Source organism: Rattus rattus, chromosome 8 (genome assembly GCF_011064425.1).
Source record: "Rattus rattus isolate New Zealand chromosome 8, Rrattus_CSIRO_v1, whole genome shotgun sequence".
Taxonomy (NCBI): Eukaryota; Metazoa; Chordata; class Mammalia; order Rodentia; family Muridae; genus Rattus; species Rattus rattus.
This window is the reverse complement of record NC_046161.1, coordinates 82,629,885-82,680,570: the sequence shown is the minus strand read 5'-3', so window position 1 is coordinate 82,680,570 and position 50,686 is coordinate 82,629,885. Positions and strand designations below refer to the sequence as shown.

Below are 50,686 nucleotides of genomic sequence, written 5' to 3'. Positions count from 1 at the left end.
AAAAAGAAACAAACAAAGAGAAGGAGGCAGAGGTAGGAAATCAGGGTCCATATAAATCAATTAGAAACAAAGCAATACAAAGAATCAAAGAAACAAAGAGTTTTTTTTTTAAAAAATCAACAATATAGACAAACCCCTAGCCATACTAACTAAAAGGCATAGACACAGTATACAAATATACAAAATCAGAAATGAAAAGAGAGACATAACAACAGGCAATGAGAAATTGTAAAGGATCAGTAGTTCTTAATTCAAAAGTAAAAACTCCAAAATCCTAACAAAATGAATGATTTTCTAGAAGGGTACTACTTATGAAAGTTAAATCAAAATCCAAGGCCCATACCTAAACATAGTAAAAGCCATATACAGCAAACCAGTGGCTAACATTAAACTAAATGGAGAGAAACTTGAAGCAATCCCACTAAAATCAGGGACTAGACAAGGCTGCCCACTCTCTCCCTACTTATTCAATATAGTTCTTGAAGTTCTAGCCAGAGCAATCAGACAACAAAAGGAGGTCAAGGGGATACAGATCGGAAAAGAAGAAGTCAAAATATCACTATTTGCAGATGATATGATAGTATATTTAAGTGATCCCAAAAGTTCCACCAGAGAACTACTAAAGCTGATAAACAACTTCACAAAAGTGGCTGGGTATAAAATTAACTCAAATAAATCAGTAGCCTTCCTCTAGACAAAAGAGAAACAAGCCGAGAAAGAAATTAGGGAAACGACACCCTTCATAATAGACCCAAATAATATCAAGTACCTGGGTGTGACTTTAACCAAGCAAGTAAAAGATTTGTACAATAAGAACTTCAAGACTCTGAAGAAAGAAATTGAAGAAGACCTCAGAAGATGGAAAGATCTCCCATGCTCATGGATTGGCAGGATTAATATAGTAAAAATGGCCATTCTGCCAAAAGCGATCTACAGATTCAATGCAATCCCCATCAAAATACAAATCCAATTCTTCAAAGAGTTAGACAGAACAATTTGCAAATTCATCTGGAATAACAAAAAACCCAGGATAGCTAAAACTATCCTCAACAATAAAAGGAGTTCAGGGGGAATCACTATACCAGAACTCAAGCAGTATTACAGAGCAATAGTGATAAAAACTGCATGGTATTGGTACAGAGACAGACAGATAGACCAATGGAACAGAATTGAAGACCCAGAAATGAACCCACACACCTATGGGCACTTGATTTTTGACAAAGGAGCCAAAACCATCCAATGGAAAAAAGATAGCATTTTCAGCAAATGGTGCTGGTTCAACTGGAGGTCAACATGTAGAAGAATGCAGATCGATCCATGCTTATCACCCTGTACAAAGCTTAAGTCCAAGTGGATCAAGGACCTCCACATCAAACCAGATACACTCAAACTAATAGAAGAAAAACTAGGAAGCATTTGGAACACATGGGCACTGGAAAAAATTTCCTGAACAAAAACACCCATGGCTTATGCTCTAAGATCAAGAATCACAAATGGGATCTCATAAAACTGCAAAGCTTCTGTAAGGCAAAGGACACTGTGGTTAGGACAAACGGCAACCAACAGATTGGGAAAAGATCTTTACCAATCCTACAACAGATAGAGGGCTTATATCCAAAATATACAAAGAACTCAAGAAGTTAGACCGCAGGGGGAGACAAATAACCCTATTAAAAAATGGGGTTCAGAGCTAAACAGAGAATTCACAGCTGAGGAATGCCAAATGGCCGAGAAACACTTAAAGAAATGTTCAACATCGTTAGTCATAAGGGAAATGCAAATCAAAACAACCCTGAGATTTCACCTCACACCAGTGAGAATGGCTAAGATCAAAACTCAGGTGACAGCAAATGCTGGCGAGGATGTGGAGAAAGGGAACACTCCTCCATTGTTGGTGGGATTGCAGACTGGTACAACCATTCTGGAAATCAGTCTGGAGGTTCCTCAGAAAATTGGACATTGAACTGCCTGAGGATCCAGCTATACCTCTCCTGGGCATATACCCAAAAGATGCCCCAACATATAAAAAAGACACGTGCTCCACTATGTTCATTGCAGCCTTATTTATAATAGCCAGAAGCTGGAAAGAACCCAGATGCCCTTCAACAGAGGAATGGATACAGAAAATGTGGTACATCTACACAATGGAATATTACTCAGCTATCAAAAACAATGACTTTATGAAATTAGTAGGCAAATGGTTGGAACTGGAAAATATCATCCTGAGTGAGCTAACCTAATCACAGAAAGACATACATGGTATGTACTCATTGATAAGTGGCTATTAGCCCAAATGCTTGAATTACCCTAGATGCCTAGAACAAATGAAACTCAAGACGGATGATCAAATGTGAATGCAGATTGCTCCTGAGAGACACAGCCAGAATACAGCAAATACAGAGGCGTATGCCAGCAGGAAACCACTGAACTGAGAACAGGACCCCTGTTGAAGGAATCAGAGAAAGAACTGGAAGAGCTTGAAGGAGCTCGAGACCCCATATGTACAGCAATGCCAACCAACCAGAGCTTCCAGGGACTAAGCCACTACCCAAAGACTATACATGGACTGACCCTGGACTCTGACCTCATAGGTAGCAATGAATATCCTAGTAAGAGCACCAATGGAAGGGGAAGCCCTGGGTCCCTAAGACTGAACCCCAGTGAACTAGACTGTTGGGGAGAGGGCAGCAATGGGGGAGGGTTGGGAGGGGAACACCCATAAGGAAGGGGAGGGGGGAGGGGGATGTTTACCCGGAAACCGGGAAAGGGAATAACACTCGAAATGTATATAAGAAATACTCAAGTTAATAATAATAAAAAATAAATAAAAAAAATAGGAAAAAAAAAAGAAGCCCTATAATCCTCAAGGAAATAGAAGCAGTCATTAAGAGTTTCTCAACCCCCCATATGAACAACAATGCCAAACAACCAGAGCTTCCAGGGACTAAGCCACTACCCAAAGACTATACATGGACTGACCCTGGGCTCCAACCTCATAGGTAGCAATGAATAGCCTAGTAAGAACACCGGTGGAAGGGGAAGCCCTTGGTCCTGCCAAGACTGAACCCCCAGTGAATGTGATTTTTGGGGGAAGGGCGGTAATGGGGGAAGGATGGGGAGGAGGGGGATGTTGGCCTGAAACTGTGAAAGGAATAACAATGGAAATGCAAATAAGAAATACCCAAGTCAATAAAGATGAAAAAAAAAAAAAAAAAAAAAAAAAAAAAAGAGTTTCTTAACCAAAAAATTCCCAGGGCCAGATGTCTTTAACAGAATTTTATCAGACTTTCAAAGAAGTGTTAATACTAATACTCCTCAAACTGTTCCACAAATAGAAACAAAAGGAACACTTCCTAATTCATTCTAAGTTGCCACATTGAATGGTATTACCTTGATACATAACGTATTCAAAGATTCAACAAAGAATTTTAGAACAATTTCTTGTGTGAACATTATGTAAAAATTTTCAATAAAATATTTGCAAACCATATCCAGGAACACATAAAAAACACCATCCCCATGATGTAGGTTTCATCCCAGGGATGGAGGGATGGCACAATACATGAAAATCTATCAAAGCGATCCACTATATAACCAAACTAGAAAAAAATCATGTGATCATCTCATTAGATGCTGAAAATGCCTTTAACAAAATCCAACACCCCTTTGTGTTAAAGGTCTTGGAGAAATCAGGGATATAAGGCATAAACCTAGACATAATTAAAAACAATATGTAGCAAGCTAATACCAACATCAAATTAAATGGAGAGAAACATAAAGCAATTACACTAAAATCAGGGACAAGACAAAGCTGTCCACTCTCTTCCTATCTATTCAATATAGATACTTCAAACTTTAGCTCGAGCAACAAGACAAAAAATGATGATCAACAGAATACAAATAGGGAAGGAAGAAGTCAAAGCATTGCTATTAGAGGATGATATTATTGAATATATTCACAACTCCAAAGTTTCTACCAAACTCTTGTAGTTGATAAACAGCTTCAGCAAAGTGGCTGGAAACAAATTTAACTCAAAGATATCAGTAACTCTCCTTTATATAACTGATAAACAGGCCAAGAATGAAATTAGAGAAAGAACACACTTTATAATAGTCACAAATGGTATAAAATATCATGGTGTAACTCACCAAGTAAGTGAATAACCTATATGACAAGAACTTCAAATCATTTAAGAAAGAAATTGAGTAAGATATCAGAAAATGGAAAAATGTCCCATGTGGGGGAAATCTCTGAGAGGAGAAGTGGAGGGGGGATGGGAGAAGGAACTCTGTCAGTGGGTTCTGGGTGGGGTCAGCTATTTGGATGTAAAAATTAATTAATTAAAAATAAATTGAAAATATCTATTATCCACCTCTGACCCGTGCTATTATTGACTACACATAATAAGGAAGTTTAGTGTTTACTTTTTGGAAAATGGGATTTTGGCTATGGTTGAGAATTTGCTTAGTTCTATATCAGTTGGTAGAAAAAGACAGGCAAAATGAATGGCTTTAGGATTAGATGTCCCGTGCAATTTTAGTATTTATTCTAATATAGGCCTCTATGACATCAACTTTCATAAGAACACAAAACAATAAAAATGAGAGACAATGCCGACGCGTGCACAAATATGCAATAGCTTACTCAAACAATATAACAGGTTTGCCAGACCATCTTTTCTTTAACAGTTTTTGTTAATAATATTTTTAATTAATCAATTTTTTTATTTTTATGCTCAAGATTTTATTCCCCTCCTGGTCCACCTACGTACTGTTCCACATCCCATACCTTGTCTCTACCCGCCCCTGTCTCCACTAGGATGTCCCCAACCCACCTACCTCGCCAGACCCCTAAACTCCATTTGGCCTCCAGTCTCTTGAGGGTGCATCTTCTCTGCCTGAACCCAGACATGAGAGTCCTCTGAACACAAACCCAAGAGTCTTCTGCTGTATATGTGTTTGGGACCTCAAATCAGCGGGTGTATGCTGCCTGGTTGGTGATCCAGTGTCTGAGAGATCTCAGGGGTCCAAGTTAATTGAGACTGCTGGTCCTCTTACATGGTTGCCCTCCGCCTCAGCTTCTTCCAGCTTTCCCTTACTTAACCACAGGGGTCAGCAACTGCTGTTGATTGGTTGGGTGAAATTATCTGCACCTGACTCTTTCAGCAGCTTGTTGGGTCTTTAGGAGGGCAGTCATGATCGATCCCTTTTTGTGAGCGCTTCATAGCCTCAGTAGTGGTCTCAGGCCTTGCTCCCCTCTGCCCCCCTCAACCCCTTGGGATGGATCCCCTTTTGGGCCTGTTCCTGGACCTTCTTTTCCTCAGGCTCCTCTCCATTTCCATCTCTGTAGTGCTTTCAGAGAGGAACGATTGTGGGTCAGACTTTTGACTGTGGGATGGCAACCCCATCCCTATTTTGATGTCCTGTCTTCCTGCGAGAGATGGGCTCTACAAGTTCCCTCTCGCCACTGTAGGACATTTCATCTATGGTTCCCGCTTTTGAGTCCTGAGTATCTTTCACCTCCCAGGACTCGTGTGCATTCTGGACGATCCTCCCAACCTCCTACCTCTGAGGTTGCCTGTTTCCATTCTTTCTGCTGGCTTTCAGGGATTCAGTCTTTCCCCCTACCCAATACTAGATCATGGTCCCCTCTCCTACCCCATCTCCCTTTCCTCCCCAAAGCGTCCTTCCCTTCCCCATTGTGGTTGCTTTAGTTTCCCTCCCAAGTGGGGACTGAGGCATCTCCCCTCCGGCCCTTCAGCTTTTTTTTTTTTTTTTTTTTTTTTTTGCTAATACCCACATATTAGTGAGTATATTCTGCACATACTCTTTCAGGTCAGAGTTACCTCACTCAGAATGTTATTTTACCTCACTCAGGATGTTATTTTCTAGTTCCCCCCATTTGCCTGCAAAACTCCGAATGTCCTCGTTCTTATGGCTGAGGAGTACTCCATTGTGTAAATGGGTCACATTATCTGTATCCATTCTTCTGTTGTGGGACATAAGGGTTGTTTCCAGCTTCTGGCTATCACAAATAAGACCACCATGAACATAGTGGAACATGTGTCCCTGTGGCGTGGTGGGACATTTTTTGGGTCTCTTTCCAAGAGTAGTATTGCTGGATCTTTAGGTAGATCTATTTCTGATTTTCTGAGGAAGCTCCAAATTGAAATCCAGACTGGTTGTACCAGTTTGCAATCTGACCAATAATGGATGTTCCTTTTTCTTCACATCCTCGCCAACATGTATTGTCACCTGAGGTTTTGATCTTAACCATTCTGATTGGTGTAAGGTTATTTTGGTTTGCATTTCTCTGATCACTAAGGACTTTGAACATTTCTTTAAGTGCTTCTCAGCCATTTGAGATTCCTCTGTTGTGAATTCTCTGTTTAGTTCTCTACCCCACTTTTTTATTGCATTGTTTGATTTTTTTTTTGGTGGTTAGTTCCTTGAGTTCTTTATATATTTGGATATTAGCCCTCTGTCAGATGTGGTGTTAGTGAAGATTTTTTTTTCTGGTCCCATTTGTTTGGTGTTCTATAAGCTTCTTGTGCCTTTGTGACCATTTCTTTCTTTAGGTTGGGGAAGTTTTCATCTATGATTTTGTTGAAGATATTTTCAGGTCCTTCGTGCTGGGAATCTTCATTCTTAGATTTGGTCTTTTCATTGTGTGCTGAATTTCCTTCATTTTTTTTGTGGTGGGGTATTATTTATGTTTTGAATTTTCTTTGATAGTTGTGTCAATCTCTTTCAAGATACCTTCTACACCTGAGATTTTCTCTTCTAGCTTTTGTATTCTGTTGGTGATACTTGCATCTGTAATTTCTGATCTCTTTCCTAGGTTTTCCACCTCCATATTTGCCTCCATTTATCTTTTCTTTATTGTTTCTACTTCCACTTTTAGGTCTTGGGCTGCTGTATCCAAATCCTTCACCTGTTTAATTTTGTTTTCCTGTATTTCTTTAAGGGATTTATTTGTTTCCTCTTTAATAGATTCTACCCGTTTACCTGTGTTTTCCTGTTTTTTTTTTCAGTGAGTTATTTATATCCTCCTTAAAGGATTCATATCTTCATGAGATAGGATTTTAGGTCAGCTTCCTGACTTTCAGGTGTGTTGGTGTATTCAAGGATTGCTGTGGTGGGAGAACTGGGTTCTTATGATGGTCATGTATATTGGCTTCTGTTGCTTATGGTTTTGTGTTTACCTCTCACCATCTGGTTATCCCTGGTGTTTACTTGTCTGGGTGACTCTGTCTGAAATCTGCCTCTTTTGTCCCTGGGTTCCTACAGGCCTCCTGGAAGACCTGCTGCATTGGCTGTAGCAGATCTCCTCTGGGGCCTTCCAACTGGAGGGTCTTTAGAGGGGCAGAGAAGCTACTGATCTGTTGCCCTGGCTGCATTCAACATCCTTTGAAGGCTTTTGACTGTTGGGGCTTCAGAGGAGCAGTCAAACTGTTGTCCTGGGTGAAGCTTCCTCCAGGGGGACTATGGACTGTGGTTTCTGTTTCCTTGTATGCAGCAGGACTCCAGAGGGGCTTTCAGTCTTTTGGGTCAGTTGCTCTGTATAACACAGACTGTGGTGTTGGTTGCCAGGTTGCCCAGTTGCCCTGAGTACAGAGGAACTCCTGGGATTCTTAAAGCTGTGGAGTCCTGGGTGTAGTGGATCTCCTGGGATGCCTCAGAATGTGGTACCAAATGCTCTGAGTGCAGCTGATCTTCTGATGTGCCTCAGGATATGGCATCTTCTGGGTAGCAGAGTAGCTAGAAGTCAAATGATCTGTCTGATTACAGCAGATCTCTGGTATGCCTCACGATATAGCCTCTTCCAGGGAGCAGACTAGCTAGCAGTCTGTCCCAGCAAAAAGGACCTGGTGGGAGTGGAGCGGTATTTGGCAGGTGGGGTGGGGTGGGGGTTGGGGATGGTGGGTCCCTGAGTCCACTGGGCTCCCAGTGGTAGTTGTGGGACTTTGGGAGGGTTCTTAAGAAATGCTCTGAGTGCAGTAGGTCCTCTGGTATGCCTCAGGATATAGCCTCTTCCAGGGTCAAGGCTAGCTAGCAGTCTGTTTCAGTAGAAAGGACCTAACAATATTCTTTCTATCATACTTAGGAAACTACTGGAGGCATTCAGGGAATTCAGATGAACACAAAGGTAGAATAAAATACAAACAACACATTCCCTTGGTTCCTGAAACTGACTGATCATGGTCTTGGGTACATGATTCTAACAAAGAAGAGAGATCATAACCACCATCATATGGGTGATTCATTTTCTGAGGGCTTAGATTTCCCTCAATGAACTTAATGTGGATGGTTCTATGATCACACTGAAAGAGCTTAGGGTTATCAGAGTATAAGAAAGCGTGCTAGTTGTATCTCTGTGTGTGTTTGTGTGTGTGTGCGTGTGCACATGTATACAGTAATGCAGTGAAATAGGTTCTAGAGGATGGGACTAATAGGGAAGGGATAATAATAAAATAGGGAGGGAATAAAATCACATATTATACTTAACCACATCCAATTCATATAATGAGTCCTAACATTGCAATCCATATGAGGTAATGGACAAATGATGTACTTCTCCCAAAACAGAGAAAGCAGGGCTGATAGGACATTCAGCATCATGAAGCGAAAACTACAGATGGAAATCCTGATTTTTTGATGAGTCCAGAGTGAAGTATTTTGTTATTTTTATTATACTAACAGAAATAAAAATGAAAAGACTATAGAGTTATTAAATCATATGTATAGGTCATATAGGTTACAGTGGACACTCTATTTGTACAGAAAAGGCTTTAAATAGGCAAATATTATACATCATTCTGAGTAGTATCATGGTTCAGCATCCCAACTCTACATGCTCAATCACTTCTCTTAAAGACACTGACATGCATTTTTTGACTTGTAAGTGATGAATAACATTAAGACTTACTCTGAGAGGTACTAGGGTTATTATGCAAAGTATTCATTTGAATTTCTGGGTGCAGGTTATAGTTTGCAAAGATCTCAAGGATGAATGTAATGGCTATTATTATCCTTGTTCTCATAAGTGACCTCATCACCACCACTACCGTCTTAGGCATTATTATTATTATTATTATTATTATTATTATTATTAGAAAATAGAACTAGAGCACCATAAGCCTCAAGAATTTTTCTATACACTCTTTGGGCCATGCAATGTATGCTCAAAGGTTATATACATTTTGTGAAAAAAAAAGTTGCACAGGAAAGCATCATGGATATTCTAAAAATTCACAAAGTTGGGCTAGTAAACGTATACACAGGTAAAATAAATACCTTTTTCTAATATGAGAAACATTCTGTTCATGAGTCTGCCATTTCATCTGTTAAGAATTTTCTTTATGGCGGATTTGACATCCTTATTTCTCAGGCTGTAGATCAAGGGATTCAGCATGGGAACAACAGTAGTATAAAACACAGATGACACTTTTCCCTGGTTCATTGAACTCACTGATGATGGCTGTAAGTATGTGAAAGCAGCAGAACCATAGAAGATGGCAACAGCAGAGATATGGGAACTGCAGGTGCTGAAGGCTTTGGACCTGCCTTCTGTGGAGCGAATACGGAGGATGCTGACAATTATGAAGATATAGGACATAAGGATGGTGAATGCAGGTGTCAGGATATTTAATGCACTCAAGAAGAGAACCAAGAGTTCATTGATGTATATACTGGAGCATGATAGCTCCAAGAGTGGAAAAAGATCACAAAAATAGTGGTTAATCTTATTGGTCTTGCAGAAAAGCAATTTTAACATAAAACCTGTGTGAACCGATGATCCAATAACACCCAAAGCGTAAACTCCCGCTGTGAACCAGAAGCAGAGATCATGAGACATGACAACATTGTAAAGTAAAGGGTTACAGATGGCAACGTAGCGGTCATATGCCATTACAGCCAACATGTGACACTCTGCAATTGCAAAAAGAGAGAAAAAGTACAGCTGGGTCATGCATTCAGGGTAGGAGATGATATTCTGCTCTGTCAAAAAATTCAACATCATTTTAGGGGTAATGACAGTGGAATGGCAGAGGTCAATGAAGGACAGACTGCTGAGGAAGAAGTACATGGGGGTGTGCAGGTGAGAGGTGAGTATAATTAGGATGATCATGCCCAAATTCCCCAGCACTGTGAGGAGGTAGATGCCAAGGAAGAGGAGGAACAGGGGCAGTCGCAGCTCTGGTTTGGTTGAGAATCCAGCCAAGATAAACTCGATTACCACCGAATGGTTTCCAGACTCCATTATCTTCTCATTATATTGTCCAAAGCTTCTAAGTTTAAAACAAAGAAGTGAGTATACTTTTCTGCATCATCTGTATCCTTTCTCCCCTGTCTGCCTCTGTGTTTCTTTGTCCTTCTGACTCTCTTTTGTCTCTCTGTCTCTTTCTTCCTTCCTTCCTTCCTTTCTTTCTTTCTTTCTTTCTTTCTTTCTTTCTTTCTTTCTTTCTTTCTTTCTTTCTTTCTTTCTTTCTTTCTGTTTCTCTGTCTCTCTCTCTCTGTCTCTCTCTGTCTCTCTCTCTCTCTGTCTCTCTCTCTCTCTCTCTCTCTGTGTGTGTGTGTGTGTGTGTGTGTGTGTGTGTGTGTGTGTGTTTCAGAGAGACAGAGAAATGGAGCGACAGAGACTTGAATGTTTCTGTGGAGATAATTTTCCTTCATCAAAGTAGACATGCTACATAATTAGCTCTCAAGCCTCTCCTGCTTCCTTGGGACAAGAGATGACTGTATAATCACAGGAAGAAAACCTGACATGAAGGACCTGGACATTAAATACTTACCATAACCTTTTAGGATGTGTGCAAAGTTTATCCTTTAAATTTAATTTAAAACACAGGATTATTAGCTATGTTTGATGAGATTTTCCCCTCTCAAATTCTCTGTAATTTATGTTGTCATAAATTATACATTACTGTTTACACTGCATAGCAATAAACATTTTGTCAGACTCAAATCAACGGTAGCAAACGTTTTCATTCACTTCTATTTGTAGCTAGATTCACAGTATTTCTTTCCTGTAATTCTGACTCTAATTAGCTGATCAAGTGTCTAACCTGTCAATACAGTTCAGTTGTTTCTCTATTGAAACTGCCATGATGTGATACCTATATCCTGGACATGGTCCTGCCACCCTGCAAAGCAGAGCTTAATTCCCCCACAGATGTTGTACTTTTATCACAACAGCAGATGAATTGTCTTTTCTTATTCCAACTTGAAGAGTTCTAGTAGAGCAATACAATAGCATAGTTTAGTTATGTACTTTACCAACCTGGAAAAGAAGCAATGGACCGTGACCGACTCCTGTTAACTAGACTTCTTTATTGAATCGGTAGAGCTCAGAATACTATTTGCATGAGAAAAGTTGAAGATGAGCAGAAGACGTGTCACTGGTCAGATTGTGTGATTATGGTTTTATATGTACCCTCAACATGTTTATGATGATGGCTTGTGGATAATCAGAGCCTTTGCAAAATTCAGTTGGAATTTTGCAACTACAGCTAAGGTATGATGTTATGTTCAAAAGGACCAATGCAATCTTACTTTATATTTCAAAAGTAAACATGTAAATTCTAGGACACAGAAAAAATGAAAGTCTTAACATTCAAGTAACATCTGTACTATTGTTTTCCAACCAGAATGGGATACTTTGAAAGGACATGGAAACAAATAATTTCATCAAATAAATCAGTAACTCTTTTTAGTTGAGAAATGCCTAAAATAATAGAGAGGAATTTGTTAACACAGTACAAATCCACATATCACATGACATGTCTACCTTAATATTCAACTTATTGATCTATTTTAAACATTTTGGTCTCATTGTATATGTCTCCAAAGGCTTAAGGTAAAATTAATGGCCTGAAAGTCATGGGCAGAAGTATTGTGCTTCTGGACCCAAAAGACCTTCCAACTGTCAGACACAATTTAATTTCCTTAAAGCCAACAATATCAGTGTTTTATTTTTATATAACCACTTCTTAGACATTACTCAAGAATTCAGCTCTAGATATTTTAAGTCACCATAAAGACCTCTTCCAACTCCAGTAATTTGTGACTTTATAATGCTGATATCATTAGATTAGAAAGTTTAATTTCAAATCTTTCTTCAAAATCTTATTTACTGTATGACTACAGGAAAAATTATTCTATTCTTCTGTCTGCCTACAAAGCAGAAATTCAAATACCCAACACAAAAAATTAAATCAACAATTTCTGGATCACAGTATGAGCTTAATGTATGCCCATACTGTTTACCTTGAAATGTGTTGTTTTTCTCTGGGATGTCCTACATGAGTTGGTCAGCAATTCCACATTGCAGATGTGAATAGTGATTGGTATATTGCCTTGTATGTAGCATGTGTCAAAAACTGTGCTCAATAAAATTGTTCACAGAAACCTAGCACTGAGTTAAAACAAATCCTTAAAAATTGTCTGAATGGATGGGACACCAACTTTACACTGATAGAGTTAAAAATGGCTGAAAAATAACATGTTTGGCATGAGTATGGGCTGCTGAACACATGAGGGAAGAGGACTTTTTACCAGAGAGTGTGGTCTCTAGAGTGAGCATGGCTATGGATGGACAAACAGCCATGCACATTTGTGTGCATGAGAAGAGATACGGCAGCAGAAGGCTTTAAGTTTTTAAAGGACAAGGATGGGATTTCATACTTACCCCTACTTTGCAGCAAATTCAGTACTAAAGGTTTTCTTCTACATTTCACTGGGTAGAAAATTGGGCTTGTTAATGTGAGGAGGAAATAGCTTCAAGGATCTTGATGTCTGATTAAGCTCTGGCCTCAGTCATTTGCTCCTCTGCAAGTGTTCGTTGATAACTACACTTTCATGTTAGGGATAATCACAGTCTCATTCAAAATAAAACAAAAAATGAATAATGACCTCTCAGAAGAATTCTATCCCAAAAGTATTAACTGTGTGGAAAACTGTCAACAATTAGAAATTCCCATTCCCCATTAATTGTCAAGTATTCATCCCATCAATTATCAAGTATCTAATATCATCTAAAGTTATTTGATCTTCTTTTAGATTCTGAATTAAAAAATAAGGGAGCGAGTGCTCTCATTGTTGGGGTTCTAGACTTTTGAAGGCAAGACACTTAAAATTTCAAAGTTTCAGGAAAATTGTAAGAATCACATACAAAGAATTAACTCATGTGATTTACCAAAAAGGGAAAACAGAAAACTAGAGAAGACATGTTTTTGTTTATCTCAGTTGACTTCACTTCTCTAATTGTATTTAAATATTATAATATTTTCATCAATGTTGATTGTTAAAATAAACACAAGCATATTTCCTTTTGCTTCCACATTAAAATATCCAGACATTATCAAAGACATACAATGAGTTCTTGACAAGACTAATAAGCAGAGATTAGGATTGTTTTTCCTATCTTTAAACTTCAATATGGATGGACAAGGTAAATGCTTTGTTACACTCTATTTTCATATTAAATTATTTGTTACTGTAAAGTTACATTTAATATCCTATTCATCACTCACTAACATACCATTTGAGATAATGGTTGCAATAGAACCCTTTTAAAAGTGAACTTACTTTAGAATTCTTAAATTTAAAAAAAATGATTTATTTATTTCATGTATATGATTACACTGTACTCAGACACATCAGAAGAGGGCATCAGATCCCATTACAGATGGTTGTGAGCCACCATGTGGTTGCTGGGAATTGAACTCAGGACCTCTGGAAGAGCAGTCAGTGCTTTTAACTGCTGAGCCATCTCTCCAGCCCTTACATTTTTTGATGTAGAGTTTTAATGTACTTTATATGGATATTTCTTCAAACTTTTAAATCTTCTACTTACTTTTAAATAACAATTAGTAAAAATAAAGCTATTAGCCATTGGTAACTTCTGGCAAAGAAAAAATGGAGTATACTTTTGATAATAGGTATATTAACCACAGTGCAGGGCAGGGCCCATGCCCAGGAATAGTTGGTCAACACCAATGAAACTCAATTTTGTTTTTTATTTGTTTGTTTTTCAGAAACTTTTACTTCATTTTGTTTTGTCTTGGTGTATTTTGTCTTTTCCTTACTGTTTTATTGGGATTTTTTTTGCTTTTGATTATATATATATATATATTCGTGAGGTGGGGCAGATCTGAGAGGAGTTCAGGGTAGATGACCAAAACATATTATATAAAAATATTTAAATTAAAATAAACTAAGAATATAAAACAAACATGAAGGCAGATGACCTGTGTGTGACAGCCCTGCTATGTGGGTCTTGTGCTGACTGACACAGGGTGACACCCTTTCCTCCCTTCTCCAGTGTTGCTGGAGAGGGTGGGGAAGGTTGAGAATGTCATAGGTAGCCAGGAAGAAACAGGGATCCAGATAGATCATGAGCAAGAATTTCCTTCTGGTGATCTTATTTGTAACAGATGTTAAAAGGAAGGAAGGAAGGAAGGAAGGAAGGAAGGAAGGAAGGAAGGAAGGAGGAGGGAGGAGGGAGGGAGGAGGGAGGGAGGGAGGAGGAGGAAGGAAGGTAAGAAAGTCAGAAAAAAGTGGATGTTGCTGCTGAACAGCATATTATATAATATCCACTATATAATATTCTATAATATCCACTGCATACAGACACAGTATCATTTCTATAGCACGTGTGATGGATGATAGAGGGATACCCGGTTAAAACCTGGAGGGGTAGGAAACGCATGGCAAGCAAGCACTTGTGCTCTCCACTGAAAGGTTTATAAATGCTGGGAAAGGGTGGAATCCAAAAGCCATTTCCGGGTGGGAAGCATCAGGAGCAAAGACAAAGATAAAGGCTGAGTCTAAGATGACATGGACCTTTCTCAAAACGTTTTAATAGTTACTAAAATCCTGAAATTTTTTAGCACTTTATGTATCTTATTTTAGTCACATTCGACAGTATTATTTCTCTTAGGTGCAATGCTGAATTCAAATGATACATTTTAAGTATCAGCACTGAAGAATTATCTCAGCTGTTCATGTAGTTGCTGCTTGCAAAGGACCCACCCACATTTAGGTTCCAGCACACACACACCAAGGCTCACAGCAATTGGTAATTCCAGTTTCAGGAGATATGATGCCTTCTCTTGACCTAAAACACTGGACGTGCCTATGGCGGACATGCAAACAAATACTCATATGCATAAAATGTAAATCTTTAGAAGATAATAAAGTGTTATAATGCAATTAAATCATTTATAAAAGTGCAAATTTTGAAATATGGCAAGAATTGTTAGATATTTATTCCTGATGTTTAGTCTACTTCTATTCTATAACAAACATTTTTGAGACTTGGTCTGACATGCCACTACCTAGATCACTAGGGCATCTGTCAATATCCTGTACCTACGTTTGTCTACATGAATAAGTTCTCATTAAGGAGATGTAGGTAAGCTTCCTCATTCTTGTGTTGTACATATTAAGACATGAGTCATCTCTTTTTCCTTCCATAGATTTCAGGTTTACTGTCCTGCAATGAAGATGAAGACTCTTACATAAAGAGCCATATATGAGATCAAAGATGGAGCTCCATGTAGCACAGTTGATAAACAATTAAAAGAAATCGATATCTCTGATTAACTGCCGTAACACTGCACGTCACTGTTTGGCTGAATGTGATATGGTTTGTATGTGTATGCATCTGTATCAAAACTATGACACTTAATCTTCCTTCTAATGACAACTAATGGTTGCTGAAAATGCTGAGTTCCTATGACCAAACATTTTCTTGTAGAGAATAATATACAGGTGTATTGGAGGAATGGAATAGCCTACACAAGAATATTATCCACCTTCATCACAGTGCTTAGTGATCAAATGCATTTACTCTGTGAAAATTTTAAATTAATTTTCAGAATATGAGTAATTTTGCAATTGTACTTGATAAATCCTATATATGTGTATTATCACAAAATGTGCATCTTTATGTAGATGGATATATACATATGGCTTTGTTTGTGCTATAATAAAGGGGTACCATGTAAAGAGATCATTAGCATATTAACTCTTAGAGGTTTCAAAGAAGGGAATAGTCTTTCTAGTATAAAGAATTTTGTCCTCTGAGAGCTGTACCCAGGAGCTAATAGAACGAGATGCAGAAACATACAACCAAACATTCAATGGAGCTCATGGAATCTTGTGGAATTGGGGGAAGGATTCAGGGACCCAAAGGGAAAATTGATGGCATAAGAAGATCAACAGAATCAACTACCCTGGACCTTTGGGGGCTCCTAAAGACTGAGCTACCAACCAAAGAGCAAGCAGGGGCTAGACCTGACCCCCCCATACATTATGTAGCAGATGTGCACTTGGATTTCATGTGGTTACCCCAACAACTGGAGCAGGAGTTGTCCTCGAACCTGTTGCCTGCCTGTGAATCCCATTCCCCTAACTGGGATGCCTTGTCTGGCCTCAGTGGGAGAGAGTGAACCTAGGCTGCAGTGATTTGATGTGCTAGGGTGGGATGTGCCAGCTCCACTTTTCAGAGGATAAAGGAGTAGGGGATGGGCGAGGGATTGTTCGATGTGGGGTGAGAGGAGAGTGACTGCCATAGGGATATAGAATGAATAAATGCATTAGTGAAAGAAAAAGAGTTTTCTGGGTATAAAGTGTGGGAAAGTGACATAACAGAGATGTTTTCATTGCATATTTGAAGGCCAGGTGAAGAAAAGGCAGACTAGCTAAAAGCCTGCTGGAGGAGAAGGCTGGATTCCAATTACAGGATGAACAGGCTGAAATGCAAGTGTTTGATAAGGAGGAATACGGAGTCTAGTACTGTGCCTCTGGACAGAGAATAACACAGAGGCAGGGAAAGCTAATTGTTCTTGGAGGTGTATTCGCTTGTCTACTTCATGAAATTATTTTTGAAGTAAACCTTTAGGATTTATTTATATTTTTCTTTAGTAACAACTGTAACAAGGAAATAGGATTTTTGTTTGACAGTTGAAAGAAGAATTTAAAGTTAAAATAAATCATTTTTATCTATTTAAAACAATTTCTAAATTTAAATATATTATGATCATATTCTTCCCTTCTTTTAAATCTTTGCAGATCCTCTCTTTCTCCCTAAGCACACAACTTTAAGATCTTTCCCATATGCATACAGCTGCCAAACCCAGACAGTATTGCTGATACCAAGAAGGGCATACAGACAGGAGCCTGATACAGCTGTCTCCTGAGAGGCTCTGCCAGAGTCTGACAAATACAGAGATGAATGCATGCAGCCAACCACTGAACTGAGAACAGGGTCCCCAATGGAGGAGTTAGAGAAAGGATTGAAGGAGGTGAAGGGGTTTGCCACCCCATAAGAACAACAATATCAATCAGCCAGAGCCCCGAGGGACTAAACCACCATTCAAAGAGTACATATGGGCAGACCCATGTCTCCAACAGCATATATATCAGAAAATGGACTTGGGCACCAATGGGAGGAGAAGCCCTTGGTCCTGCCAAGGCTCCATCCCCCCAGTATAGAGGGATGTCATGGTGGGGGAACACCATAATAGAAGAAGGGGGATGGGATAGGGGGTTTATGGATGGGAAACCAGGAAAGGGGATAACATTTGAAATGTAAATAAAAAATATCTAATAAAAATTTATGCAAAAAGATCTTTCTTTAAAAAAAAAAACAAACCAAAACCAAGAAAACAAAATAAAACCATGCCATAAAACAAAATAAACAAGTCACCAAACTGTAACCAAATAGAAGCACATAAAAGAAACAAACAAACAAACAAACACAAAAACTCAAAAAATTGTGGAATCCATTATATGCTGGTCAACTACTCCTGAGTGTAGGAAGTTCTTATTATGTTAGTTTTCCATAACTACTCCTCAAATGCCTCTTAACTTTAGCTGTCTCTCCCTATATTCCCTCTCTCTGCCCAAACATTATCATTTGCAAATGTTCATAGAAATGAGTCATTGGTCTGGTTCAATGTCTTTGGGTTTCTGGTACACCATCAATATTGGCTCCTCTCTGGGACTCCTCATGTTTGACTATTGATAGGCCCATTCTTGTATCGACTCATTGGAGGCAGTCGCAGGTGCTGTGATGAGATGACATCATTGTCTGTGCCATGCCCAGGGGAAGGAATCATGTAGTCCTCCATTTGTCCAGGCTCTTGCATTCATACTAGTACCCCCTTTTCTGCAGCCATAGAGGGGTAGCAAACATGTCTTTCTAAGGGTTAAAGGCTCAACACTTACTTAGTATTGTCACCTTCAGCAGCCATGTGTCTCTGTTTTCAATGTTGTCCATTGCAAAGAAAAGCTTCTTTTCTAGGAATAACATTTGCCTTTGAATATACAAGTATATATTTAGAAAACAGCTTTGAGCTTCTTTCTACCTTCAGTTTAGCTAAACAGTAGTCAGTGTGTCCTTCAGGTCTAAGAACTTTTCACTTATAGACATTAACTGGGTGTCTTAGTCTGCATTTGCATTCCTGCACAAAACATCATGACCAAGAAGCAAGTTGAGAAGGAACAGGTTTATTCAGCTTAGGAATCCACATTACTGTTCATCACCCAAGGAAGTCAGGACAAGAACTTGCACAGGGAAGAAAATTGAAGGCAGAAGCTGATGTAGAGTCCAGGGAGGAGTGCTGCTTACTGGGTTGCTCACCCTGGCTTGCTCAGCTTTCTTTGTTATAGAACCCAGAATTACCAGCTCAATGGGCTGGACTCTCCCACTTGATCACTAATTGAGAAAATGCCTTACAGATGGATCTCATGGATGCATTCCTCAAGGGAGCCTCCTTTCTCTATAACTTCAGCTTGTGTCAAGTTGATATAACAAAACCAGCCAGTAAACTTGGCTTATGCTATGAAGTATGCATTTGTTCTTGTGAAATAAATGTCAAATCTGACTAGAAAGCAGTTAGTTATCCCCATAATAGTTGTACCACTATTTATCAGTGGGGATGTCTTGTCTGGTTTTGTGATTCTAGAGTCTAGTTTTTACAGCTAGGTAGTATTGTTGTTGCCTTTCACCCCAATCAAAGAAGCCAGTATATCATTTTCTGGCACTTTGAAAGCAAGCCAGTAAGCAAGAAGCATCCACATCAGTACCATATTGATTTTTCTATACCTTGCAACCAAAATATGTTCTTCAAAACTTAGTTATTATTAACTAGTTGTCTTGGCTAGAAAGATGAACACACACACACACACACACATACACACACACACACACACATTTGTTTTAAAAGGAATGAGTGGCTATAGTGTTTTGAATGAGAAATATTTCCCATTGGTCTTGTATCTGAATCCTTGGTCCCCTGTCCGTGCACTATTGGTGCAGGTTGTGGAACTAACTTTTGGAGTTAGATCCTTGCATGAAGAAGAAAGCATACGAACATTAGTTGGCTTTTAGAGCTTACAGCCTGGCCACACTTTCCGTTTCCATTCTCTGGGCTCCATTCGCTGTTTCATCAAGCTTATGCCTGCTTCCATGCTTTATTCCATGATGGACTCTTTATTTTTATTAATTATTTATTGGATATTTTTATGTACAGTTCAGATGTTATTCCCTTTCCTGGTTTCCTGGACATAAGCCCTCTATCCCATCCCCCTCCTCTTCTTCTATAAGGGTGTTCCCATCTCCAACCACTCTCCCTCCCCATCCCCAACCCCCAACATTCCCCTACAGTGGGTGGTCCAGCCTTGGCACGGCCAAAGGCTTCTCCTCCCATTGGTGCCCAACAAGGCCATCCTTTGCTACATATGCAGCTGGAGCCATGGGTTTGTCCATGTGTACTCTTTGGGTAGTGGTTTAGTCCCTGGGAGCTCTGGTTGGTTGGCATTGTTGTTCATATGGGCTCTTATTCCTCTGGAACCCCAAGCTAATACAAGCACCTTCTTTCTTTCAGAAATTGCTTTTTGTAGCAGTGTTTTTTTAATCACCACAACAGAAGTGTAGTCTATACAGTGTCTATTTGCTTTTTCATAATTCTTAGTTTGGGTTAACCCTCCCTACCTACATTTTAACTCCACCACCCACCTTCCTATATTTCTGCTCAAAATGTTAACTGCCAAATTTCTGTTTTCATATCACCTATGTCGTTTGTCCCTCCTTGTTTTAGTCAATGTCCCTCTTCTTGTTTATTTATTTGGGTACTCTGGCTTATGATTTGAAGCCAGGATCTGCATATGAAAAAGAACCTTATAGTGCTTATTCTTTTGAGTCTTGGTGACCTTGCTCAGAATAAATTCCCTCCTTTCCCCAGGGAGAGGTTTAATGAGAGAAGAGTAGAAAAGGGGAGAAACAAAGGAGGCAGGCCATGGACATGTGGAGGGAGGGGGGATGGGGAGAGAAGCGACAGGGACAGAGGGGAAGAGAGCAGAGAAGAATAAAGAGCATTTTTTTAAAATAAATTTTTAAAGTTTAATTTATTTATCTAAAAATTTTATTTGTCTGCAGATACTAATACAAGTGCCATTGCACATAGGTACCGTATTTTCACTTTCAGTTAAGGTAATAAGCATTTGGATTGATTCCACATTCTATCTATTGAGGATAACATCAGTGAGCATGAGTTAAGAAGTATATGTAGTAGGACACAGAGTTCTTTGGGTATACATCCTGGTGATCTTATGAACGATAATCTATGAATTCAGTGCAACCCCAATAACAGGTTTGAGGTCATTCTTGACAGACATAGAAAAATATGTCTTTTAATTTATGTAGAATCACAAGAGGTAAAGAGTTGAATAAATAATTCTTATGAAATGACTACTGTGGTATTTATTATCATACCAATTTCAAGTTATATATAGCTATAGCAATATCAATTAAGAGAGTGTAGTACTTGTACAAAACAGACACATAGGTTAATTATAAGATCCATATATAAGTCTACAGGAGTTCTTCTTGTGTTTTGACAAAGATGTCAACGATATAAACTGTAGAGAAAACAGCATTTTCAACTAATGGTGCTGGAAATAGTAGATATTATCATAAGGAAGAATGAAAGTAAACTCATATTCCTCTCTCTCCCTACATAAAACTTTACTCTAAATAGGTTAAAACTATATACTATGAAACTGCTAAAGGAACATATAGGAAAGTACATGTCAAAATATTGGCACCAGAAAAGCTTTCTGAGTTTGTAGTAAAAATGTTAGACCAATGTCACTTCCCTCCACTAATCCCCCTACCTTCAGCGTCCTCTGAGGCACACCCAGCTGCCCTGAGTGGCCTACTATCCCCACTGCTCCATTGTCAGGCCACCTCTTAGCCACCTTCAATAGCCCTGGTAAAACAGAAACATAGATAGGTTAGATCCCTCACTTCTTGCCAATGTCTACTATGTCAGGAATATCCAGGGAGAACCAGATAACTAAAGACCAGCATAAGAGTCATTCAGGAAATCTGAAATAGTATGAACAAACCTAAGATAAATAGGAATAGAAGCATGTGAAGAGTCCCAGTTTGAAGGCCCAGAAAATATTTTCAACAAAAGTATAGAAGGAAACTTTTCCAATCTAAGGAAAGAGATTGCTGTGAACATATAAGAAGCCTACAGAATGTAGGGTTGTGGGTTCAGTGTCTGCTCTGCCACAGGGCACAGCTGCTTGGGGAGGCAGAATGTGGGGAGTTTGATTGTACCTACCCCACACAGATGGGGTAGGTGTGGGCTGCAGGGGAGCAACCAAGGCACGCTTTAGGGGTGAGAGTGCAATCTGAGACTGGAGCTAGTTCAGGGGTGGCGGACCTGCGATGAGGAATGAGGCAGGGGCTGTGGGATTCTCAGGCTCTTGGACATGCAGGAGCTGAGAACAGAGTAGGGGTCTGAGGGCTGCATTAGCCTGAGGGGTGGAGGGAAAGGGGAGCTATGGCTTGATGATTGTCCTTGGCTTGAAGGTGGAGGAAGACTTGGTGTTGGTTGTGTCTGGGAGTACAGGAGATTAGACAGCGTCTCTGTAGGCAAATGCCTTCCCCATGGTGGATCTTGATGAAAAAAGACAGTCTGTGGTTCCAAACTATTTGTCATGGTGAACAGTTGAAGCGTAAAACCATATGATGCTTAAAACCGTACCTTACTTTTAGGGGTGGGCCTGAGATTAAATACTCTTTGCCACAAAGAAAGTCCGGGAAGGGAATTTTATTGGCAATGCCCTCCAAACAAACTTCTTTGTACCTCATTAGCATGGAAATCTCTCTTTTGAGCCTACCTGACCTGTTGTTACATCTCTTTTTCTATTGTCTTGGTCTCAGATTTTAGGGATGCCTCATCTATGTGTGGAAGGGCTTGAGGTGTTGCCCTTACTTGATTGATGGCTGCAAATCTACTGGGGCAGGACTGTGGCTATGTGACAGGGGCCTGGTACTGGGAACAGGTGAAGCTCCTACCATCCCTTCAGGGTCTCTGAGGCTTCAAACCATTAGCTCGACCAAGAATTAGGCTCATGGTCCATGGCCCCACAACAGAACACCAATTAGATTGGACCAGAAAAGAAAATTCTCCCCACACATAATAATCAAAACACAAAATCTACAGAAGAAAGAATTTAAAAGTAACAAGGGAAAATGGATGGGTAACACACAAAGGCAGACTTTTCAGAGTTACACCTGACTTGTCAATGGAGACTCTAAATGCTTGAAGGGCCTGGACAGACAGATGTCTTACAGTCTCTGAAAGACCAAAGATGCCAATCTAGACTACTCTACCCTGCAAAACCTTCAATTACCCTAGATGGAGAAAACAAGTTATTGCAAGACAAAGCAAAATTTAAACATCTTTATACAAATCCAGCCCTACAGAAAATAGAAAGACAACTCATGCTCAAGGAGGTTAACTAAATGAAAGAAAACACAAAAAACTAAGTAAAACTATTCCATCCGAAACAAAATAAAGGAGAGGACTCTCATTCTCTCTCTCTCTCTCTCTCTCTCTCTCTCTCTCTCTCTCTCTCTCTCACACACACACACACACACACACACACACACACACACACCTCAGAAGCAGCAGCACACAACTAAAATGAATTAATAATCATTGGTCATTAATATCTCTAAACATCAGTGGACGCAATTTTCAAACAAAAGATAGGATAAATAGGATACATCATTCTGTTGCATGCAAGAAACATACCTTGACATTATCTCAGAGTAAAGGATTGGAAAAATATGTTCCAAGCAAACAGTAGCCATTCTACTATCTAATAAAATAGACTCTCAGCCAAGGAAATATCCATCCAATGACTGTCCCTACTTGAGACCCATCCCATCAGAGAGAGCAAGCCCCTGACACAATTATTGATATTCTGCTATGCTTGCAGACAGGGATCTAGAATAACTGTCTCCTGGGAGGTTACATCCAGCAGCAGAAGGAAGCAGGTGCAGAGATCCATAGCCAAATATCTGTCAGAGCTCAGACAGTCTTGTGGGAGAATGGAAGAGAGAAAGATCTAGCCAGAGGAGTCAAAGACATCACAGGAAGACTAACAGAGACAGCTAATATAGGACCATGAGTATTCATACAAAATGAACCACCAACCAAAGAGCATACAAGGGAGGAACTTAGCACCCATACACATGTATAGCAAATGTGCAGCTTGGCCTTCATGTGGGATCCCCTAACAAGTAGAGAGGGGGCTGTCTTGGACTTTGTTGCCTGACACTGTATCCCCTTGACCTTTGTGGACTGATAAATTAGCGATCAGCAGGTGAGGATGTATCTAGTCCTACTGGAACTAGATGTCCAAGGGTGGTACCCAAGGGAGGCTCCCCCTTCTCTGAGGAGAATGTGAGGGGTAATGGAGGGAGGGATTTGTCAGCATTTATCATTAATACCTTTCAAAGCTTTGAAGATTAAGGAATCAGAAGCAACACAATCATCACCTATGACCCGGAAGCAGCTCTAGATAATAAGGAAGCAGCTTCTCTGGAGATGCTTTATGAGGAGACAAAATGATTCCACAGATCCTGCTACATCCAGGAGGGAATCATATTTTGGAGGCTACTTAGAGCAGCTGAGATGACCTGGGATGCACGATTACCTTCCAGAAACATAAACTCAGTTTAATAATTGCAGTTTCAAAGAAAATAAATGTGATTTAATTAGAAAAGGGAAATAATGGGGATTATTTTTTTTTTAGCAAATCTCCTTCTCTATTCCTAATACAATCTTTTCTTTTGAGGATAGCCTTTTTTAAAATATGAGAATATTTAACAACTCTGACTAAGATGGCAATAATCAGAAAATAACTCTTATGACTTTTGCTTTCTAGTTAGGAATAAATAGTAAAATAATGCACTTCTGAATTTGCTGTGGTCATTTATGTGCTGGCCACAAACCTACAAATATTAGAAACACAGACTCATAGAAGAATTTTTGTTCTTACTTCCACTCTGCTTTAGAGAATTGTGCATATGCGTGCACTCTTGTGTAGAGATGTGATGTGTGTCTCATCCACTGTAGTTCTTTCTTTGGGTGTGTGTGTGGGGTAAGAGCTATGTTACCACTCATATCACTCCACGCCTTTTAAAACAGTTTCCCACACTAAACAAAAGTTAGGCATTATATTTTGCATATTTTATTTTAATAAAATTAATATTTTTGGAGATTACAACATCAGAAATCTTTAGAAATATATATCATTACAAATGTTGATTATATAGAATATTGTGATTATCAAGAATTTGGGCCATATGTATTTACTCTCTGCTATAAGATAAATATGTCTCACATAAAAGGAGCATTTTTTTTCTACTTACATAAAATGGAATCACTGACAAGAAGGCTTTTGGGCATTTGACAAATTGACTAATGTGATGCATGCTATGATAAGCAGATGGTTCCCAGACAGATGCTGTTCTTCATATGTCCCATTGACTAAAACTGTCCTGCCCTTGGACACTTTCAAAATAAACTGTGATGGTAGTAATTTCATATCATGTGACTACAATTAGCCCTTTCAACTGTTTGCTAGCCTTCTAAACATGAATGTTAGTAAAGAAATATCAGTTGTATTCACAAGAAAAACTTTCTTTCAAGGAACTTATTTAGAGCAACTTTGACATCCTTATTTCTCAGGCTGTAGATCAAGGGGTTCAGCATGGGCACAACAATGGTACAAAATACAGAAGACACTTTCCCTTGGTCCATGGAGCTGACTGATGATGGCTGCAGGTACATAAATGCAAGGGAACCAAAGAAGATAGCAACAGCTGATATGTGTGAGCTGCAGGTGCTGAAAGCTTTGGACCTGCCTTCAGTGGATTTAATCCAGAGGATGCTGGCAATTATGAAGACGTAAGAGCTTAGGATCGTCAGAGTTGGAATAAAGATATTAAAAACACTGAAACATAAAACTACTACTTCATTAATAAAAGTATCAGAACAAGGGAGTTCCAGCAGTGGAAAAAGGTCACAGAAGTAATGATTTATTACATTGGCCTTACAGAAATGCACTTTTAGCATGCAGACTGTGTGAGTTGTGGCGCCGATGAAAGCAATACTATATACTCCAAATATCATCCAGGAACAGACTTGATAGGACATCACAACATTGTAAAGCAAGGGGTTACAGATAGCAGCGTAGCGGTCATATGCCATCACAGCCAACATGTGACACTCTGCAATAGCAAAAATAATGAAAAAGTAGAGCTGAGTCATGCATTCAGGGTAGGAGATGATGTTCTTCACTGCCAGAAAGTTCACCAGCATTTTGGGAATTATGACAGTCGACTGACAGAGGTCAATGAAGGACAGACTACTGAGGAAATAATACATGGGTGTGTGCAGGTGAGAACTGAATAGTATCAGGGTGATCATGCCCAGATTCCCCACCACTGTGACCACATAGATTCCTAGAAAGAGGAGGAAGAGAGGCAGCTGTAGCTCTGGTTTGTCTGTTAACCCAGCGAGGATGAACTCAGTCACTTCAGAACGATTTCCCTTAAACATTTTCTTCTGGGATTTCTACATAGAAAGAGACAAAAATGAAATAACTATCTAGTAATTTACCATCTACTGAGGCGTGTAACACAATTCAAGCTTTCACTTTGCTAGGTAGCTTTAGTTTTCTGACAGATGATCTTAAATTTTAGAATCTACAGCCTTAGACCGCTTAGCACATGACAGTTAGAGTTAAAGGTAAGTTATTTCTGTCTCTGAGTATAGTTTTTGCTATGAGAATAATAGGACTTAATCCATGGACAATGAAAGTGTGATCAGATACACTCAGTGGAGTCTGCTAAGGAGTGTTCATGACTTACTTGTCCTTCTCCCAATCACTCTACAGGGAAATACATTTTATCTATGTTATAAGAACAGTATTCACACAAAGGCGGGAGACAACCACAGATATCCACAACTCTTAATGGTGGCAACCTGAAACCTTTCCCCATAAGGTAATGAACAGTGTAGGCTATAATTTAATTAACACCATAACAGGGGGTTGGGGATTTGGCTCAGTGGTAGAGCACTTGCCTAGGAAGCGCAAGGTCCTGGGTTCGGTCCCCAGCCCCGGAAAAAAAAAAAAAAACACCATAACAGAATCTTAAGTTAGGACAATCAAAACTTAAAGTTAAAAGGGATCTGAATTTGAAAGTAAATAATAATAGTACCTTTATATGTATATGGATTAATTTTTTATACATACAATTCCAAGAAATCATTAAGAAAATAGCATAGTAATTTCTTTAAAAGACCATCCCATACTAAGAACAAAGATCATTAAGAAAACTCAGAAATCATAAGTATTCACTTGAAATATCATGAAAAATGTTAAATATTTAGGAAAAATTAAAGAAATATAAAACATTATACTTGAAATTATCAACTCTTTTGAACAAATAAATCATTCCATACATGGAAAATCATCCCATCTTCATGAACTACCAGATTTAACTTTGTGAAATTGCAATACTTCCCAAACTGATCTAAAAGTTCAGTCTAATCCTAGTGAAAATTCAAGATACTTTCATTACCAATAACAATGTTTGATTATATAAAATCTATAGAAATCATAATAACAATAAGGCTGGGAAGCATCAAAACAAACCTGAAGGAGAAGAATATCATTGGAAGTTTCAAGTTTTCCCCATTTGAAAACTTATTAAATCTTAAAATATTCTCATAATACAGGTATATCATGAAATATAAGTAAATTGTCAATCTGCAAAAATAATACCTACATCTGTATGTTGTTGAAGTTATACATTTCTTAAAAATTCAATGGAGGAAATCTACTTTTCCAACCAATGGGCAAATGGATGAAGGTACATAATCAAGTAAATGTTTATTCTTTATATTATGAGACAGTGATTCTATCACTACATATAATAGCTAAATATAACACCATTTGAAAAATACAACAGCAGATCTTTCTGCCCATAAAATTAGTGGTAGTTTTTGGATAATTTGGCCCAATCAGAGGTTATGATCAAAAAGAGAATTAATTGGACATAATTAAAGTTAAAAATAATTTGTGCCTTAAAGGACATCATAGATATATGAAAAGACTCTAAATGGGAAACACATCTCATAATTAAAGAACTTTTATAGCTTAATGTTTAAGAAAAGAAATAATCCAGTTAAAAATAATGACCCTCCTATTTGAGATAGATATATCACCAACAATACCTGAAAATATATGTACAATCAGTAATTATTAGAAACATTTAAATAAAATCCAAAGTTAACCAAAATGTCACATTGATTGGAGGGATTATGACAGAATGATAACTGCTGGCAAAGATGTGAGCAATTGACAATATCATATTACTTTGGGGGTTTTAAAATATGCAAAATTTTCAGAAAATTGTTGAAGATCTCCTGAAAATGTAAAGCATACAGTTATCACAAGTCCAAGGAATTCGATACTTGAGACACACCTGCAAGAATAGAGAATTCACCGACACAAAATGCAATACAAAAGAATCTGGAATAGCACTGCTTACAGCATGATGCCGGATGGAAGGGTCTTACCACATTGTAGTTTTTTTCTTCTAACTCTCCAACTAGCTATCTGTACCAGAAAAAGCATTTTCATTCTGGACAAATTAGGTACTTTTGTAGAAAAGCTTAAAAATGCCTAGGGAACAGTATTGTTAAAGTCAAACTCAGAGGTGGTAGTATATCAGTCTCTTTAAAATATGTTTCATTTATTTTAGCAAATCTCCTAATTTGTCTCTATTAAAGGTAAGGACAGGTGCTTGACCATGAATTGAATAAGGAAAACAAAATTGGTCATGATATCCTGGACAGAGGAAAGTTTTAAGCTTCACCTCTACACAAAGAACCATGACAGGAAACAAAGAAATGCTGAGAATGGGAGAAATAGTTTTCCCCAGAGAACAGCACACAAACAGATATAATAGTATAAGTATAAATTTTATAGTATAAAATGGTATTATTATGACACATAAATATATTATACTTTTAAAATTATAAAAATATAAATGGATACATTATTTTATAATCTTGGTAGATAAAAGAATTCTTTTAAAGGTAATGAGCTTCATGTTCACATAGTTCTGTGTCTCTTAAAACACATGTTTGAAATGTGTTCCTCAGAGAAGAGTACACTCAACATCAAATGGTCAGCCCTGAAAATATAGTTGCAAGTAACATCACACAGAGTATCTAGATTTTGTTTAGGAATATATATTTATATAGATAGACATAATATAGCAATCAATGGCAAAAGAAGCCATGGATTTGAGAGATAGTAATGAAAAGTTTATTGGAGGACTTGGAGGGAGGAAAGGAAGGGGGAAAAGATAATTATATTATAATGTCAGGAAATAAAGAAGCAAGAAAAATTAATGAGCATTCAAAAATTCCTTGTCTTCAGAATTCATATTTTGAAAAATGTATTCATCAAAAAAAAAAGTTGTTGAGATGTTGGTTCTTTAAAGGACAATAGGAATAGGTCCATCAATTATATAGTTATGTAAGTGAGTCCACTATTTGTTCTCGTTTGCTTTTCTGTTGCAGTGATAAAATACTATTTCAGCTTATGCTTTTTTTTAGGTCATAGCCATGACTGAGGAAAGTTAGGGCAGCAACTGAAGCAGGAACTAAAGGAGAACAGTGGAAGGATACTGTTTGTTGGCTTGTGCACTGATGAATATTTCACCAGCTTTCTATAGAGCCCAGAGCTACTGTCCAGAGAAGGTCTTCTCCAAGGTGAGCTGGGCCTTCACACTCTGATCATCTGGTGAACAACCATTCACAGACCTCGCTACAGGTCAATTTCTCCAAGGTCAATTTTCTCACTCAACTGAATTTTATTCTTCCCAGATGACTCTATAATATGTTAAATTGGTAATAGGAATCATCTAGACTCTCCATCCTGTATAAACTGAACACATAGATATACCACCATTGAAGCACAACCTTTCCATTCTTTGTCCTCCAAGTCAGGTTAATAGCATAATTCCAAATATCACATAAATTTTAAATTCTCCCAGTCTTTAAAAAATTAACAGTATAAAATTCAAGGTCTCTTTAAATGTTCAAATTTTCCTAATTAGGCTCCTGAAAACTTAAAATTAATTAGTGATTTCTTATTTTAAAGGTGAAAAACAGTGGCATACAAAAATCATTCTTAAGCAACCCCACACGCCATGAGTATGAAACTTCTGGCTCAGTGTTCAACATCTGCAACCCACTCATGCTTTTTGGGGCAGCAAAAGCTTCCGTCATCTGAGCTCTCCAGCAGTGCATCAACATAATACACAGCCTTAAGGAAAATCAATCCAGGAACTCAAGAAGGAACCTAAAGGAGACCCCTAAATCAGTCATTACAGAATTCCCCTTTAAAAACTCAGTCTATTTATTTTAAAATTATTTCATTTATTTTTTTAAGATTATGTATAATGTATATCAGGATAATATCGCACATTATATGTGTGTCATGAGATTATCGTGAAGGTCATGTGACATTCTGATGTTAAGAAATTTCAGGAGAAATGAAAGTTAGGTCCTTACCTTTGCCCTACATAAAGACTTCCATCCCACTATGCATGAGTTCTAGTCAAGTACTTCTTAAATGAAATATGTCTTCGTGCTGTTGAAGTGAGTAATCTAAAAGAAAATCTTCTGACTCATTTTTATTTTGGGGAATCAGAACAGAAATTTTATGTTCTGATCAGTTTACATTACTATTATAAGTCCAAGATCATGACTCTCCTCAAATCTTCCAAAGAAACTTACAAGGCTAATATTATTTTCACAGAGACATTTGAAATATAAGAGGCATCATTTCATGTATACAAGGAAACTCTCCAAGGATATTTTTCACTGGGGATGAGAGGCTCTCAGGAAAAAGCAATTAATATTTCTGTTATTGTGCTTTGGTTGATTCTTTGTTTTGCTTCCCCTGAGCATAACTCCTTGTGTTTGGAAATAGTATCAATTACTGCATTTGGGGCCAGAAACTGAAGTCTGATGCATGATTGAAGGATGACTCCATAACTTCCCATTAGAATATAATCGCTGATTTCTATGGTGTCATTTTCACTGCTTGCCCTCTGCCCCTATTTAATTAATGCCTGGGAAATAAATAATAATTTGTAATCATTATAAAAAGTTGTCTCTTATATGTTCTTATGTCATTTCAAGCATAATATGTATTTCATGGAAGGGACTCTAAATGAACATATTGACCTTAGTAAATTTGACAATAGGTATTGATTATAGAAGTATAAACAAAATAAATATAGCAGTTGCTTCATTTAATATATTTGTTGATGAAAAAATTTTCATAAAAGTATAAGGGGAGAATTCTGTTTCTACTGAAACAAAGAGACAAAATAGACCAGTTAATATATAGGTAATGGATGATGGTGACACCTTACTTTTTCTTTCTTTCTTTCTTTCTTTCTTTCTTTCTTTCTTTCTTTCTTTCTTCCTTTCTTTCTTTCTTTTTAAAAAAATTCTCCATTTTTTTATTAACTTGAGTATTTCTTATTTACATTTCGAGTGTTATTCCCTTTCCCGGTTTCTGGGCCAACATCCCCCTTGCCCCACTCCCTCCTCTTCTTTATGGGTGTTCCCCTCCCCATCCTCTCCCCATTGCCGCCCTCCCACCAACAATCATGATCACTGGGGGTTCAGTCTTAGCAGGACCAAGGGCTTCCCCTTCCACTGGTGATCTTACTAGGATATTCATTGCTACCTATGAGGTCAGAGTCCAGGGTCAGTCCATGTATAGTCTTTAGGTAGTGGCTTAGTCCCTGGAAACTCTGGTTGCTTGGCATTGTTGTACATATGGGGTCTTGAGCCCCTTCAAGCTCTTCCAGTTCTTTCTCTGATTCCTTCAATGGGGGTCCTGTTCTCAGTTCAGTGGTTTGCTGCTGGCATTCGCCTCTGTATTTGCTGTATTCTGGCTATGTCTCTCAGGAGTGATCTACATCCAGCTCCTGTCGGCCTGCACTTCTTTGCTTCATCCATCTTGTCTAATTGTGTGGCTGTATATGTATGGGCCACATGTGGGGCAGGCTCTGAATGGGTGTTCCTTCTGTCTCTGTTTTAATCTTTGCCCCTCTCTTCCCTGCCAAGGGTATTCTTGTTCCCCTTTTAAAGAAGGAGTGAAGCATTCACATTTTGATCATCCGTCTTGAGTTTCATGTTCCTGTTTTTTTTTTTTTTTTTAATGTGGACGTTATAGACCAGCAATGGAACATTATAAATTAACCTATTCAGTACTAATCAAGAATTATCTTTATCTTAGTTTTTAAAGATTTCAATGAACAAAATTAACACATGACTAATTGTTTAGTGTGCTCAGCGAATATACTCAAAGACACCAAAGTAGTAATGAGTATCCAGCTTCCATGACTATACTGTTTTAAATACTGTTATTCAATAAAAATATCCAGAGCCAATAATTGAAACAGTTAATATTATTTCTGGGAGTAACTTTTATTTAAAACATTTTCAGTTCCAGGAAACAATGGAGTGTTAAATTTCTGGGAGTACATCTGATACTAAACAAAAAATGCCTTAGGTTACAGGGAAATATAAATGAAAGTAGAAATTAATGGCTGTGAGCCTACAAATGGAGTTGAGACACAAATTTGCAATACACAATTCTGAATTGAATTTTCCTTTCAGATAAACAAATTACAATCTCTCCTTCCTGAGAATGGGTTGCTTTCCATCGTTTGGATATGCTAATATGACAACTGTACCTTGCTTCTGCATGTTTCTGGGGCCTTCTCATAACAGAAAGAAATCAAACATACATCCTCACTCAAAACACATGGCTAAATACAACTGCCTGCTCTACAGTGATATTCTACAAAATACCCAGTAACTATCCTTAACTGTCCACATCCTCAGAACTAGAAAGGCAGTTTTAGAATTGTGAGCTCCAGAGGTGACCAAGATGTCATTGAAACTATCACCAAGTTGAGACCTTAAAAGTACTCTTGAAAACAGAAAGGAGACATCAGGTAAAATGTTAAGAACATCTAAGTAAACCATGGAGTATAGATATCAGTGAGGTAACAATCTTAGCTATTTCATTATAAATGAGTTACTGTGGTGATAACTGGAGAGAAGTCAGAGCATAAAGGATATAGGATATAGGCATCTCTGTAATAGTTTGGAAAAACTTCTATGTGTGTAAAAGTATCCTGAAATTAAAGCTCAGTTTTAAAAATGTCTATTTTGATCTCAAAAGAGAAAGAAAGGAAGGAAGAAAGAAAGAAAGAAAGAATCGACCATAACAATAGTGAAAAAAAGAAAGAAAGCAAGAAGGGGACAAGCACACTGCCTTTGCACTTCATACTCTGTGTTTTGTATGAACTTTTTATTTCATGGCTTCCTTCTCCTATTTCTAACTGCATCAGAATAGCAGTTGCAAATCTCCAGTACTTCTCACTTATAAGACATAATTAAATGCTGATTAATCAATAATCCGAGCTCAGTAGATGAGGATGAGAGGAGTCTGTTATTCACAGAATGGCTATCAGGCATTTTAACAAATTTTATTTTATTAAAATTGTTTAGAGCCTGGGCCAGTACAGCCCTAATAAGCCAAGTTCAGGCAATTATACTTATCAAGCCAAATTATCCTTAGCAAGCCAAATAAATACCAGGAAACTGTGAATAAGTACAAATAAACATCCAGTCAATGTGAACATGTTGGAAAGAAGAATAAAGAGATCAAGTGAGTCCATCTTTGGGGAACTAACATGGAGTTTAGGTTTCAATGTAAGGCAGGAAGTATGCCTAACTCAGTTGATCTGACACATGTTGTTTAGTATCTTATTCCAAGTGAAACATTCTGTTCTGGTGGGAGGATCAGTGGGATTCAGGAAATATGCAATTCACAAGTCAGAGGAAGTTACACAAATTCATCATATTTCAAATACTCCTTTGTCCCCAAGGTTATGTAATATAGACAGTGAAAACTGTTAGGGGAAGGAGATTCATTCCTATCAAGTTAAGTGCAAGTCCTCCAGGGAACTCCAGGAATGTGACATTCATGAAGATTACCAATGGTAAGAGACTTTGTATGGATCCAGCTGCCTTTGAATCATTCATGAGCCTGTAAATAACATTTCACCCATATTCCTGTAAGCAAACCCAAGAGTCTTGCTGGTTTATTAAACCGGATTTGGGTTGCATACACTCATTACTCTCTACTTGGAGAGTCTGGTCTCATAGCCCAAGGAAAAGTCACCCACATAACATATTAGGGTCCAAACAGGGACCAATGGAATCAAAGATGATTTGTTGCAGGGCCCCTGCAGAAACAGATGCTGAGATATACAGTGAGGCTTATCTGTGTGAAACAGGAATGTCTGAGAGGGCAATTTTGATGTTATGGCTACCTTTTCTTTTGTGAGGTAGGACTGTGTGCCTCCTCACTGTGTGAGCATTTATATGCCCCCTGAAATGAGTGATAACAGATGAAACCAAGATCAAGGATTTGTTAATGGAGTATATTGAGGTAGAATCCTTGCATACCCATTTCTTTCAATTTGGTATTTGGTGGCATCTCTCTTTGATGAATGGTGAGATCTACTGTGCGTGGAGTATTGTCCCCCAATCAGATGACAAAATAAGTAACATCCGCTAAAAAGTGACATTTGGTATGGGATCATAAGTAGGCTGTAGTATGAGTTGCATGGTTTCTTGGTAGGTGATTATGGTGTTCCATACTGGTAGAACTTGTTCTGACTAGGGGCAATAAAGAAATTTTCCTCACTTGATTTGTGTCAATCTTACACAAGCTAGAATTATATGAGAGGAAGAAACCACAATTAAGAAAATGCCTTCATAAAATCAGGTTGCATGCAAGGCTATATGTCATTTTCTTAATAAGTGACTTTACGGAAAAGCCCAGTCCATTGTGGATGGAGGTTTCCCTAGGCTGACCTTGCTGGGTTCTGTAAGAAAACACATCAGAATGGCTAAGATCAAAATCTCAAATGTCAGGACATGCTGGTGAGTATATGGAGAAATTTGTAATAGCCAGACTATAGAAACAACCTAGATGTCTCTCAATAGAAAATGAATAAAGAAAATGTAGTTCTATTATACAAAATAATACTATTAAGCTATAAAAACAAGGACATAATGACTTTTGGAGGCAAATGGATGGAACTAGAAAATATCATCCCAAGTGAAGTAACCCTAGATCCCAAAGTACATGCATGATATATACTCACATATAAGTGGATATTAGCCACAAAGTACAGGATACCCATGCTACACTCCACAGACCCAAAGAAGCTAAACAAAAAGGAAGAGCCTAGAGAGGATGCTCAAATCCCAACTAGAGTAATAAAATAGTCCTAGGAGGCAGTTGAGTGTAAGGAACTTCTTGGGAGGGGAAGTCGGAAGGGAATGGGGCTGTAAGGATTAGGTGTTGAGAGAGACATGGGAGAGTTCCAGAGGACCAGGAGAATGAATGAATGGTAATCTGTAGGTAACAAGGGCTGTAGGTTGTGGGTGAGTGGGTTGGAATCTCTAGGAGTTGCCAGGGACCTTGGATGGGGGAGGTTCCTAGGAGTCAATGGTTGACCTTAACTGAGATGCATAGCATAGTGGGAACATGGAGCCAGAAGTAGCCAACTTCTGTAGTCAAGCAGCATTGCATTTTTTTGAGAATTCTCTGTTTAATTTTAAGTCAACCCAAAAAGGATAACTACACCTGAGAAAACACAGAAAATAAGTAATTCCATACCGGCAAAAGCAAAAAGCACACACACACACACACACACACACACACACACACACACACACACACACACACAGACACTCCCACTAATACTGTCAACATCAAAATAACAGAAATTAATAATCATGGCTTGTTGCAGTAAAATTAAAAAATGATTTCTTTTATCCTGCACTAGATCTGGCACCATAGTGTCACATGACTTCTGTTAGATATTTTCATCTCAGTCAGCAAAGCATCTCACCTGCTTAGCTCCAACACATATCACACGGCTGATGGCTATTCTCTGAGCCTAGCAACAATCTCTCTACACATCTCATTCTCAAGGCAGGCTGCCACCATGGCAGACATACACATCCCAATTCTATGGTGGCCCAGTGTGTTCAGCCACCACCCTCTCTTGAACTCATATAAATTGCCACATAAAAGAACTAACAACATAATAACTTCTGATCTAATTGATAAGATATAATTTGCTCATCTAGACATACGAAACTGTGTACACATCCAGCTTTTAAGAATATTCATAACGACCTGTAAATATGCAGAGGGGAACATTAACATCCCCTTCCTTCTGCTGCTCCTCCTCCTTCTCTATCGCTTTATTCTGCTTCTCCTTAGCACCAAAGATAGACATTACCTCAGAGAAAAGTGTTGAGAAAATTTCCCAAGGAAATGGATCCAAGTAACAAGCTGCAGTAGCCATTCTAATATCTAATATTCTAATAAAATAGACTTTCAACCAGAAGTTGATTATGAAATGTACTTCCATATCATTAGGACAAAATGGCAGCTTAGAGGATAGGAAATGATTTTTACCAACCATACAACTCATCAAGGACTAATACCCAACATATATAAAGAACTCAAGAAATTGTACGTCCAGAAACCAAGTAGCCCAATTGAAAAAAATTTGGTACAGATCTAAACAGAGAATTCTCAACAGAGGAATTTTGAATGGCCAAGAAACACTTAGGGAAATCTTTGAAATCCTTAGTCATCAGGAAAATGCAAATCAAAATGACTTTGAGGCTACATCCTACACTCATCAGAATGGCTAAGATTAAAAACTAAAGGTTCAGGACATGTTGGTGAGGATGTTGATCTAGGGGGAACATTCCTCCATTGCTGGAGGGAGTACCAGCTTGTCCAACTACTGTGAAAATAGTTTTAGCAATTTCTCTGAAAGTTGCTGTATTTTAATATTTCTCACCCACAAATTACCTATACCACTCTTGGACATATATCTAAAAGATGCTCCACTATACCACAGGGACACTGGCTCAAATACATTCATAGCAGCTTTATCCATAATAGTTAGAAACTGGAAACAACCTAGATGTGCGTCAACTGAATAATGGATAAGGTAATGTGATATTGACACAATGGAATAGTATTTAGTTATTAAAAGTAAATACATCATGAAATATACAGGCAAATGGGTGGAACTTGAGAATATCCTCATTAATTAGTAAGGTAACCAAGACTTAGAAAGACACATAGGGTATATACTCTGTTGGAGATTTGATTTTGTGCTTACATGGGAATTTGCACATCTGTGCAAGTCCCTGCCAACAGTTGGTTTATGGATTGGTCAATAAGGAGCCAGTGGCCAGTGGCTAGTCAGGGGGATAGAGGTGGAACTTGTAGGATTCCAGGGTAAGAAACAAAAAACCAAGAAGTGGGATTCTGCCATTAGGATGTTGTAGGAGGCAGATCCTGAAGGAGGGAGAGCCTGCCATATGTAAGAATCTGGGAAAGTGGACCCAGAGGCTGCTCTCCCATTTAGGTCTAGGGTAGCAGAGATGAAACATAGATTTAGCAAGTGTTAATTCTGGAACATCAGAGGGAGTATGTTAACTGCAGGAAGGTTTAGAAGTTCCCAACCATTGAACTAGTTAATGCTATTAAATATAAAGTTTGTTTGTGCGTGTGAATCCAGAACTCTTGAGCGGGTGCAGAGCTGCACATGGACCCACTTGGAGCATGGAGTAGACTTTTAAATATTCACCACTACAGATGGTGCCCAACGCACTATTACAAATTAATGAGATTCTCGAATGGAATAGACACACATTGTGATGTAAGTTTCGGAGATGGAGAAGATTGCTTTCTCCGCAGAGCTGAGCTGAATCACGTGGTTTCATCCCAAGTTGTGCAAGCCTCAGAAATAGAACAAAGGCATGCAGAGGAGATTAACCCTGGGCCCTTAGCAAAGACCTCTGGGTGCCACAAAGAGTTTGGGCTCAAAGGTGCTGGGTGTCTGTGTTATGGAAAGAGAGGCTGCTCAAAAGTTAGAGACAAACAGAAGAATGTAACTGCCTCTAACAACTAGATAAATAAGGAATATTTGATTTAAATGTCTTTAAGGATAGAAGGGAGTGTAACGATAATTGTTTAAATGTTTTTAAGTATGCATGAAACAAAGAAATCCAGGCCTTTGATCTCAAATGTAGGAAACAGAGACAGAGATAGAAGGTCGAAAGGATGAGAAAAACGCTTTAAAGAAAATTCGAAAAGGTCTATATAAGGGCAAATACTCTCATTCTTTGAACATGGTCTACATGGGAAATCTGGGATTGTTTAGCCTGGCATGACAAGTTAATAGGCTAAAATAAGGCTCATATAGTAAATAGAAGGGAATTTATTTGAAGTTATATACATATATGAATAAATAAATTGAGGCTTTTGATCTTAAATTGTAGATCAGGAGCAGAGGATAAGGAGAAAACTGTATCTCAGACAGATAGTAGAAACGTATGCTAATTCAAGATATATAAAGAGAAAGGAGACATATGTATTCACAGAGATATCGATCTCCAAAAATGGGAGGATTTAAGTATACATAGATGAATAAGTAATTGAGATTTTGATCTTAAATTGTCAAAGAGCAGGGTATAAATTAAAAAAAAACTTAGGCAGATAGTAGAAGCTTAGGTTAATTCAAGTTGTATAAAGTGAAAGGGGACAAATGTACCCATGAACATATTAATCTTCATATGAGGGAGGATTTAAGTACACAGATGAATGAATAACTCAGGCCTTGATCTCATGTAGGTGTGGCAGAACATGGTGGGGGAATTCTATCTCAAGAAATAATAATATTCGTTTAGATTGTTTTAATTGTTTTAGTTATCAAAATTCACATGGTTATGAATTTGGTGGTTATATTAAAATTCCATGGGTTGAATCAATCCCCTCTGATTTCAGGTAACTGGATCGAGGACATGCTATTTTGAGAGAGACACTGTGCGTGTGTGAACAGGAAAGGAGAAGAGGCTTTGACCCCTTCAACAATGATATGGGTCAGATATGGCAGGGGAAGACCCTCTGAAAATTTGGCTACAGAAAAGAAAAATTTGAGACCATCAAACAGGACAGGTAACTATTTTTGCTGATTTCTACCCATAGGAACAGCCATGTAACTGGTTTATACATAAAAATGTCTCATCTAAAACTTTATATAAATCAGATAATAAATATTGTTGGTTATGGAATCCTTAAGATTCTTCATGACATCCTTCATATGGCATGAAATGAAGGTTTATCACAAGCGGTTATTGATCACATTAACTCATAAAAAGAAGAGTTGTCTTTTACCTCCTCAAACAAGGAGCAAAAACCATCCTTAGCCGATCTGTTTATCTTGCACAATCCACAGGAATATCTTTATAGTGCTAAAATTTTGATCGTGAGATTCATATTTTAGAGAATATACAGCTCTGACAAGATTCATCCATTGGGATGGTGAAATGACCTGCTGATTCAGTCCCCTTCCTCCTGAAGCTGTTTCCAGAGCATTTATTTCAAAACAGATTCAGAAATAGCTGGTAATTGCAGATGACCTGGCTTCATCCAACCTTTCAGATGGACCTAGTCAAAACTTCAGTCAAACTCTGAACCTTCTAAGCATGCAGTCTGGATAACAGATATCAAAGCTAGCTTTCTTAAGTCTAATCAATGTTTTCTAATTTTCTTACTCCTCCTCAGCCCATAAAAATTCTTTCATTGCCCCTATTCAGCAGGAAGAAGTTGTGAAGAGTCATCATCCTGAACCCTTGAATTTGGGTGTCTCTGTATGGTTATTTTATAAATTATAGATAAGTTGTCATTTTAAAGAATAATTTGGACATGGTCATAACTTTGAACATGGAGGAAATTGATGGAATGGATTACTAAATTTATTCTTGAATGAAGCATTGTGTAACCATTCTCTTACATTGGTAGAAACCTTTATATTGATGCAAAACTGAATCTTAATTTTTTACATTAGTACAGGTTTTCATTGCTATAAATCTTAGTATATTGATACAAAATTTGAAATTAATATTATTACTATTAGCATTTTACCTAGGCAACTCATTTAAGAATACAACATCTTGACCCAGTCCTTCTATAGCTGATAATATAAACTGTTTAGGATGATTAAGGAACCCAATTTAAGGGCCAGAGAGTAAACTCATGGTTGTATTAGATTCTGATTTAATTATAATAAATAGACTTCAATATTATTCAGATAGAAAGAGCTAAGTGTAGTTAAGGTTTAATGGTTCAAATATACTTTACATAGTCTTCAAAAACATCAGAAATCCCCAGAATATGGCATTTAATATTAATTCATTATTAAAGATTATTTGACTAGTGATATGTCTCTTCCTGACAGTACCCCCTTCATGGTTCAAAAAAGATATTAGATATAATAACCTACATATGGAGTTGCTCCAATTTGGCAAAGTAGACACTGAACAAAAAATTCCCCATCTACAGACAAAAATACACTATAGAGGAAAGGACATATGATGTGAAATAGTTGACAGCTTAGCTTTGCCAAGACAGAGTGATCTAGTCCTTCTGCATCATTTAAGGTTTGTCCGATGATCCTGGGAAAGAAGCCTGAAGACAGATGTTCCAATGTTTTGAAGAATAGGGAACTGTCGAGGTAGTCAACTGTTTCTACAATTGGATTAAGTTTTGGAAGCTATGATTTTGTGTTTCTTGTATGTCTAGGTAGTACTTAATTTTTTCTCAGATTTCTGATGGGGTTGATATAGTCTCATAATCAAACTTAAGTGGTTTAGCATTAAGGAAGATGATTTGGATCTGAAAGGAAGTTTTCAGATGGTAATACAAGCTAAAATCAGAACGTGATTCAGGCATAGAATTTTAAACTCTTTAATTCAGAATAGATTGTAGAGTACTTTATCTAAATTGAGAAATACTATGGACTGGATATTAATTGTATACTATACTTTATAATTTACATAATTGCTATGGTTGTTCTCAATATATGTTTGAGAAAAAGGGGGCTTTTTGTTGGACAAAAAGGGTCAGATGTTAGGGATATGATTTGTGTTTACATAGAAGTTTGCACATCCTCCGCTGGTCCCTGCTAACAGTTGGTTTTTTGACTTGTCTATAAAAAGCCAGTGAGTAATTGTGAGACAAAGGGATAGAGGCAGAATTTTTAGGATTCCCAGGCAAGAAACACAGAGACAAGAAAGGGATTCTGTCATTAGGAGTGAATAGGAGAAGTACCAGGCAGGGAAATGGTTGAGGTCTGCTCCCTTATTGGGTTTGAGGTAGCAGAGATGAAATATTAATTTAGCAAGTATCAACACAGGAATACTGGAGAGGAATGTGTTAGCTCTGGGAGATTAAAAGTGTCCAACCATTGGCCTAGTTAAGACTATTAAAAATAAAGATTGCATGTACATGTTTTTCATTTGTAAATCAAAAGCTCTTGAGCAGATGCAGAGCTGTACATGCACCTGCTGGTAGCATAGAGTGGACTTTGAAATATTCAGTGCCACAATGCTCACTTATGATTGGAACTAGCCATAAAATGCAGGATAACTATTGTACAATCCACTGTCCAAAAGAAAGTAAGTAATAAGGAGGGCACAAGGGGCGATGTGTGAATCTTACCCAGAAGGGAAAACAAAATAGTCACAAGAGGTCCATGGAGAGAGGGAACTGTGTGGGAGAGGGGATAAGTAGGGGAACCGTGATGAGGATCAGGTGTAGGGCCATGAGGACCAGTGAGAATGGTAATTGCTGGAGTGTATCTCCTAAAGTAGCTGGAGGCCTGGGACGAAGGAAAATTCAGGGAACCTATGGGAGTGATCCTAGAGGAGACTGCTATCAATTTGGGATTATAGAGACTGAAATGTCTGCCTCTGTAGGCAGACAGGATTTCCAGTGGATGGAGGAGGACTTCAACCCACAAAAAGTCAACCCCAAAATTCTCCTGTCTATTAGATACCCAGGAATAAAGATGGAGCAGAGACTGAAGAGACAGTCAACCAATGACTAGAGACGCTGCCATGGGAGAGAGTCAATATCTGAAACTGTTAAAGATATTCTGCTATGCTTGTCGAAAATAACCTAGCAACTGACCAGAACAGATACACAGAACAACAGTCAAATATCAGTCAGACTCAGGAGGTTTTGTGGAAGAATTGGGGAGAGAAATGAGCAAGCCAGATGGGTCAAGGACACCACAGGAAGACTAACAGAATCATGACGCCTGGGACCATGGTGATTCACAAAGATTGAACCACAAACTAAAGAGCATGCAGGGCTGGACCTAGTTCCTTGACATATTAGTAGCGAATGTGCAGCTTCTTCTTTAGTTGGATTCCTATAAGGAGAGTGGCTTCCTTGGACACTGTTGCCTGACATTGTATCCCCTTCCTCTACCTCAGCTACAAGATTGGACCTCAGCAGGTGAGGATGTATCTTGTTCTGCTGGGACAAGATGTTCCAAGGTAGTGCCCAAGTCAGGGGCTTACCCCTTCTTTGAGGAAAATGTGAGGGGTAATATGACCTGTAAGGGCTTGACTGGGAAGAGAGGAGGGAGTTGGGGCTGCAACTGGAATCTAAAGTAAATAAAATTAAATTATTATAAAAAGCAGAGTATTTTGAGGTAAAATGAAGAGAAATAAAATTGCAAAATGATAACCAAACAAGAAAAATGATTGAATGATAATATCCTGTGGAAGTAGAAATCTTTACAGCAAAAAACTACAGTTGCAGTAAGCAGTGGCTGAAAAAAATGGGAAAAATCTTCTCAAGATGTCTTTTCTGAAAGACAATTATGATCTAGATTACATAAAGAACTAAAGTAAAAATCATCCTAAAAAAAAAAAACAACCAAATTAAAAGTAGCCTATAGAACTGAACCAAGAGATCTCAAAAGAGAAAATTAAAGCAGGGAAGAAATAGTTAACAAATGGTTCAGTATCCAAAACCATCAGGAAAATGCCAAACAAATATTTGAGATTTCATTTTACTCCAGTCACAATCACAACGTTTAGGAGAACAATTGAGAGCAAAAGCTGACAAGGAAGAACAAAAGAGAATTTTTTTCATACCTGTGATGGTAGTGAAAATTATTTCAAACACTATGCAAATCATAGTGGAAGACCCTTAAGAGGCATGGAATTGCCCCAATATGTGACCCAACTATACCATTACTAGGCATATGTCCAATCTGTGTCCTAGGAGAGATAGAACTAATTTGCCTTTGAGGTATTGCCTCTGGTAGATGTATCATGGCACTGTGTAGAGCTCTACACGATTCTATACATAGACAGCAAAACTGTAACTCAATGGGCCATGAGAAGATTTTCCAAGGAGGCATAAAGTTTGGGATAGATAATGGGCATAGGGGAAGATACTGGAGTATTTCAGAGGAGTGGGTGTGAGTATGATCAAAATATATTGTATGCATCTACAAATTTTCAAAGAATTAATAACAAATTTTCCTTAAAATTAAATGACAACAAATACTGTTTAGGATATAGAGGAAGAGACTTTTCACTGCTGATTGGAATGTGAAGTGGCTCAGCCAACATTGAAATCGATGTGACATTCATTCAATGGTAGAAATAGCATTCAACGGCATTTGATCCACCTAATCCTGGGTAGGAATTCTTGGCATATATATTGTATTTTCAGTTTCACATTGTACAATATGAAGTTAAGATATTTTATTAAATGTATTCCTTAGTGATTTCATCGATGAATGTGATGCATCTTGATTACTCTTATCCCTACTTCTTTTCTCCTCACGTTTTTCCTTCAAACAGCAGCTACTCCATCATCCTGCACTTCCTACAAGACCTCTTTCCATGAACATGCCATTTTGTTGTATTTTGTAACCAAGAGATTCTAAACATGGTCATCTAGAGCATCCTAGGTGAGAATTATATTTATTAAAAGTTTTCAAAGCTTTGAAGCTTTAAGGAATCAGAAAGAGCAGAATTGTCATCTATGACCCGGAAATAGCTCTAGAGAATAAGGAAGCATCATGTTTGGAGACACTTTAAGAGGAGACAAGAAAGACTCTACAGATGCTGCTATATCCAGGATGGCACCATAAGGACCTGATGTATATTTGGAGGCTACTTAGAGCTACGGAATAGCCTGATATGCACAGTCACCTCCCAGAAGCATAAAATCGTCTTCATGAATGCAGTTTCAAAAGAAGCAATGTGATTTAATTACGTAGGGGAAATAATAGGGACTAATTTTTTTCCTCAAGTCTGTGTATCTCTCTCTAATTCAATTTTTTCTTTTGAGGATAATCTTTACAAAAATATGAGAATTTTTCATAATTCTAACAATATGGAATTAATCAGAAAACAATTTTTATGAGTTCTGCTTTCTAGGTATGAATAAATATTACATGCATATGTGATACTAAAAGAATGTACTTCTGAATCTGCTGTGGTCAGCTCCATGCTGAACACAGACCTACAAATACTAGAAAACACAGAGCCACATAAGAAATTTTGTCCTTACTTCCACTCTGCTTTAGAAAATTGTGCATATGTGTGCATTCTTGTTTTGTGATGTGATGTGTGTCTGATCTACACAACATCAAGGTTTGTCCTTTCATTTTTTTTTTGTGAGAATCTGTATTATCCCTCATCATATCATTCAATGTCCTTACTACAGTCAAAAATTCAGTATTTTCTTTTATCTGGACTGACTTGTTAGGCCTCAGTGGGAAAGAAAGTACCTAGAACCATAGAGAATTGATATGCCAAGGCAGGAGGATACCCAGGGGTGGCCTCCACCATCTTAGAAGGGGAAGTGGATGGGACTGCTAGAGGAAAGAGTGTGGGAGGTGATGGCCTGGAGAGGGCAGCCACCAGGATATAAAGTGAGTAAAAGTAAAAAGAAAGAAAAATATTTGTATATTTTACTTTTTAACAAAATTATTATTTCTGGGTATTACAATGTCTGAAGTCTTTACAAATGTATCTAATTAGAGAGGCTAATTACATAGAATATTGAGATGACCAAGAATTCAGGGCACATGTATTTACTCTTCACTGTAGGATAAATATGTCTTGCATAAAAGGAACATAGTTCACATACATAAATCAGTCATTCACAAGAAGGCTCTTGAGAGTTTGACAAACTGAATAGTGTGACACATGTTATGATAAGCAGATGGGTTTTCTGAATCCCAGGCAGATGCTGTCCTTCATATGTCCCACTGGGTAAAACTTGTCCTGCCTTTGGTAACTTCAAAAATAAATGGTGATAGCACTAGTCTCACATTATGTGACCATACTTAGACATATGAACTGTTTGCTAGCCCTCTAAACATGAATGTTAGTAAAGAAATTTCCGTTTTGTTCACAAGAAAATCTTTCTTTCAAGGAACTTATTTAGAGCAACTTGGACATCTTTGTTTCTCAGGCTGTAGATAAAGGGGTTCAGCATGGGCACGACAATGGTATAAAATACAGAGGACACTTTCCCTTGGTCCATGGAGCTGACCGATGATGGCTGCAGATACATAAATGCAAGGGAACCAAAGAAGATTGTAACAGCAGATATGTGTGAACTGCAGGTGCTGAAGGCTTTGGACCTGCCTTCAGTGGATTTAATCTGGAGGATGCTGGTAATGATGAAGATATAAGAGCTTAGGATCGTCAGAGTTGGAACAAAGATATTAAAAACACCAAAACATAAAACTACTACTTCAGTAATAAAAGTATCAGAACAAGAGAGTTCTAGGAGTGGATAAAGATCACAGAAGTAATGATTTATTGTATCAGCCTCACAGAAATGCATTTTTAGTATGCAGACTGTGTGAATTGTGGAACCAATCAGAGCTATACTGAACACTCCAAATACCATCCAAGACCACACTTGATAGGACATTACAGTATTGTAAAGCAAGGGGTTACAGATGGCAACATAGCGGTCATATGCCATTACAGCTAGCGTGTGACACTCTGCAATAGCAAAAATAATGAAAACGTAGAGCTGAGTCATGCATTCAGGGTAGGAGATGATGTTCTTCACTGCCAAAAAGTTCACCAGCATTTTGGGAATTATGACAGTCGATTGGCAGAGGTCAATGAAGGACAGACTACTGAGGAAATAATACATGGGTGTGTGCAGGTGAGAACTGAATAGTATCAGGGTGATCATGCCCAGGTTCCCCACCACTGTGACCACATAGATTCCTAGGAAGAGGAGGAAGAGAGGCAGCTGCAGCTCTGGTTTGTCTGTTAACCCAGCGAGGATGAACTCAGTCACTTCAGAAAGATTTCCTTTAAACATTTTCTTCTGGGATTTCTACATAGAAAGAGACAAAAATGAAATAACTATCTAGTAATTTACCATCTACTGAGGCATGTAACAGAATTCAAGCTTTCATTTTAATAGGCAGGTTTTCTGACAGATGATCTTAAATTTTATAATCTAAGCCTTATACTGCTTAGTACATGGCAGTTAGAGTTAAATGTAAGTTATTTCTGTCTCTGAGTATAGTTTTTGCTATGAGCATATCAGGACTTAATGCATGGGCAATGAAAGCGTTATCAGATACACTCAGTGGAATCTGCTAAGGAGCATTCGTGACTTTCTTGTCCGTCTCCCAGTCACTCTACAGGGAAATACATTTTTTTCTATGTTATAAGAGCAGCATCCACACAAAGGCAGGAGACTACCACAGACATCCACAACTCTTAATGGTGGTAACCTGAAACCATTCCCCATAAGGCAATGAACAGTGTAAGCTATAATTTAATTAACATTATAACAGAATCTTAAGTTAGGACAATCATATCTTGAAGCTAAAAGGGATCTGAATTTGAAAGTAAATCATAATAGTGCCTTTACATGTATATGGATTAATTTTTTTATACAAACAATTTCAAGAAATCTTTAAGAAAATAGCATAATAATTTCTTTAAAAGGGTATTCCACATTGCGAACAAAGATAATTATGAAAACTCAGAAATCATAAATGTTTACTTCAAATATCATGAAAATGTTAAAATATTTAGAAATAAATTAAAGAAATATAAAACATTACCCTTAATATTATCAACACTTTTGAACAAATAAATCATTGCATACACGGAAAATCATCTCATCTTCATTAACTACCAGATTTAACTTTGTGAAATGGCAATACTTCCCAAACTGATCTAAAAGTTCAGTGTAATCCTAGTGAAAATTCAAGATACTTTCATTACCAAGAACAATGTTTGATCATATAATATTTATAGAAACAATAATAATGATAGGGCTGGGAAGGATCTAAACAAACCTGAAGGAGAAGAATATCATTGGAAGTTTCAAGTTTTCCCCATTAGAAAACTTACTAAATCTTACAATATTCTCATAATACAACTATACCATTAAATATAAGTAAATTGCCAATCTGCAAAAATAATCCCTACATCTAGATATTGTTGAAATTATACATTTCACAAAAATTCAATGGAGGAAGACTATTTTTCCAACCAATGGGCAAATGGATGAAGTTACATAATCAAGTAAATGTTTATTCTTTATATTATGAGACAGGGATGATTTCACTAAATATAATAGCTAAATATAACATTTGAAAAAATTCAAGAGCAGATATTTCTGCCCATAAAATTTGTGGTAGTTTTTTGCATAATTTGGCCCAGTCTGAGGTTATGAGCAAAAAAAAGAAGAATTAATTGGGCATAATTAAAGTTAAAAATAATTTGTGCCTTAAAGGACATCATAAATATATGAAAACACACTCAATGGTAATCGCATCTCAGTATTGTGTCTTAGGGAGAACTATTAATAGAATTAAAGAACATTGATAGCTTAATGTTTAAGAAAAGAAATAATCCAGTTAAAAATAGCCAGATAATTTGAATAATGAGTCTCCTATTTGAAATAGACATATCACCAATAATACCTGAAAATATATATACAATCAGTAATTATTAGAAACATTTAAATAAAAACCAACGGTAAACAAAATGTCACATTAATTGGAGGGGTTATGATAGAATAACTGCTGGCAAAGATGCGAGTAATTGACAATCTCATATTACTGGTGGGTTTTCAAAATATTCAACATTTTCAGAAAATAGTTGGAGATCTCCTGAAAATGTAAAGCATACAGTTATCACAAGTCCAAGGAATTCAATACTTGAGACATACCTGCAAGAATAGAGAATTCACCGACACAAAAAGTCATACAAAAGAGTCTAGAGTACTACTGCTTTCAACATTCAATGCTGGATGGAAGGGTCTTACTGCACCATACCAGTACCAAAAAAAAGCATTTTCATTCTGGCCAAATTACGTACTTTTGTAGAAAAGTTTAAAAGTTCCTAGAGATCAGTAAAACAGAGTTAAAGTCAAACTCAGAGGTGGTACTATGTCAGTCTTTTTAAAATATGTTTCATTTATTTTAGCAAATCTCCTAACTTTGTCCCTATTAAAGGTAAGGACAGGTGCTTAAACACAAATTGAATAAGAGAAACAAAATTGGTCATGTTATCCTGGACAAAGGAAAGCGTTGATCTTCACCTCTAAACAAAGAACCATGCCAGACAACAAAGAAATGCTGAGAATGGGAGAAATAGTTTCCCCAGTTATAATGGTATAAGTATAAATTTTATAGTATAAAATGGTAGAATTATGACATATACATGTATTATAATTTTGAAATTATAAAAATATAAATGGATGTGTTATTTTACAATCTTGATCCATACATAAGAGTATTCTTTTAAATGTAATGAGCTTCATGTTAACATAGTTCTGTCTCCTAAAACATGTGTTTGAAATGTATTACTCAGAGAAGAGTACACTCAACATCAAATGGTCAGCCTTGAAAACATAGTTACAAGTAACATAACACAGAGTAGCCAGGTTGTATTTAGGAATATATATTTGTATAGAGAAACATAATATAGCAATCAATGACAAAAGAAGTCATGGATTTGAGAGACAGTAATGAGAAATTTATTGGAGGACTTGGAGGGAGGAAAGGAAGGGGCAAAAGTTATAATTATATTATAATGTGAGAAAATAAAGAAGCAAAAAAAAATAATGAGCATTCATATATTCTTTGTCTTCCAGAATTCATATATTGAAAAAGCGTTCATCAAAAAAGAGTTGTTGAGATGTTGGTTCTTTAAAGGACAATAGTAATAGACCCATCAATTATATAGTTATATAAGTGAGTTCACTATTTGTTCTTATTTGCTTTTCTGTTGCAGTGATAAAATACTATTTCAGCTTATGATTTTTTTAGGTCATAGCCATGACTGAGGAAAGTTAGGGCAGCAACTGAAGCAGGAACTGAAGGAGAACAGTGGAAGGATACAGTTTATTGGCTTGTGCACTGATGAATATTTCACCAGCTTTCTATAGAACCCAGAACTACTGTCCAGAAAGTCTTCTCCAAGGTGAGCTAGGCCTTCACACGCTTATCGTCTGGTGAACAACCACTCACAGACCTCGCTACAGGTCAATTTCTCCAAGGTCAATTTTCTAACTCAACTAAATCTTTTTCTTCCCAGGTGACTCTAGAATGTGTTAAATTGGTAATAGGAATTATCTAGACTCTCCATCCTCTATAAATTAAACACATAGATATACCACTATTGTAGCACAACCTTTCCATTCTTTGTCCTCAAAGTCAGGTTAATATCATAATTCCGAATATCACATAAATTTTAAATTCTCCAAGTCTTTAAAAAATTAACACATTAAAATCCAAAGTCTCTTTAAATGTTCAAATTTTCCAAACTAGGCTCCTGAAAAATTAAAAATTAATAAGTGATTTCTTATTTTAAAGGTGAAAAACTGTGGCATACAAAAATCATTCCTAAGCAAACCCACACTCCATGAATATAAAACTTCTGGCTCAGTGTTCAACATCTGCAACCCACTCATGCTTTTTGGGGCAGCAAAAGCTTCCGTCATCTGGGCTCTCCAGCAGTGCATCAACATAATACACAACTTTAAGGAAAATCAATCCAGGAACTCAAGAAGGAACCTAAAGGAGACCCCTAAATCAATTGTTACAGAAACCCCCTTTTAAAAACTCAGTCTATTTATTTTAAAATTGTTTCATTTATTTTTTCAGATTATGTATAATATATCAGGATAATATCTCATATTATGTGTATCTCATGAGATTATCGTGAAGGTCATGTGACATTCTGATGTTAAGAAATTTCAGGAGAAATGAAAGTTAGGTCCTTACCTTTGCCCTACATAGAGACTTCTATCCCACTATGCATGAGTTCTAGTCAAGTACTCCTTAAATGAAATATATCTTCATGCTGTTGAAGTGAGTAGTCTAAAACAAAATCTTTTGACTCATTTTTTTTGGGGGGGATCAGAAGAGAAATTTTATGTTCTGATCAGTTTAGATTACTATTATAAGTCCAAGATCATGACTTCCCTCAAATCTTCCAAAGGAACTTACAAGACTAATATCATTTTCACAGAGACATTTGAAATATAAGAGGCATCATTTCATACAAGGAAACTCTCCAGGATATTTTCACTGGGGATGAGTGGCTCAGGAAAACGCAATTAATATTTCTGTTATTGTGCTTTGGTTGATTCTTTGTTTTGCTTCCCCTGAGCATAACTCCTTGTGTTTGGAAATAGTATCAATTACTGCATTTGGGGCCAGAAACTGAAGTTTTATGGCATGATTGAAGGATGACTTCATGACAACTTCCCATTTGAATATAATCGCTGATTTCTATGGGGTCATTTTTCACTGCTTGCCCTCTGCACCTATTTAATTAATGCCTGGGAAATAAATAATAATTTGTAATCACTATAAATAGTTTTCTCTTATATGTTCCTATGTTATTTCATGCATAATATGGGTTTCAGGGAAAGGGCTGGAAATGAACATATTGACCTTAGTAAATTTGACAATAAGTATTGATTACAGAAGTATAAACAAAATAAATTTAGCAGTTGCTTTATTTAATATTAATATATTTGTTGATGAAAAATTTTCCATAAAAGTATAGGGGGAATATTCTGGTTCTATTATAGCAAAGAGACAAAATAGACCAGTTAATACATAGGTAATGGATGATGGTGACACCTTACTGTTTCTTTCTTTCATTTTTAAAAAATTCTTCTTTTTATGTATACATGTGGAAGTTGCAGATCAGCAATGAAACATTATAAATTAACCCATCCAGTACTAATCCAGTTTAGAAAGCATTAT

At 37.5% G+C, this 50,686-nt stretch overlaps 3 protein-coding genes across 3 annotated transcripts; all 3 read right to left on the bottom strand.

The window, feature by feature from the left end:
* Positions 1–9,340: 9,340 nt before the first annotated feature.
* Positions 9,341–10,270, bottom strand: LOC116906960. The gene has a single exon (XM_032909881.1). The coding sequence runs from the start codon at positions 10,262–10,264 to the stop codon at positions 9,341–9,343; it is 924 nt and encodes a 307-aa protein (XP_032765772.1). The 5' UTR covers positions 10,265–10,270.
* Positions 10,271–25,004: 14,734 nt separating this feature from the next.
* LOC116906959 (olfactory receptor 150-like) lies at positions 25,005–25,940 on the bottom strand. The gene has a single exon (XM_032909880.1). The coding sequence runs from the start codon at positions 25,938–25,940 to the stop codon at positions 25,005–25,007; it is 936 nt and encodes a 311-aa protein (XP_032765771.1).
* An 18,886-nt stretch (positions 25,941–44,826) lies between these two features.
* LOC116906980 (olfactory receptor 150-like) lies at positions 44,827–45,798 on the bottom strand. The gene has a single exon (XM_032909901.1). The coding sequence runs from the start codon at positions 45,760–45,762 to the stop codon at positions 44,827–44,829; it is 936 nt and encodes a 311-aa protein (XP_032765792.1). The 5' UTR covers positions 45,763–45,798.
* Positions 45,799–50,686: the final 4,888 nt, after the last annotated feature.

Excerpts from the sequence above, each read along its gene's own strand:
- LOC116906960 (XM_032909881.1), bottom strand. The coding sequence starts at position 10,264 with ATGGAGTCTGGAAACCATTCGGTGGTAATCGAGTTTATCTTGGCTGGA.
- LOC116906959 (XM_032909880.1), bottom strand. The coding sequence starts at position 25,940 with ATGTTTAAGGGAAATCGTTCTGAAGTGACTGAGTTCATCCTCGCTGGG.
- LOC116906980 (XM_032909901.1), bottom strand. The coding sequence starts at position 45,762 with ATGTTTAAAGGAAATCTTTCTGAAGTGACTGAGTTCATCCTCGCTGGG.